The sequence below is a fragment of the Phaseolus vulgaris genome, chromosome 3, assembly GCF_051622355.1.
Source record: "Phaseolus vulgaris cultivar YP4 chromosome 3, ASM5162235v1, whole genome shotgun sequence".
Lineage (NCBI taxonomy): Eukaryota > Viridiplantae > Streptophyta > Magnoliopsida > Fabales > Fabaceae > Phaseolus > Phaseolus vulgaris.
This window is the reverse complement of record NC_143500.1, coordinates 4,773,355-4,845,443: the sequence shown is the minus strand read 5'-3', so window position 1 is coordinate 4,845,443 and position 72,089 is coordinate 4,773,355. Positions and strand designations below refer to the sequence as shown.

At 31.4% G+C, this 72,089-nt stretch overlaps 3 protein-coding genes and 2 long non-coding RNA genes across 6 annotated transcripts; 1 reads left to right on the top strand and 4 right to left on the bottom strand.

Moving 5' to 3' along the window:
• Positions 1-17,731: 17,731 nt before the first annotated feature.
• DOT5 (C2H2-like zinc finger protein) lies at positions 17,732-19,536 on the top strand. Its single transcript, XM_068605678.2, has 2 exons — positions 17,732-18,280; positions 18,963-19,536. The coding sequence occupies exons 1-2, from the start codon at positions 17,858-17,860 to the stop codon at positions 19,464-19,466; spliced, it is 927 nt and encodes a 308-aa protein (XP_068461779.1). The 5' UTR covers positions 17,732-17,857; the 3' UTR covers positions 19,467-19,536.
• Positions 19,537-25,742: 6,206 nt separating this feature from the next.
• Positions 25,743-27,031, bottom strand: LOC150028635 (uncharacterized). Its single transcript, XR_016519385.1, has 3 exons — positions 26,849-27,031; positions 26,623-26,697; positions 25,743-25,800 (listed from the first exon to the last, which is right to left on the bottom strand). It is a non-coding gene; the product is annotated as an uncharacterized LOC150028635 (long non-coding RNA).
• A 4,933-nt stretch (positions 27,032-31,964) lies between these two features.
• LOC150028634 (uncharacterized) lies at positions 31,965-33,289 on the bottom strand. Its single transcript, XR_016519687.1, has 3 exons — positions 33,123-33,289; positions 32,897-32,971; positions 31,965-32,121 (listed from the first exon to the last, which is right to left on the bottom strand). It is a non-coding gene; the product is annotated as an uncharacterized LOC150028634 (long non-coding RNA).
• Positions 33,290-38,319: 5,030 nt separating this feature from the next.
• LOC137806249 (allene oxide cyclase, chloroplastic) lies at positions 38,320-39,796 on the bottom strand. The gene is made up of 2 exons (XM_068606253.1): positions 39,281-39,796; positions 38,320-39,123 (listed from the first exon to the last, which is right to left on the bottom strand). The coding sequence occupies exons 1-2, from the start codon at positions 39,519-39,521 to the stop codon at positions 38,600-38,602; spliced, it is 765 nt and encodes a 254-aa protein (XP_068462354.1). The 5' UTR covers positions 39,522-39,796; the 3' UTR covers positions 38,320-38,599.
• Positions 39,797-43,683: 3,887 nt separating this feature from the next.
• On the bottom strand, positions 43,684-65,066 carry MAP1C (methionine aminopeptidase 1B). Of its 2 annotated transcripts, XR_016519405.1 has the most exons (11): positions 64,836-65,066; positions 64,658-64,739; positions 62,589-62,826; positions 54,851-55,012; positions 54,717-54,758; positions 53,337-53,408; positions 53,054-53,133; positions 50,834-50,967; positions 49,230-49,327; positions 47,282-47,329; positions 43,684-44,082 (listed from the first exon to the last, which is right to left on the bottom strand). XR_016519405.1 is itself a non-coding variant. In XM_068606252.2 (10 exons), the coding sequence occupies exons 1-10, from the start codon at positions 64,969-64,971 to the stop codon at positions 43,937-43,939; spliced, it is 1,104 nt and encodes a 367-aa protein (XP_068462353.1). In that variant the 5' UTR covers positions 64,972-65,066; the 3' UTR covers positions 43,684-43,936. The 2 variants fall into 2 exon arrangements, 1 of the variants encoding a protein (XP_068462353.1); XM_068606252.2 differs by lacking the exon at positions 50,834-50,967.
• Between the last annotated feature and the right edge of the window lie 7,023 nt (positions 65,067-72,089).

Here is a 72,089-nt window from a genome sequence, read left to right as displayed (position 1 = left end):
GTGGGTTAACATATTATAAGTGGTCCGATAACGACCAGATAACGGATGATCTAATAAACCCAACAAACATTCGTTAGGATAAACTCAAAAGTGGCTTTGATATCATATTAAGAAGTTGACTTTAATCTTAACTCAACCCCATAAAACTGATTTGTAAGGTGAATTATATACTATGAAATGTTTTAATGTTATTAGCACAATTTGATTAATGTTATTTTTTTTTTAAATTGAAATCGTGAAACAATGGTAGGTAAGGTTTTAGAAATTATAAAAAAAATATACATTAAAAATATACAAATTAATAATGAAATTGAGAAAATTGAAAAAAATTGTAAGCATAAATTTGACAACGAAATAAAGAAGAAAAGTTAGTAATTGAAATTGCAATTAAGTTATAAACATGAATATTTTTACATTACATGAAGTAATTTATCTATGAGAGGACGTGTCACAAGGTGATATTTTTGTTTGTCTTCTAGGCTTTCGTGGAGGGTGATGACCGGATGGAGGTGGATCATCTTTGTTATCTTTGTCATCTTTGTCATCAGTGTTATCAACTTCATTATCGGGTCCTGGTGAGGGCATTATGGATCGATAATAGTGCACGAATGATGTCAGATTATTGATTTATTTATACAAGACCAAATTTGATATCTAATTCCATTATGTGACGACATAAATAAGAAAGACCAAGTATTTAACGCATCCGTAACAAAATGGAAGAACCAATTCCAAATAAGTCAAAAAAAATGTTAATAAGCAACTATGCATATAGACAAAGTTGATAATAAAAATCACTTCAAATTTTCATTATTAATTTCCTTGTTTTTTCTCAACTATCTATTTATAACTTTATTTTCTTCAATTTGTTACACCAAACAACGAACACAAAATATTAATATATAACTTCATAAAACTAATGACCTAATTTTTATGTTATTCCTAATCATATTTCTTATAATAATTTTTTTTCTTTGAACATATTTTATTATCATTATAATTTTTATAAAATTATATATTGCTTTTCCTTTTTTATTATAATTATAAATATAATAATTTTTACATTTCACAAATAATATTTTTAAAATAAATAATTAATATTAATATATTAATATTTTTTCATATAAAATTGTATATTTTAATTTAACATAAGTAATAAAATAACATATACAAAAGTTGTGTCAAAAGAATACAACTTCTATTCCAAGATCAAAGTCGTGTCATGTATGCACGATTTCATTAAGTCGTGTCATATATGCACAATTTCATTAAAATCATATAGATAAATTTTAAAGAATTCGTTAAATTCTTTTTTTTTTTCGTGCTTAAAAGAAAAAAAAACTTTTAACATACTATATTTCTTCAAATATAAAATTAAAATAAAAACTATTAGTTTAACATTTGTTACTATTCTCCAAATATTATGATATTTTAGTCTAATGAGTATATTTTAAATTCGTAGAGTATTAAAGATCACATCTTACTATTTCTTTACATTCTTTACAATTAAACATTAATAAATATTTATGATGGATTTGTAGAAGATGGTTTTTCTAGTTTAAAATAAAAATAAATAAATAAGTTAGATTCTATACTTGGATTGTGTGGTGGTTTCTCCGATTTTTTTGATATCTAGAATGCTTTGCTTGTTGAGTTCTATGAAGTTATTCATGTCATTGGAGAAGCAAAAAAGATGATTTTTCTAGTTTATGACTTTATTTTGCCTTGTTTTGTGTTGTTTTTACTGTTAAGACTAATGCTCTTTGGATTCTTAGTAATAGGTGGAACAAATGCCTTGATTATTGTGGAAAAAATCAGATTTAAGATTTCTCATATTTTTTGTGAAGGCAATGCTTGTGCTAACAAGCTTGCTAACTTAGGTTTTATTCATAAGAAATAATTTCATTGGTATAATAGACTTTCATCTAGTTTATTTTTGGAATTTTTTATTAATAGGTATAGTATCGTTTTTTCTTAGATTCTATTATGTGGGTTTGGACCTAGTCCCTTCACATTTATTTGTATTTTTTTTTATAATAATATTTTTTCATGTGGTAATAAATGATCGTTGAAATTTAAGGTATTAGTCTAAATCAGAAATCAAATTTCATAAGGATTATTATGTCTAATAAGATAGATTTTTATTAAAATAAATTAAAAATATAAATACATTGAAAATCAATAAAAATCAAAGAACAAATTATTTGTGAACAATTAAAAATATGATTTATGGACAAATATGTTTACAAAGAAAATAAATGATGAGATATTCACAATATAGTTTGAAGTGACACTATGTAATTAGTACGGTTAAAATTACTATTAAACAAAGATATATAAATTTCATTGAAAAATATTATACTATTATTATTTTTATATAATAAATACTATTTAAGTTTTAAAAACATTGCCTCACATCATAATAAAAATAAAAACAAAATAAATGTAAATATAATTTAAGAAAATCACAAATGTCATTGTAATCAAAATATAAGTAACTAGTATAGTTATTATCGGTGATACTCACATTCTATTCATTAAATTAAATAACATACTCACATGCACGCATATATACACACTCATGTATAGATTCATGTGTTGTGTATATGATTTTTGTATGTTTATATTTGATAAAAATTAAATTGTTTATAGGTTGCTAACTAAAATATTTCCTTTTCATATATAATTTTTTATGTTAAAAATTTATTTCAATAACTTATTCTTGTATGGTTTATGTGGTGATCTACACTATGATTATACTATATACACAAATATATATCAGGTACATATACAAAAGCAACCTATATATATTTTACATTTAAAAAAATTATATTTGTATAATTTTGAGCACGTTCAAATTGTATTCTAAAATAGGATTTATAGTAAAGATAATAGTTGTGTGAGAATGTTACCCAAAACAACTAATTAAATTAAAAATAACTTTATTTATATATTTTTTTCATTCACAATTCTTAAATTTAAAATACGCAAAATAATTTAAAATTGTTTTTTAAAAAGTAATAAATAAGGATCTTTAGATGTATATATATTTATTTTAAAAGAAACACAAATGTAGCTCTTTTTTTCCATGGAACATCTATGATATACTATGTATTCTAAATTAAGCACCAATTTCTCACTACAAATATTTTTATATATGTAAATACAAAAAGCCTAATCAATAATTAGTTTTTGTAATTTTGGTAAAATCCAAATCATCTATTAATAAAAGATTAGTTTTGTAATAGCACTTAAAATTAACTCTCATTTTATACAAAAGTAACAAGTAACATAAACAATAAATATTACATGTTAATATAAAACAGTTGTGATTATAAATTTAATGAAAATAATTAATTGATTAAATGAAATGTAAAAGATTTTATATTGAAATTTATTGGCATGTGTGAAATATGTAGAGAATATACTTGGGGAGTTGCAAAGTAGAAGGAGGATTGGGTGAGATATTTGTTGGGTATATGCTCTGTCGTCATAAAGATAAAGTTGGCCTTTGGAGATTCCAATGGCCACATTCATTTCTCCACAACTCAACTACTTCATCTACCATTCTTATCCATTCTTCTCATTCTTTTATTTCATCAATTTCAGAATCTTTCTCCACTTATTGCCACATTTATTATTATAATATTTATTTAGATTTTATTTTAAAAAAATAATTATCAAAATAAAAAAATATTATTACAATTATTCTGTTTTACTCTAAAAAAAATTAATTTTAGATAAAATATAATTAATTACTATATCTATATTAATTATTAATGTTTTAGTTATTAATATTTAAATTTAAAATATTAATAACTAAATTAAGTTAATCTATATATTAATTTAAAAATTATTTTATAAATCTTTTATAAATAATAGAAACCACTTTAAATATTAATATTTTTTTAAATTTATAACTAATTTCTAATTTAGTCAATGACTAATTATTTTTAGTATCTAAATTTTGTTTCTATTTAATTTTTTTATAGCGATTAAAACAATTAAATAAAATTTGTTTAACATTTAATAGTAAAAAACAGTCCTCTACAACTAGTTTTTAAAATAAAATATTTATAGTATAATAAAATAATAATTTATTTATAAGTGTCATTACTGAAAACAATTTCTCCTTGTCAAGATGGTTCTTTATTTTTATAAATGTACTTTTCAATTATAAAATATAATTTATGTAAGCAAAATAAAGGCTAAAGACTAATAATATTTAGTTTGGTTTTTAATTGATTATTTTTGTACTATAAAGAATGCCAACACATTTATGATTGAATTAGATAACTCTTTAACTTTAAGATTAGACCTAATATTAATTAATCATTCTTTTTTATTTTTTTTTTATCAGCAAAGAATAAATAAAATTAAAGGGATATTTCAGGGGTATCCCAACCCATATACAGTACCCAAAAGAAGACTTCTATATCATCCACAAAAGAAGCTCTCCTTTATGGTTGGGGCAGAACAACCTTAAAGAGAGAACACCATACCCAAAAATAAATAACCAACAGGTTACCTCAAAGCAACACTCAACTTAACCTAACTCCCAGGACCGAGGCCACCTACATTCCCCTCGCCACGCGACTTCACACATAAGGAGACCGCCGCTACCTCGACCGGCGATCTTGTTGATCTTTGCATTACTTCGGCGACCACCACCTACAGACATATGGAGAACGCCGCTTCATCGATCGCGATCTTATTGACCTATGGTGAACGCCGCTTCATCAACCGGCGATCATGTTGATCTTTCCATACCTTCGGCGACCACCGACTGCGCACGCGTGGTGATCGCCGCTTCATCGACCGACGATCATGTTGACACTTCGACGACCACCGACGCACGCATGGAGATCGTCGTACCATCGACCGGCGACCTTAACTTTGACTACCACCGACTACTCGCATGGAGATCTTCGTTCCAACGACCGGCGACCTTAACTAAGGCGACCACCGACTATTCGCATGGCGATCGTCGTTTCACGACCGGCGATCATGTTGATCTTGTATACCTTCGACGACCACCGACTACACCCAACGCTGTTCCACCGATCGGTAACCATGTTGACATCACCGCTTCATCGACCGGCGATCATGTTGACCTTGTATACCTTCGATGACCACCGACTACGCCCAACGCTGTTCCACCGATCGGTAACCATGTTGACAACACCGCTTCATCAACCGGCGATCATGTTGACCTTTGCATACCTTCGACGACCATCGGCTATGCACGCTTGGCGATCGTCGTTTCAAAGACCGGCGATTTCCAAAACCTGCGAACAGGGATTCAAGGACAAGAGTTACAGCTTTATACCAAAATACCAGGATTGCTCCATCAAGCCAGTCTAGGCTTAAGCGCCGTTTGCGATCTAGACCTTCCACCACCTAGCAGCAGATCACCTTCCGTCAGATGGGCTCCATCCACACAGTGGACATAGTTGACGTTGCCCAGACATAATTGTGTTATATTGCCGCTATTCAGAACTCCTTCTACTTTGGTCCCACCCCACATCATGAGTCCAAGCTCTTCGTATTGAAATGACTAGTTTTTATTAATATATGTTAGTTATGTTGTATTTTGGTTTGTACAGAATTAAAGATATATCACATACCCTACATCAAACCATTCCCATGTTTCACACAATTAAAATGACTAAGCACATCATATTGTTGCTATAATAACATCTAAAGTTGATTTTATATAGTTATAATAAATCTACAGTTGAGTCTAATAGAATAAAAATGTTCTCCCAATATGATAAATTAATGTTTTGAACTTGTTAAGAAAAATGTCTATATTCAATGTTGAATTGTATCTTAAACAAAAAGAATTTTTAATAATTCGTTGCATGTCATTTATTAATTATATTATATTATTTTTACAATATCAAATATGGTTTGAATTGGTTTCATGATTTTATTCAAATTTATCTTATTTTAAATTTAGTATGTAATAATTTTTTTTCCTTCCATTATCTTTATGTATCTTTATGTTTGGAAAGGAAATAAGTTGTTGAAAACATTATAACATGAACTAAAAAAAAAGTTACAATCCAACCATGTTAGCATCGATCAAATAAAATTAAAAAGGATGTATGAAGGTTGTAAAAGATTTATTTCAAAGGAAAAAGAATAAATATGGGTGATTTAAATAAAATTTGTGAATTAGTTAAAAGGTATTTTCTTGCAAATAAGTTGTTGAATATATTTGTGAGAAAATAGTTTTATTGTTAATTTCTTGTAAAAGACGATACTAATGTGTTAATTTTTTAGGAGATGTCTTTCTTATTGGTATGAAATGTTCTCTTCTTTATCAAGATGCTTTCTCTTGAAACTTTTTTTTTATAATAAATATTTTTTTTTCCTTAGGATGTATTTGTATTTGGTTATACCCAATATACCTATTTAAGAAATTTAACATCTTATGTCTAATAGCACTATCAACAAGTCTATCAATGCTCGACAAAGAGTATGAATATTTTTGGAAACTCTGTATTAGGATATATGTAATCAATGGTTATTCGCCACTTCATTTCCCTTTATAACAAGAGATGACGTTGACTAATAATGTTTTATATGTATGAAACCTGCCTCTAACAGTTTGTCTAACGTCAAGAAAACCTACTCATCCCAACCTTAACCCTCTAACCTTTCTTTTTATCGATCTCATGCATATCAATAGTTCGAGACACCAATCAGAATAAGAGAAACATACTAAGGATACCTTTGAGGTAACCCATGACCAAACTTACAACTGCATATCGTGAAGATCTCAATAGTCTAGCGCCCCTTCTTGAAAACTTCTTGTTTCTTTGTTTTCACAATTCACCTATGAGTGTTATCCACACACAATACCAAATCCGAATGACGTCTTCACTTTCTTCCATCATCTTAAACTGTGAAAAGTGCAGTTTTGGGTCTGATGAACCGTTGAAGTGAGCCATGACTGCAAAGAAAGAAGGCTTAGTTGAAGATTGTGTTTCTTAGAGGATGTTTCTGAAGAACAGGTTGTGAAATCACCTCTTCTCCTTTATAAAGATATCTGCATGCATTTGAAAGAAGTCAATAATGGTATTGATACAAATCAAATATTGTTCTTGCCGAAAACAACATTGAGAAAACTCAGCAATCGTTGGTCTCTAAGACAACCGTGCTTGAAGACATGAAGAGCATATCAAATTTATGGATCGATATGGATTGATCCTGATCACAAAAGGCTTTTAGATTTCCTTAATACTATTGACATGAAGCTTTTTTCGCATAAGGCTATATAATTCCAAATATTTGGTGCTTATGTGATGTTTCTCTTCAACCTTCTATTATTTCCTCCTCCAAACAAATGACTGCATTTTCCATTATTTGTAATCATAACCTTATTTTTTTTACATGCGTTTATGCTGCAACTACTTACATATGAAGCTGTTAAAACTGTGGGATGATCTTAGTGAAATGCAACGTAAAAGCTTTGGTGCTTGGCTTATGCTTGGAGCCCATGAAAAATATGGTGGAAATGCACTCCTCTCCTCATCATGATTAATTTATGTGACTTTTGGAGAGTATTTGTGACACCCACAATTATATTCTCTTATAATTTGTTTTTATTATGTTGGTGTTTTGTTAAGGTGTGATGTTTTTTTTTTTTTAAAAAAAATTCTTATAATTTGGTTTTTAAATTAATTTCTATTATTGTTAAATGGTTTCTAAATTGTTATCTAATTAGCAACCAAGTTTTTTCTACCAAATTTTTAAAAACTAAATATCTGGTAGTTAAAACATTGGTTGCTAAATTAGATACCAATTTAGAAACCATTTAATAATAATAGAAACTAATTTAGAAACCACAAATTCTTTTAATCTTTAAAATAGTCTCTAATTTAGTTACTATAACAACTAATTATTTTTTGTCTCTAAAATTGGTTTCTATTTCATGTTTGTTTTTATTGTAGTGAGAGGTTAATTTCTTGATTACCTGATTATGTTTGTTTGTATTTTAGAGTTTGATGTAATGTTATTCTCTGGCTTGCAAAGGGTGGACCTCTTTGATTGCTTATGAGGATATGAATTTGTGCGTAGTTTTTCTTGGAAGTTTGGGATAAAAGGAAGAGTGATGTCCTATTTTTTTTTTTATGAGTTAGATCATCCACCCTTAAGTGATTCATATTTGTTTATTATTTTTTGTTGATAAAAAAAAATTATGGTTGGATTTTGAGAACGGATAGGCAACAATATATAATGTAATCCATATTCCCACATCAGGATATGTTTACACTTGGACTAGTAGCAGAATGAGTTCCAAAGGATTGACATGAAATGTAATATAAATGGATTGTATGAATATATTTGTTGTATACTTTGATTCACAATAAATCTGATCACTCTTCTTTGCTAGTTTCTCTGCGCTCTTTTTCCATGTAGATGAGATTCTCGTTTAAGTTTCTTTTTGTTTGGAGGAGCACAGTGTCTGTCGTAGAGTTATTGTTGAAGTATGGATGGAAAATGGGTTGCCCCATGTTCATCCTAAAACAGTAGCTGCAAATGGTTAAGGAAGCTTTAAAAATTTGGAACAAAAAGATCTTTAACGTGAGATTCCCAAAGAAGCCAAAGAGCAAGTTCAGCACTTTCAGAACCTCATCGGTTCATCAAATGGTCATATTTCTAGCTTGTTGGAAAAGAATGAATTAGAAGCAAAGGTTGAACTTAGTCATGCACTTGACTTAGAAGAAATATTCTGGAAAGACAAAGCTCGTTTACCGTGGTTTATAAATAGTTCACAGTGCTATGAAATACAAAATAACCATTAAATATAATCTTATGCTTAGAAATGAGAGGATGGCATTATTAGTTCATTATCCAATATGTGGTCACCTATTAATATTATTCTCTTTTATATAGTTCTAATTGTTTTTATATGAGCAGGAAGGGTTCGGTCTTTGCAATGTGTTTGTTGATGAAGATTTCTCTGAAATTAGTTAGTAGCTGATTCGTCCTAGATCTCAAGTTAATTTTTTATATATACTGGTTGAAGATAATAAATACTATTAAATATTTATATTTAATATATTCTTATTCAAAGTTTATAGGAGCATATTATATCATTCGAAAATCATGAAATAAAAATCAATTTGTAGAAACCAAAATAATTAGTTACAATAGTAACTAAATTAGAGATATTTTAAAAATTAAAAAAAAATTGGTTTCTATTATTTTACATTATTGTTAAATATTTTCTTGTAATGTATTAAGGACGATGGCCCATTGTGCTTGCTAACTTCATTTTCAAAATATTAACAAAATATTAGTTAACAGACTAGCTAGTTGCCTCTTGGATTATATCACTCGAATAATTTGATATTAAGAAAGGTAGAAATACAGTAGACATATGCTTAATGAATATCCATAACATTGTCCAAAAGATAGACATAAAAAAAAAGTCTTCAACACACTGAATTGGAAGGTAGACATAAAAAAAAGGCCTTCAACACATTGAATTGGAGTTTCATCTCTTGGATTTGGGAACTTTTGGCTTTAATGAGGTATTTTCCTAATGGATTAAAACCATGGTTGAATATGCCAAATTATCCTTTTATGTCTTACTGGGATAGTTTTGAACGAAAGAATCACTAAAAAAAAATTTGGTATTATATATAACACAAATTCGTATGTACGATATAATTACATACGAATTACATAGGATAAAAATCCGTATGTAAAATTGGCGTAGATAATTATTACATATGGATTTTTTTTATATAATGCACGGGATTTTTTTTAATTTTTATCTTTTTTTATTATTTCTGATTATTATTTATAATTATTATTTATGTCTATTTTTATTATTATTAATATTAGAAATATAACAGTCTCTTAAGTGACTAAAGAAGCTTTAACCACTGTACTAGACAAGTATTTTTTGTCATATTATGATTTTTATTATACTTATTATTATTAATATTAATATTATTAATATCATTTATATTATTAATATTATTAATGTCATTTGTATTATTAATATTATTAAATATTGTAAATATTATTAAATATTATTATTAATATTAATATTATCATTAATATTAATATTGTTATTATTAATATTAATATCAATATTATCATTATTATCAATATTATTATTATTGCAATCATTAAAAATATTATGTATGTAATACTTTATATACGGATACAATCATTATTCTCGTTTGATGACACTAAAATTATATAATAATTAAATTCGTATGTAATGACTTTTGACTTACATACGAAAAAATACGTATGTAATGACTTTTGACTTACATACGAAAAAATACGTATGTAACGTCTGTTTATATACTGAATTAAATTCGTATGTAATCATTTTTGGCTTACATACGGATTTTTCCGTATGTAATCACTTTTACTCTTACATACGAACAATGTATGTAAATACTTTTGTTCTTACATACGAAAAAATCTGTATGTAGTGTCTATTTACATACAAAATTAAATTCGTATGTAAATATCCGTATGTAATGATTGATTTATGTATCTTGGGAATTTCCTCATATATTGGAAATCAAAGAAACAATATCAAAGAGTTCTTGTGAAGCTGAATACACAAGGCAATGATCATTGTTACATGTGAAATTCAATGGTTAATTTATCTTCTTCAAGATTTCAAAGTTCATTTTCAATATTCATCTCTTTTATATTGTGACAATACTCGACAAGATACATTGCATCAAATCTAGTGTTTCATGAGCGTGCGAAACACATAGAAATAGATTGTTACATGTTAGAAAAAAATTGAAGAAGGATCTCATTCATTTGCTTTCCATTTTCACATAGAGCAACAAAGTGACATTTATACCAAAGTCTTAAGTCCTCAATCTTTTAAGAGTATTTTTAAAGGGGGAGTTTTGGATTTTTCTGAGATATTTTCTGTGGCTCAATTGAATGTTTGGTCTTGGTTCACTTCTAAATTTTTCTCTGCTTGTTTTTTCTTTTTCAGATTGTTGTCTTCTTTGGTCTGTCTTTATTCGCTGTAGATTGGTGACAAAGTTTGTTTTTGACAGGATTAGTACTTTGAGTAGTTGTTTGGAAGGTGTTGTGTTGTTAGGTTGTCTGTGTTTCTTTGTATATGGGTTGAATCACCCCTGAAGTGGTTTATATGTATAATATCAATTTTGTTTTTTCTAATTCTTAATTGTTTCTATCTGTACAGGTGTCTAACCTTTATTTTGTCTTTTCTAATTTTAGCTTTTATTTTACATTCTCTATTCTGACCCTCTACTTTGATTTCAATAGAAAAACAGAAGAAATATCTCTTCTCATATTCTTTGTCTTTTTTTTTCTTTCTCTTTTGTTCCTCTCTATTCTTTATTTTTATAATAGAACACATGTTTACTTTGAGATGGTTAGAAAAAAATATTTTGAGGTTTGGACAATTACTACATATACATTTTGGTAATCTTTAATACTTGTATAGAGTCAACATGTTTGGGTTTTTGAAATTGTATCTATGAAACAATTAGTATGTTTGTAGTAGTGAGATACTCAAAGGATATAGGATATTTTCATTTTTTTTATTTACTTCAGTGTGCAATCTTGTACACAGATACTCGGATAATAGTGTAAAAGGGTAAATATCCTATTTTAGTTTATTTATATTTTGTTGTTAATAAAAAAACATATAATATCTACTATAGATTACATCCTAAAAAGAATTCACCACATTTTTTCTCTCAGCTAATTCACTCCACAAAAATCTAGAGAAAACCAATCAGCAACTAAATTGGAGTCAAAGATGTAATCTACGAACCAGTTAGAAAGTTGTGTGAGTGTGAGAGAACTAAGAGCATTGAATAAGGTAGCTGCAATGGGATAACATAACCTGTGAAATGAGGCAGTGACGTATCAATGATGGGGCGGCTATGAAAGTCTCAGATGCCACTGTTGGCTTTGTCCGAGTTTCCTTTCTCGTACAAGAACAACAAATTGGAAAACTTATTTTTCTCTTTCCTTCATTCAAAGTCCTTCTTATACCAATTTCACAAACCCTTCTCAACATGCATGACCTACAGTTCTTCTCTGTACTTCTTTGGCCCATCTCATTCAATCAATGTCATAGAATCCAAAGCTTTATCACTTCTCTCTCTTCCTTTTCATCAACCCTCTTTCAAATTCTGGACTAGTTTAAGACTTTGCCTTTACACTACCCAAGCCATTGAGCCCATATGGGTCTTCAGTGGGGTTCATCTCATCTCAATAACTTACCTTAAACAAATGTTGCTTTTCTTCACAACCTAATATGCACCAAAAAGCAAAATTTGCCCTTATCCAAGTTTGGACCCTTTTGGTCACGTGGGGTTTGAAGAGAAATGTCATCTTTTTTATTTGGTGACAACAACATGCATGCATGTGTGTTGCACTTTCTTTCTTCTTTTCACAAAGGTGTGTCCTAATAATTCCTAAACCCTAATTCCGTATGAACATATAAAGAAATTAGGTTAATCTGAAATGACATGAGTGTTTTGACAGTGTTGATTTTGATTCCAGAGGATGTTCCTCTTTCAACTGTTGAGTTGACGGTTTGATGTTGTCTGGGAAAACGTTATTTCCTCTGCTGGTTATGTAAGGACAAGCTCATTAAGGCCAGTTATGCTGTCACTGTGTTTAGCATGGTTCAGACCCTCTGTAATAATGTCCTCCATGTGAATGCAGGACACTTTTGTTTGGGACTTGAGTCATAAATAAGGTAGGTATAAATCTTTCTGCTTAACTATGTCCAAAGAAATTAATCAATAACACACTTTGATATACTTTTTATTAAAATTTACCTAGAATTCATCATAGATTATTAGTTTAACATGTTATTTAAGCTAAACTAAATTCAACAGGATCGACCTAGAGGTCAAAGTTTTGAATAATTTGTATTGTTTGTTGAAAAATCTTATTATTTTCATTGAGTAAAAAGAAAAACTACAGTAAGATTATTTATTCAGGAATGTTATTTAAAAAGAATGTTGTGTTATAAACTGTGTATAACTTATTCTTACTATAAAACAATTTCTTGTATTAACTATAATCACAACTATATTGGATATATATAGAAAATAATATATTTTTACATTAATAGAAAGTATGCCTAATTCATTCTTATAATATAGGATTTCCATTACATATATAGAAAAACACATTAAAATTGTACATTTTGGAGTGTTTCCATATTGGAAAAAAAAACCATAAACTTACCAATGTTCTCTTGGTTTAGTTCCTAAATTCTTGAGTGAGGACTGTTAGTTCTGTCAAACTATAAAATTAAATAATTTTTCTGTCATTAAGCAGGTTTTGATTCTTATATAGTTATTATGAAATAAATTTGGTCTAATTTAATTTTATAAAAAAGAATAATTGAAATTAGTTCAAATGGAAGAAAAAAATCTGTTGATAAATGAATTTCAATTTGTTGAATAGTACTTATCAAATATTGTTTTAAAATCTGATTAGATTTTGTCGTCTAAATAATGGTTTGCACTACAATGAAATGTCTTCCTGGATGTGAAATTTTCAACAGTGGTCTAAATAATAGTTTTCATTCATTTATATATAACATCTGACTGAAAGATTATATTTTGAAGGTTGTTATAATAAGAAGGAGGTGAAAGTGGGTTATCTAAAGCAGAAAAGAGAAATGGAAGAGGGTGAAGAATGGATTGTGAATAGTTTGGCAAGGTCAACTAGGCCATTTAATTTGATGGTGATTTAGTTTGACTGAAATGGTGTTTGCAATGGACATTAAACAAGTGAGAACAGTGGTGAGTGGAAAATTCAGAGTAACATCAAATCAGATTGAAGCAAAAAGGGAAAGGAATCAGTGATGGGTGATGAGTCCAAGAATGAGGGCTATTAATTCATTCCAGTGTGTTGGATAGTTATGTGTTTGGTAAATATCATGCTATATGTAGTTTCTTCTTCTTATTAAACAACCAGAAAGTGTAGAAGAGTGGAAACTGAATATGAGGCATAGATAAAAATAGGGTAGAGCCCTAGAAGAAGGTAGGCATAATGAAGGTAGCTTAGATGAAGTACTGAAAGTGGAAGTTGTACCTGACCTTTTACTAGCCCTTTTGGTGGACTCTGTGAATGAAAGAAAGCTTAGAGAAAGATGCTTGCTGATGGGATGGGTGTGACAGTCAATCAAAGGTTTTATTTATGTTTTGGGCTATGTCCAATCAAAACATGGCCCACACCAACCATTTCCTTCGGCCCATTAATGTTGTCCCCTTCATATTTTCTTCTTTCTTTTTTGGTTATGGTGAAAAGTTTCAAACTGTTCACGTAGCGTGCTTGCATTAATGGATGGAGTAGGCAAGACAAAGAATCATCCCATATTTCTCTGACTTTTTCTCCAACATTGAGAATTTCTCCATTTCTATCCCGTGATGGTACTTATGCAAAAGATTCTCAGTGCTGCCAAAACATTACAATAACTAATATCCAAACTAGGGTTACCCTTTTTTTTTTTACTATGTGGGCGTGCCAACACGTGAACTATTCACATTCTTACCAGATCACAGAAGAAAAAAACCCCCTTTTCTTTACTTTAACTTTATGTCAAATTATATCTATATGTCAGTCTTGTCTAACAATTTTGCCCTAATCTTATTCTCTTCAAATTATTCCATTTCACCATAACTTAACACATCTTCCTTTTCTTTTTCTTTTTAACTACATGGAGTAACTAAATTTCACTCTCTTTATATACATACATATAGATTTTGTTTGTTTGCCCTATAAGTTTAGTTTTTTTTTTTATCAAACATTAAGATGATGAACTAACATTTGTAGATACTAATATTTGTGATCCTAACATGAAATTTTATTAAGAAATAACTGTTTTTAAGGTTATACAACAATATTATTTGGAAAGAAAAGCTCAGACAAAAGAAATTGTTACACCAAAATATTTCATTTCATGATTAATATTATTTGGATTTTATGGCCTTAAATTTTCATTTTCCACATTACATGAATGGTGATATTTGACACAACTCAAAATTTTATACCTATCATTATAATAAAATATTGTCATAATGGTTAATTTATCTTTAAATTTATTAACTTAAAATTGAAAGTTATTTAAAATATATTAAAATTTGTTTATAACAACCAAATTACTAACAATAAAAAAAAGTCTCCTATTGTTATTTATGATTTCACTTTTAACTATAAAGCCTTCGAGAAGTTATATATATATATATATATATATATATATATATATATATATATATATATATGGTTTGATCAATACCTACAGATTGTCACATCCATAATGGCTTAGATTCTTCTAATGATTTTATATGTTGATTTTTGCATGTGTTTGAGGAAATGGTTGAGTATTGATGGCATGTTTGGTAAGGACAAAATTTTTTTTTAAAAAAAAGTGAAAATAAGTAGGTTAACAAAGAAGAAAATGAAAAGTAGGAAAGTATTTGATTTAAAAGAAAAGAGAGAATTTATTATCTTGTAAATGATAGCAGTAAATAGAATCTGAAGCATGATTTATTATGTTGTTAGGGTAAAGGAGATTAAAAGCTTTGACTAGGTCAAATCCTTGGTATTGGTTGATGAGACTCACTATATTTGTCTCTTCCTATGTATTTATGCATATCTGATCACAGTTTTCAATTCTGTTTCTCAGAAAACCCCGTTTCACATGGAGAGTGAAAAAAAGACATTATTAAAATAGATGTTTCCCTAGAGACAGAAAGGTGTTGGTTTACATGGTAATTACACAGTGCAACTATCACTTCCGTTGCATTAGCATCACTATCAGCATCAACATCAACATCAGGGTCACTCTCACTATCCTTTCTGGTAATAACAAAGTGGGGGAGAGAGAGACACATACACACGCCTCCACCTTCTACAGTTCTCCATGTCTACTCCCTGTGTTCTTCTTATACCCTCTCACTTTTCATTTTGTGATTTTTCTCAGTCTCTCTGAAACGGAAAGGGACTGTGCCATCGCCCACTCACTCTCACCTTTTGAGAGAGAGTAAATGTGGGCACAACAACACTCACAGAACCATACATCAACATTATTAATATATATTAATATAAGGCCCCAGCAATTATTGAACACAGCCTTTCGTTTCCTGCAAACTCTAGGGCTACAACAAAGGACTCCATTTTAGAGTGCACGATATCACAAATAGAAAAGAAAATGATCAAAATAAGAGAGAAGAGAATTTAAAGTACCAGTGAAAACTCAGAGAAAAAAACTCAGTATGGGTTTTTTTTTTTTCTTTTCTATGTGGCTTGAAATAGACAAATGGTACTATAATACTTTTTTAATGCATGTAGATTGAAATTTGTTGAAAATTATATAAATATTTTGTGGGGCTTTTTTGCTTTGTTTTGTTATTATTTAACGAGTTTAATTCTACAGTTATTTTAAAGTTTTCAATGACTTTAATCAGTAACATTTGCAGAACATGATTCAATGGATGTCTTAAAGAAAAAAAAATGTTGAAATTGTTGGGGTGTGTAGAAGGAAGAAAAATGAAGATAAAGAGAAGGAAAAAAAAAGTAAAGGAAGTGAGAAAAACTAAGAATATATATAGCAAATTATGGGATATAAAATGAAAGAAATATAAGAAGAAATAGAGTGGAAATAAAAATGAAAGAAAAGTTGGATATATGATATTAATAATTAGTAAGACACTATAAATAAAAATCAACTCATTTTGTTGAAACAAAAGAACTGTTAAAACTGATATAAATTACTTTTATAGAATTTAATGAAATGTTCCAATGCCCCCAAAACTTATTAATGTGTTTTGACTATGAACTTAACGTGTTTGGTATTTTTTTTTTTCATTTGAAGTTCTTTGATATTGATAATAATGTTTAAGAAAATAGAAGAAACTAACATACCCTTTTGGTTAAAAAGAAGCAGAAGGTAAAAAAAAAAAGAGAGTAATGAGAAGATTTTAGAGAGTCCTGCATAAGCTTTTGAGAATAAAAATGTAGATGATAGCATGAAACACTAATATATATGAGACAGAGAGAGAGAAATGAAGAGGTTATGGCAGTGCTGCTACTATAGTGTCGTATATTGGTGCGATGTTCTATGCATTGCATCCTCCTTTGCCTCATTGCTACTCTCACACTTTCCTCCTTTGCCGGTGCTGTGTCTCCTCTATTCCCAAACACGCCAAAATGCATCATATCACCATTTTTCCACGTACTCATGCCACTCCAACATTTCTTTCTCTCTCTCTCTTCTATCACAATGCTTATCTATTTTTAATTACTTTTTCTCTTCTTCATATAACTTCATGTTTTTAATAACTAATTAAGTTATCAGTGTCAAATTTTTTTTATTTGTTTATAGTACACAGAGCAGAAATCTTACTAGAAGGTTCAAAACCAGCTGGTTGGGACCAACTAATTGTTAGTGTTGATGTTGATTTTAGATGTGTACATTGCAATGTTTTAGGAAAAAGTATGTGATGCTTATTTTAATTACAGTGTTAAAGCTTTTAAGGATGTCTGTGATTGCTGCATGACCACGTTTATCTGCAGCTTTTCACATGAACACAATATAAAACTTGGTATATTATAAGGTGTTTTGTTGATTAGAATAACTGTTTTTCCATGTTGAAAATGCAAGAAGCCAAAGTTAACATCCACAAGATTTGTTTATTTATTGCCTCTCTCGTCCCCACTTACACTCTCACACAACACAACACACTCTCCCTCTCCCTCACTACTCTACTCTCTGCTACCTAACTACCACCTTCTCTCACCATATCATAGAATAACATTAAAACACCCCCATCAACCATATCTCACAGATCAAACCATGCAAACTCACCCTTTCTCCTACATACCCTCCTGTCATGGTAGCAGTGCCTTCTTGGAACCTCATCATCATCAGGAGGCTGTGGATGAAGCCTCCATCTCCCTCTCTCTTGGCCCTCCTGGCCAACAACACCACCCCAAAGGCACTTCCTCCTCCTCCTCCTCCTCCACTCTGCACCATTATCGGCATAACCCTACCTCTGATGATCAGAGAGGTGTAACTGTGGCTCTTCACATTGGCCTTCCCAATCCCACCACTTCACCAAACAGTCCCACCCCCATTAGCAAGCCTGATCTTCATCTGACCTCCACTCCCATTCAGGGCCAGTACTGGATCCCTTCTCCGGCTCAAATCCTCATTGGACCCACCCAGTTCTCCTGCACTGTCTGCAACAAAATGTTCAACCGTTTCAACAACATGCAGGTGATTATTCAACTACATCTTTTTCTTTTATCAGCAAAAATAAATAAAATAGAGGTATTTCAACCCTTAAGTAATCTCAACTCAAACTTTTTATAACCCAACCAGATAGGAATCCAACAGATATTATAACACATCAGCTAAAAAACAGTCCAGAATGTGTAGCAATCAACTCCATCATAATCTCATGATCAATTTTAAAGCCTAGGTGAAAAGGATTTGAAAGAAAGAACGTAAGAAAAACACCACTTTTTTTTATTTATTGAAGAATTAGATACACAGTAAACAAGTAACCATTACACTCTCTAGTTAATGTTTGAATTTGACTCCATTAATGATCCTTCTTTAAATGCTTCTGCTTTTTCTTTCTTTCAAAATAAATTTACACATCTCTTTAGTTATTGCAATTTAATTAACCCTTTCACACCCCATTAGAATGTGGAACATTCATTATCAAATATCTATGGTTTTTATCTTCTTATCTCTCCTATCTTTCCACCTCAATCCACCCCATTTTTGGGGTACCTTTGTCAGCCCTCTTACCAAAATACATAACAAAAAAAATGTTGTGAGCAGAAATGTATTTTCATTGTTTTTATAATTTATTATTTTTCTTTCATGAACTGATGGTGCATTAATTAACAATATGCAATACAAATTTCCCTTATGCATTGTATCAAAGTAGATGCACATGTGGGGACACGGTTCACAATATAGGAAAGGACCTGAATCACTGAGAGGAGCAAAACCAGCTTCTTCAATGCTGAGGCTTCCCTGCTATTGTTGTGCTGAGGGTTGCAAAAACAACATAGACCATCCAAGGTCTAGGCCACTGAAGGATTTCAGAACCCTTCAGACTCACTACAAGAGGAAGCATGGAGCAAAGCCTTTTGGGTGCAGAAAGTGTGGCAAGCCTTTTGCTGTGAGAGGGGATTGGAGGACACACGAGAAAAACTGTGGGAAGCTTTGGTTCTGCATCTGTGGCTCTGATTTCAAGCACAAGAGGTCCCTCAAAGACCATGTTCGTGCCTTTGGTGATGGCCACGCTCCACACACTGTGGAGAGTTGTGATCAGATTGGGGAGGATGACTTGTTTGGTGATGAAGATGAAGAGGAACTAGATGTAGAAGATGATGATGATGATGATGAAGGTTATAACAGTAATCAAGTGGTTTTTTCTTTTAATTAATAATTCCATAATATTATGAAGTGTAGAATGGATTCTCTGATATGGATTGAAATTGCCTCTTCTCATTTTCTGTCTACTTTGTCACTCTGATCAAGTTTTAATTACTGATTTACTTCTTATAAGTATAATAAACAGTGTTCTAGTTATGCATTTCAAAATATTTCTCTTAAATGTGTATATAAATAATTTTTAATATAGAAAAATTGAAGTGAGACAAGTCATTTGGTGGTTATTTACTTTGGTAGATTTTCGTTGTAACTAAGATTTGGGTGAATGAATTAGACACTGAACCTTTGTCTGTTGTCTCTGAGAGAGAGAAGGATGCGAGAAGATGAAGACAAACAGTGAAATGAAAGCTAAGGTTCTTGCGTTTAATGGCAGAAGTGACAGTCTTATCTAATTAAAGGACGTTTTCTTTTTCATGCTACTTTTTCCTGTGATAATGAGAGAGAGAGAGTCACGAAGAGGTAGTCAAGAGTATTCAGTGACTGACTGCAGATGATAGACAGACATGCAGACAGGGACAGTCACAGATTCTACTGTTCAACACTTTTGCATTTGCATAGCCATAGATATAGAAAGAAAAGAGAAAAGAAGAGGGAAACACATACAGTGGAAAAGATAAACTCACATTATGGATTTGTTCTTAGTGTAATTAAATCTTTGTTAAAGAACATAGTTGGTAGTTTTTAATGATGTTTTCATCTATAACAGGTTTGATTCCAAAAGTGTCTTGAAGGAACTTGTGTTCAATTCAACTTAGCCACTGTCATATACAGTAAAGTTTGTTTTAGCAATCAAAGAAAAGTTTGAAAGTACTGAAGTGAAGAAATATTTTCTGCTATGAAATGTTTGTATGATTATGAAAATATATTTTGTTTCAAATAGAAAAGTGGTAAGAAAGAGTATCAAGTTGGTTTTATTTTTGTTTGAGGGGTCAGTGATACTTACTGAGCATGGACTAGCACTGCACTGGTAACACACCTTTGATGGATTGATACTGCTGTCAGTGTGTGTGGGTAAGGATAGATGGAGCACTGCTATGTGTTGCTGTTTTTGGGGTTTCACCCAAAGGGCTGCCTTTTGCCTTTTCAGACCACCTACAAACAGATACTACAAAACATTTTCAGCACTTTTGTTCTTGTTATTACCCTCCCCACTTTTTTTAACCCTCCCCCACTTCCAGGCAAATTAATTAATCATTATTTGTGTGAGGAAGTTTGTACAATCTTCACCTTAATTCATTCTGTATAAGGTTACTTTGAACATGTGTTAATAAAATCTGTTTACATGCATATGTTGTAGTAAGTTTTGACTCAAGAAAAAGATTACTTGGCTGTTATATATGTTGTTAGTGTTAGAGATTATAATTGTGCAAGAATGTGAATTATTCATCATCATGGTATAATAGTAATCAGCAGAAGCAATCATTCATGAAATAATAATGCATGTGCATGGTGAATTCTGATCTTGTTCATTGCTCGAGGCTTTATCTTTGATGCTTGTACTTATATATGTATCTTTTTCCTCCTTCTTTCTTCTTTTGTAGCATGAAAAGTAGATTGAGAGCAGAAGAAAATGGAAAGATTGAAAAACAAAAAGAGAATAAATTAATACTGTGCATGCATGCTTAGATCTTCTCTTTGCTTTTTCTTTTTAGTTTAGCTCACGGATCCAAGTAACCTGATTCATTAATTAATGTTTGTCTGGTTATTGGGGAAAAACAATTTCTCAAAAGCATTTCAAACAACAGAAGCAGCACGAGAGATGATAGAGAAGTAGCATTAGAGACATGAGTTTCAGATCCGAGGCAAAAGATTCAATTCAGACTAACAACTACTTTAACGTTTAAATTGTCCAGTTCCCTGTTAAGTAGGCAATTTTACTGTTATGCTATTTATTTACTTCTTATTTTACACATTAACTGAACACCAGACATCCTCGGTATGCTAAATAACATGTTTTTTTTATTGTTGATTACTCGGAAGAGTGTTGAAAAATGTTCACATTCTTTTCTTTTACCAAGAAGAATTTCTTTTAATTGGAGTATATATATTACTTACTAGTTCTTTTGAAAATAACTTATTTAAATAAATTGTTTTTTTAATTCATTTTTTTTATATACCACTAATAATAATATTTTATTCACATATTTAAAAGATTTGGAGATATAATATATTATTATAATGAATAATTAAACTTTTCAACCACATTAGTCTAATCAGTTGAAAGTATACTTATATATCTCTATAAACTGATTACTGTAGGACCCAAAATCAAAATCAAAATCAAAATGTCTTCATGCTTTTATTTTTCTTTTAATCCATGAAATTATATATATATATATATATATATATATATATATATATATATATAAACAAAACTCTTGTACAGATTTGTACCATAAATAATTAATAATCAATTGATATATTTTTATTATAATAATACACTCATATTCTCACATACATTTTATAAACAGATTATACCATTCTTGTTTGTTGTTTAAATTTGAACAATCACATTCCCATATTTTTTAATTTTTAAAATTTATTTCTCTTATTATGTTTATGAATATAAAACATAAATTCTAATATTCAATTATGTAAAATTATATTGACATTATGCTTGACAAATTTTAAATAAATATTATATACTATATTGATTAAGAAAATAACAAATCATTTCTAACTATATCATTTTTGTATTCATTTATTTAATGTAACTTCTTAAAATCAATGATTGAATTAAAAGAAATCAATGTTTATAAAATATTAATAAATAGACTAGAAAAAAGTCTTTCACATATAACATGAATATCTATTCTAGACCTTATTCAATTGGAGCTTCTTACATTAGGTTTTTTTTTTCTCTCATTTCAATTCGTACACATAACATAGGTTTTGGCTGATAAAAAAACATAGGATTTTAAATCTTCCATCTAAAATTATAAAATAATAACTATATTTAGAGACAAAATAATTAATCACTATATTGACTGACTAAACTAGATACTAATTTAGAGAGACTAAAAACTTATTGATACACTACAAAAAAATCATCAAATAGAAACCAATTTTTAGAAACTAAAATAATTAGTTACAATAGTAACTAAATTAGAAACCATTTTAGAAACTAAAACAAAAATTGGTTTCTAAATTAGTTTCTATTATTTTCTATTATTGTTAAATAGTTTCTAAATTGGTATCTAATTAACAACCAATGTTTTATCTACCAATTATTTAGTTTATAAATTTAGTCTCTAAAACCTTGGTTACTAATTAGAGACCAATTTAAAAACTATTTAACAATAATAGAAAATAATAAAAACTAATTTAGAAACCAATTTTTGTTTTAGTTTCCAAAATGATATCTAATTTAGTTACTATTGCAACTAATTATTTTGGTCTCTAAAAATTGGTTTCTATTTCATCATTTTCTTGTAGTGATATCTAAAGTAATTTATATTATTAATAAAATATTATAAAATAGTTTCTCAATCGATATCTAAATTATCTACCAAAGTTTTAACTACTAATATTTTAAATTCTAAATTAGTCTCTATAAGACTAATATAGACTACCTTAGAACATAAGTAGTCAGTACCTAAAATCTTGGTAGCTAAAAGTTAAAGTTAGATATCAATTTAGAAACTACTTTAGATACCAATAACTTTTTTTAGTTTATAAAATAATCTCTAATTTAGTTAATATAATGATTAATTGTCACTACAAGAAAATCATCAAATAGATATCAATTTTTAGAGACCAAAATAATTAGTTGCAATAATAACTAAATTAGAAACCATTTTAGAAACTAAAAAAAAAATATTTCTAAATTAGTTTCTATTATTGTTAAATAGTTTATAAATTGGTATCTAATTAACTACCAAAATTTTAACTACCAATTATTTAGATTCTAAATTTGGTAGCAAAAACTTTGGTTACTAATTAGATATCAATTTAGAAACCATTTAACAATAATAAAAACTAATTTAGAAACCAAAAATTTATATAGTCCCTAAAATGGTCTCTAATTCAGTCAGTATAACAACTAATTATTTGTTGTTTCTAAAATTGGTTTCTATTTCATCATGTGTATTTTGATATAAAAATTAGTTTCATAGTGTGTGAACTAACTCATCTGAAATAGATTATCGCTCACACGGATATTTTTATGAATGTTAAAAGGTTAACTGTATTAGTCTAATTAAAAGAGTGTTATACTTTATATATAATCTCATTTCTCATTATAATTTAAGAAATGATTATATTTTCAAAGTGTGGAGTAAAGGAAACATCTTAGTCTTAGTTATGAGAAAAAAAAAGTAGTTAAAGATAAACATAACTCTTAACTATGCATAAGTAGTATCAATAATCTAAGTCTACAAGTCAAAAAGATTAATAAAGTAATTTTTGAGGGAAACTAAAGATTTTAATGCAATAAGATAAAATTTAACAGTGGATTAAAGGTGTTTATAGTGTGTTTGGTACAAGTTAGTTAGAGGGAAAAAAGAGAGAATAACTCGCTAGTGCAAAAAAAGTGTAAAAAATGTTTTTTTACTCAAATATTTTCATGAAAAATAGTAAATTAGTGTGCATAATTTACTCTTTTTAAGTTATTACATAAAGTATGGTTAACAACATTATCAATTATTTGATATATAATTCTTTTTCTAAAATATGCTTTTGTACTATTATACAGGATTTGTACTAAAATGAGAGGTCGCCTTCAGTCCTTCTTTTCATTATATTGTAAAAATAAATATTGTACTTTCCCTACTCTTTATATTAAAAAATATTAATAATAAAAAATGTTACTATTGATGGATATATTAAAAAAAAATATTTCTTTTCAATTTTAAACTCAAGCTCAAAAGTATATTTTTACTCCATTCTAAAAGTACTTTTTATCATCCATCTATTTTTCTTTTCCCCTTTATGTTATTCTTTTTTAGCACACTGATTGCTTGAATTTTATTAATTTGTATTTTTTTTTATCACCAAGTTATTTATTAATGTGTCATGATAAGACAGATTATTAAGTGGTATATAATAATATGAGAATGAAGTTTTTATTGTATATAATAATTATTATTCTTGTGTAGCAGAAGCAATGGATGTTGATGAACATGATCTTCTAGGATTAACCTTCCTACAGAAAAAATAATATTTTATATTTTGGATATACTTGAATCTTTCTTATGTGTAATGTTAAGAGCTAGAAGGTGGTAATGTTAATATGATTTATATATTAAGATTATTTTATTTTAATCATAATAGATAATATTGAATTTTGATAATTTAATTATGTTATTATAAAAAAATACAATATCACCTACAGTCAAATTTGTTAAAGGTAAAAAAAAATCGACAATTGTATTTTTTTCAGAAAAATGATAGTTAAGAATTCATTCATAAGATGTAGATAAATTTACCAAAAAAATTATTGGTAAGTCCTAGTAATATTTTATTATTTATTTATTAAATTATTATTATTATTATTATTAACATTTGACTGGAACAGAGATTCAAATACAAGTTTTATTAATAGATATATAACTCATAACCACTACATAAAAAAATTTGATCATCTTTTGATTTTATTCTTCTTTTTATAATATTATTATTAATATTATTATTATCATTATTAATAATATTATTAGTAATAGTAGTATTAGTAATAGTAATATTAATAATAATATTAAAAATATTGACAATCATTAATAAAAATATTTGTAGTACTAATATTAATAATAATAATGTTATCTATCAAATTATTTAATTAATATTTTATAATAATTATTATTATTATATCAAATTATTAAAATAATATTTTCATTTTCATATATACTAAATATAAAATAAAATTATTTTTATTATTATTATTATCATAAATGACTAATATTAATATTAATATTATTAATATTATTATTATCATTATTATTTTTATTACATCAAATTATTAAATTAATATTTTCATTTTATTATATATCTATATAAAATAAATTATTAGTGTTATTATTAGAAAAAAATTATTATTAAAATTAAAAAAATTAATATGATTATTATTATTATCAGATTTTTTTTTATTATTATTAGTTTTAGTTTTATATTATTATTCTTATTATCAATATTTTACTATTTGAATTTGTAACACCCCATAATTTACATATAACTATTACAATAAAAGTTTTACCAGTTTCTATACAAACTTGAAGTTTTTCAAAACATTCCTAATACATGATTAGGATTTATAGAAATACAGATATTTACATATCCACAGCTCAAAATAAAACTCTGTAACCTCTAAGGCTCTCCTGCACCTGTATGGTCATCTGCTCGTGTACATAGTACAGTCATCGCAGTTCAAACACAACAAGAAAAGCAAGGGTAAGCTACTGAAAATAGAATTTTATAATATACACACTTAAATCCAAAGAGAAAACCAAGTTACATGATCAATTTCTCAAATTACACAATCTTCTTCAAATCCCAACATTAAAACAATCACATAGATCTCACATGGATCTACACATCCAGAATATTCAACAAACAACGTCTTCCGGAAGACCCGTATTAAGTAAGTCCTACCAGAGACTAACACCTGATCCAAAGATTACCAGCGAATCCAACAGAAAGGATCAGGGTAAGTTCAATACAACCCAAGCCGTGCATCTCATATGTCACAGTGTGCATGAACTCCCCCATCAGCTTCTCACCACCTGATATCTTAGTCTATGTGACTTAGATCATCAGTGAAGCTCGGAGATCTCTGTTACCACATAGGCATCAATACTTAATACACAACAAACATTAGTCCATACATTATCCCGACATCAATACTTAATACACAACAAACATCAGTCCATACATTATCCCAAATGTATGAATTTAATTTCATACCATTTCGTCATACAATATTATTTCAAAAGTTATCCACAATATTCAAAAGTTTATTTGACATAAAAAAAATACACTTTAATACTAAATCATCAAAACCCAATATTTCCACAAATTTAAATAATATATAAACAAACACACAATATATAAACAAATAACACCTTTGTAAGAGAAATTCAATATTGGGACCACGTCCCTTCCGCATTCAGATCTTCTATCCTAGGGTGCTATTAAAAATTAAATTTAGCTTCCCTTACCTCAATTGCTTGCTTTCCAAGCAACTTTTAGAATTTTATTCCCCACCATTTGGATAAGCTTCAAGATTTACGGGCCTAATGCAAATTATCCAAACAGAACAAAATTTCAGTATATAATAGAATAAGTTGAGAGGATTAAACTTCTCAACTGACCCCACAAAAATTGATGACTAAATCCTAAGGAAAAACAGAGAACACAGGATATTTAGAGTAAAAATGAACTTACTCTGTTTGAAAATCTGATCGGGTAGAAATGTTCCTTAACTCCTCTGCTACAGCGTGGTATGATCAGATTCTAAAATAGATGAAGATTGGGAGAGAAATTAAGAGAGAGGGAGAGAAGAGAATTGGAGAGAGAGAGAAAGTGGTTTGGAAGAATGAAGAAGAAAGTGATAGTGGGCACACTGTTTCTGCTTTTTATAAAAAAAGTGTCGTTACATTATCTCCAACTACAAAAATTTTCGTCCTCGAAAATAAACTTACCAAGAAAGAGATTAGGGTATGATGCTCGTATCACCTCTTCAATTTCCCAAGTGGAATCTCCAGAGGTGAGGTCCCACAATACTTTCACCATGGGAATACTTCTTCCACGAAGTTGTTTCACTTGTGAATCTAAAATTTTGATTGGCTTCACTTCAAATGACAAATTTTCTTTGACCTGAATGGAATCAGACTCTAGAATGTGGCTAGGATCAGGTACATACTTTCGTAGCTGGGATACATGAAAAATATTGTGAATGTTAGCTAAAGGAGGAGGCAAAGCAATTTCATAAGCCACAGGGCCTATTCTCCTGAGAATTTGATAAGGTCCTATGAACTTAGGAGTCAATTTCTTGGATTTGAGTGCTCTTCCTACACCAGTGAACGGTGTAACTCTAAAAAAGACATGCTCACCCGCAGAGAATTCTAAAGGTCTTCTTCTTTGATCTGCATAAGATTTTTGCCTGCTAAGAGATGTTTTCAATCTTTCCTGAATCATTTTGACTTTCTCATTGGTTTGTTGTATTAATTCTGGTCCAATTAACACACTTTCACCATCCTGAAACCAACACAAAGGTGTCCTGCACTTTCTTCCATACAATGCCTCGAAAGGAGCCATTCCTATGCTAGCTTGGTAACTGTTATTGTAAGTGAACTCTACCAATGGTAGAATTTCATCCCAACTGCCCAAATGATCTAACACACAAGTCCTAAGCAAATCCTCTAAGGACTGGATAGTTCTCTCTGATTGTCCATCAGTCTGAGGATGATATGCTGAACTAAGTCTGAGTTTAGTCCCCAAAGCTTCTTGAAGTGTTTGCCAGAATCTGGAGGTGAATCTGGGATCTCTATCTGAAACTATGCTAGAAGGTACACCATGCAATCTGACTATTTCATCTATGTAAATCTGGGCCAACTTCCGCATAGAGATTCTCAGGTCTATAGGTAGGAAGTGTGTCGTCTTTGTCAACCTGTCCACTATGACCCAAACAGAGTCATGCTTCCTCAAAGTACGTGGTAAGTGGGTAACAAAATCCATTGAGATACTATCCCACTTCCACACTGGAATGTCTAACTGAGTTAACATGCCTCCAGGTCGTTGATGTTCAATCTTTGATTTTTGACAAGTCAAGCAAGCAGTTACAAACTTGGCCACATCATTCTTCATGCCATGCCACCAATAAGACTTCTTGAGATCTTGATACATCTTGGTCATCCCTGGGTGTAAACTGAGTTTGCTTTTATGACCTTCAGATAACACTGTTTGCTTTAGTTCATTATCCTCTGGTATGCATATTCTATTTCTGAACCTCAAAATACCATCCACTCCTAAAGAGAAGTATTTAGCTTTGTCAGTATTTAATAAGCCCATGAAATTCTTCAATTTTGAATCTTCCAACTGCTTCTCTTTCACCTTCTCCAGAAATTCATTAGTCATGACAAGTGTATTACAACTAATGCAATTTGAAGACATGGAAACCTCCAAATTCATACTCCTGAAATCTTCAATCAATGCTAGCTCTCTAATCATAAGTGACGACATTTGTATCTTTTTACGACTCAACGCATCTGCAACAACATTTGCCTTCCCAGGATGATATATTAGCTGGAAATCATAGTCTTTTAAAAATTCAATCCATCTCCTTTGCCTCATATTTAACTCCTTTTGATCAAACAAATACTTCAAACTTTTATGATAACTGAACACATTAAAACTAACTCCGTAAAGAAAATGTCTCCATATTTTTAAAGCAAAGACAACTGCTGCCAATTCTAGATCATGAGTTGGATAATTTCTTTCATGCACCTTTAACTGACGAGAAGCATAGGCAACAACTTTCTTATTCTGCATCAGAACACAACCCAATCCCTGATAGGAAGCATCACAGAAAACTTCAAAAGACTGATTGGTATCAGGGATTGTCAATACAGGAGCATTAGTCAACCTTTTTTTCAACTCTTCAAAGCTTTTCTCACATTGTTCAGTCCATGCAAAAGGATAATCCTTTCTAGGCAATTGGGTCAAAGGAGCCACTATTTTAGAAAAGCCTTCTATAAATCTCCTGTAATATCCTGCTAACCCGACAAAACTTCTAATTTCTGTAACTGTTTTAGGACGTTCCCACTGAAGTACAACCTCCACTTTAGAAGGATCTACTGATATTCCCTGTGCAGAGATGATATGTCCTAAAAATTGTATTTCTGACATCCAGAAGTCACATTTTGAAAGTTTAGCATATAACTGTTTTTCTCTCAAAATGTTCAGGACGGTTCTAAGATGTTCTGCATGTTCTTCCCTTGTACGAGAATAGATCAAGATGTCATCGATGAACACTACCACAAACTTATCAAGAAAAGGTCTGAATATCCGATTCATATAATCCATGAAAATAGCTGGAGCATTAGTCACCCCAAATGGCATAACCAGAAATTCATAGTGACCATACCTTGATCTAAAAGCAGTCTTCTGAACATCTTCTGCTTTCACTGGAATTTGGTGATAACCTGAGCGCAGATCTATCTTAGAAAAGACAACTGCCCCATGCAACTGATCCATCAAGTCATCAATTCTAGGAAGAGGATATTTATTCTTTATTGTTAACTTGTTTAATTGTCTGTAATTTATGCATAGACGTGACGAACCATCTTTCTTCTTCACTAATAGCACTGGAGCTCCCCATGGAGAAACACTAGGTCGAATGAATTGCTTCTCCAATAAGTCTTCTAGTTGTTTCTTCAATTCACCTAACTCCGCTGGTGCCATCCGATATGGAGAAATTGACACGGGGCCTGCTCCGGGAATCAAGTCTATTGCAAACTCTATCTCTCTTTTACGTGGAAGTCCAGGAATCTCATCAGGAAATACATCCATAAACTCCTGAACTACAAACATATCTTTTTGTACTTTATCAGTAACTATAGAACAAGCCAAGAGCATAAAACATTCTGCACCTTCTTGTATCTCTCTCTCAAACTGATGAGCTGAGATAACCTGCTTAGGGAAAATTAACTTCTTCCGACCACAATCTATAAGGATATGATTAGCAGACAACCAATCCATTCCCAAGATAACCTCCAAATCTTTTAGAGGTATACAAATCATGTTGATCTTGTATCTCTGCCCATTTATAATTACTAGAAACTCAACACACATGGAAGAAGTTACTATAATACCTTCTGTTGGTGTAGATACCACCAACTCAAATTCTAATTCTCGGACTGGCAACTTAAGTTTCTTAGCACAATCAAAAGATATAAAAGAATGGGTTGCCCCAGAGTCAAACAATACAGATAATTGTGTTCCAAGGATAGAACAAATACCTCTAACAAGGCTATCAGACTGTGAAGCTTCAACTCCACTAATAGCAAAAACTCTGCCAGCAGCTTTGGGTTTTTTATTACTATTTTGTTGTACTTGCTGCACTCCGCCAGAATTTGGAGCTCCCAATTGGACACGACAGTCTTTTGTTGCATGACCATACCTGTGACATCTATCACATGTCACATTTGACACTGGATGAGGGCAAAATCTAACAACATGTGGCCCATCGCATCGAAAACATATGAAACTAGGTGGTGATTGAGAACTGAGTCTTCCACTGCTATAAGATTGAGGTCTGAAATAAGGTTTCTTTCTATCTTCATATTTAGGTAAGCTTTTAGAAGGTCCTCCCACTTGAGGCTTAACAAGTCTGCTACTATTCTTCAAACTCTCCACTAGTTTTGCTTTCTCCACTAGAGCAGGAAAATCTCTAATGGACATAGGAATCACCACTTCTTTAAGCTCTTGCTTCAACCCAAACTCAAATTTTCTACATCTCCAAGCCTCAGTCATGGTCTGGGTGTAGAATCTAGCTAGGTGTTTGAACCTAGTAGCATATTCAGTGACTGAAAGATTTCCTTGTTCCAGCTGCATGAATTCAATTTCTTTTGCATACCTGACACTATCAGGAAAATACTCCTCCAGGAATCTTACTTTGAAGTTCTCCCAAGTGGCATCTTCTCCTTTGTCTTCCATCATTTGCTTCATGCCTATCCACCAGAATTCAGCTTCTTCAGTTAGTACATAAATGGCATAGGATAACTTTCTCTCTTCCGGGCATTGAGTAGCTTCAAAGATTCTTTCTATGTCTCTCACCCACTGGTCTGCTCCATCTGGATTTACCTTGCCATTAAATTTGGGTGGATTGTGTCTCAGAAAATCCTCCAGACTAAAGGTATGGGGTTGTTGATGAAGCTGAGATGCTTCTGCTGCTAATCTAGTTGTTTCTAATTGATGAAGGGCGACCTGATGCTGTTGTGCCATAGTAGCACTCTGTTGTTGCAAGGCTGTTGCCATCATCTCTATTGCCCGAGCTAAGTTGGGCATATCTACTGGTGGAGGAGGAGTAGGTGGTCTACGTGCCATCTACTAAGCACATAAAGAATTGGATTAGAAATTACTAAAAATTTTCAACTACATCTTTAAGACAAATTAACTTCAAAGAAATAATCATACGAAACAAGTAAAAAACCAATCAAAACTTATCCCTAAAATGTACTCTAGCTACTTAGAATTAAGATAGAAAATAATCTTGATCTAGTCATGAGTGTGCACCCTCACCACTCTATCAAGATTCTTTTCATTCTTAATACTTTCATCTTTATTCATAACAATTAACTTGACTCGAACACAACAAGATTTCAAGAAAAACAACTTTGTCAAACATCTTATTAGAAACTTTTAACTAAGTCTTGAGGCTAGACGTAACCAAAAATCTACACGCAGAAGAAACAAAATAAACCCACTACCCTCAGGTTATCCTAAGGATGAACCGCTCTGATACCATTAAATGTAACACCCCATAATTTACATATAACTATTACAATAAAAGTTCTACCAGTTTCTATACAAACTTGGAGTTTTTCAAAACATTCCTAATACATGATTAGGATTTATAGAAATACAAATATTTACATATCCACAGCTCAAAATAAAACTCTGTAACCTCTAAGGCTCTCCTGCACCTGTATGGTCATCTGCTCGTGTACATAGTACAGTCATCGCAGTTCAAACACAACAAGAAAAGCAAGGGTAAGCTACTGAAAATAGAATTTTATAATATACACACTTAAATCCAAAGAGAAAACCAAGTTACATGATCAATTTCTCAAATTACACAATCTTCTTCAAATCCCAACATTAAAACAATCACATAGATCTCACATGGATCTACACATCCAGAATATTCAACAAACAACGTCTTCCGGAAGACCCGTATTAAGTAAGTCCTACCAGAGACTAACACCTGATCCAAAGATTACCAGCGAATCCAACAGAAAGGATCAGGGTAAGTTCAATACAACCCAAGTCGTGCATCTCATATGTCACGGTGTGCATGAACTCCCCCATCAACTTCTCACCACCTGATATCTTAGTCTATGTGACTTAGATCATCAGTGAAGCTCAGAGATCTCTGTTACCACATAGGCATCAATACTTAATACACAACAAACATCAGTCCATACATTATCCCAAATGTATGAATTCAATTTCATACCATTTCATCATACAATATGATTTCAAAATTTATCCACAATATTCAAAAGTTTATTTGACATAAAAAAAATACACTTTAATACTAAATCATCAAAACCCAATATTTCCACAAATTTAAATAATATATAAACAAACACACAATATATAAACAAATAACACCCTTGTAAGAGAAATTCAATATTGGGACCACGTCCCTTCCGCATTCAGATCTTCTATCCTAGGGTGCTATTAAAAATTAAATTTAGCTTCCCTTACCTCAATTGCTTGCTTTCCAAGCAACTTTTAGAATTTTATTCCCCACCGTTTGGATAAGCTTCAAGATTTACGGGCCTAATGCAAATTATCCAAACAGAACAAAATTTCAGTATATAATAGAATAAGTTGAGAGGATTAAACTTCTCAACTGACCCCACCAAAATTGATGACTAAATCCTAAGGAAAAACAGAGAACACAAGATATTTAGAGTAAAAATGAACTTACTCTGTTTGAAAATCTGATCGGGTAGAAATGTTCCTTAACTCCTCTGCTACAGCGTGGTATGATCAGATTCTAAAATAGATGAAGATTGGGAGAGAAATTAAGAGAGAGGGAGAGAAGAGAATTGGAGAGAGAGAGAGAAAGTGGTTTGGAAGAATGAAGAAGAAAGTGATAGTGGGCACACTGTTTCTGCTTTTTATAAAAAAAGTGCCGTTACATAATTGATATTATTATTGTTGGCAATTATCAACAAATATTATTATACTATTGAAAAATATTAATTGGCGTAAGAGTACTAGCTAATATGTCTGATGGATTTTGTACAAACGGATATTGATTAATGCTTAATTATGGACGGAATTTTTGTTGTACATATCTATTGATAAAATATGTCGATAAAATGAAATTACCGATAGATACCTATCCGTTAGTAATTTTCTATCAGTAAATTCAAAATTTCTTGTAGTGTTTTTTTTTTCATATTATTAGAAAAAATAATTTTTATGCTTGAAGAAAATAAGATGAGTCTACACAAAGATCATCATACTTTTTAAAATAAGAACATCTAGATCACATGCAAATACTACAGACAACCATAATAAGATGCTAGTACAAAGAAGTAGATATTAAAACATGTACATAAAAGAAGACATAAATATAACAAACTATATACTCTTCACTAAACTTGACTCATGGATTTTCATAATGATTTTGACACAGTATGTTATCTCATCTTGATATTGTATGTTCAATTTGGTGATGTCACTACTACTATGAAGCTTAAAGAAAAAGTTGTCCTTTGCATGACAAGTAATGTAAGATAAAATGCTACTAACCTCTAATAAAGCATTAACAGAATTTATTAACACAAGGACAAAAGATTTGCATGAAAGCTACAATAATCTTATTCAAGACATCTATATATAAAAGCTCTTTGTATGAAATATTTTTATAAAACTTCATATAGTGCAAAATCCTTAAAGAATTTAATAAGATGATAAAGATAATATTTTTTATTTATAAAACCTTCACTTTATGAATTTATCTTTCTCTATAACAAGGAAAGATAATAATTTATATCCTAGCTATTGAGAAGGTTTTCTCATAATAACACAAACAACATAGTGTTGTAGCTAGAAGTAATAATTAATGAATATACTTGAGAAATACAAAAGTGAATTTGTAAAATAGAATACTAGTTCCTTGTCTCAAAGGGCGATAAATGAGATAGTCATGAGTAACCTTTAAAGGTACATATGCATGTTCTAGAATGAAGTTTAATAGAGCATACATATCTTTTGAAGGCACATGCGAGCAACTTATAAATATCTTGTCTTAATCTTATTCCAAGACTAAGAACTTCAAGTATTCCTAACTACCACTATTATCTTAAATTAAAAATAAATAAGGTAAACCTAAGAAAAATCTCTCATAAAGAGGATATACAATGAAGACTTGCTTACAAGGGTGTAGCTTCATAGAGTGAAAAATATTACAAGATTTCTCTTTCTAGCTTACAAAGATTAAAGACAAAGAATATAAGTTTGTTGTCTTTTTATAAGTACGTAGGATTGTAGTTGTGTTAGGATGTGTATTCGTATTTATGAGCCTTTACTTTAAAATCGTATTTTTCTTCACGTTTTTCTATCCCTTGCTTTATGCTATGTAACAACAAAACAAAGTGATTTTCTATAAAAATTTGAGAAAAAAGTTAGAATAATGAATTAAATGAGAACAAGAGTACAAAGTATTACAATTCCTTTTTAGGGATTCTTCTTCAACATTGTTTGTATAGTGTGTTATGAGAGACTCTTCTTCCTTTTTGGATTTCTTTAACTTCTCTTCTTCTCTCTCTTTTCTTCCTCCACTTTTTTAATCATGTCTTGCTCTTCTTCTTTTTCTAATAAGAGCTTTCACTTTTTTTTGAACTCTTTTTCTCTTCTTATATACTTTTTTTCTCCTACTATAAATTTTATTCCTTTTATTACAAGCTCTTTCATTTATTTAACTTTATCCTTTTCATGTAAGGGAGAAAGACCTACTTTAGGGTCCTTAGGAAGAGTTTGGGTTATGGTGCCCATGATTTCTTGGGGGAGGTTGATAATGGTGGTGACTACTAAACACCCCTTATCTTTGGGAGTGAGGGTCATGGTAATGTCTTCTCGTATTGGACCCTTCACTATGTTTGTTGTTGCCTTTTCTTGATTTTTATTAGTTGAGCAAACATCCCTTTAATGCCATTAATATTTTTTCCTCTTTTTAATGCATTTTCATTTAGTCTCTTCACCTCATTTCTCAAATTTATATCTTCTTGTGGGTCCTGAACACTACTATGGACATTGGATGGATGGGAATGATCACTCATTTTCTATCAAAGAAATATATTTTCACTTCCCACAAAAAAATTGAGTGTATAAGGTTTTCACAAAACGTTTTAAGAGAAAAAAATTTCTACAAGGACTAAGTGTTAAAAGTTTTCCAAATTCACTCACAGAAAATAAAGGTGGATCACATGTGGATACTATACTAAATGTCAAGTTTTTCCTAGCCAGAGATTCCATAGATTGCTTTTACAAATACTTCCTATAAATAAAACATCAAAAAGAATTTTTCCTAGTTTGTGTGCAAAGAGTCCTAAAGAGCAAAGAAAAGGTCAACTATTCAATTAAGTTAGAGAGATTTAACACCTAATTGTCACGGAGACCTAAAAATTCAAAAGAAACAAAATAAATTTTGCAAGTTTTTTTATATCTTAAATAAAAAAATACAAATAAACAAAATCTTAAATAAAAATGAAATCACAAGTGATACTTGGATTCCTTTAACACACTTTCACAAATATAAAAATGCTTAACTATTACAAATTGGACTATAGAGATGTAATTGCACCAAAGATATTTTTCAAAGACAACACAGCAATAAAAAAATATACAAATTAACAAAAAAAATAAAATCAAAACATAAAATTCCGTGACAAGTAAAATAACAACAACAAATGGTTAAATCTAGTGAAGAAAATTGACTACGGAATTTAGATTTTGTGACGGAATTTTCCGTTGCTAACTCGCTTTTGTGTTTACCTTTTTTCATGTTTCAATTGACAATGTTTCCGTCCAAATGTCAATTTCAATTTGTATACATGTTTTCAATCTTCAAAATTCCATTCTCCTTCTCTAAAGTCTCTTGAAATAGTAATCTCCAAAGATTCTTCCAAGAATGTTACTTTTTAGAAAGTTATCTTTAGAAAAGGTAAGATTCTTTTAAGATATAAGAGAAGAGTTCAAATATTTTTCAAGTCAAAGAGTTAGAAGAAAAATAAAGAAAAACACTATTAGAAGTGAAAAAAACATCACTTGAAATATTATAGGACAAAATTCAAAGAGATTCAAATAAATACAAGCAAATAAATTAAAGCAAAATTCAAAGGAAAACACTCAAATTGAACCTAAGGAATATGTCTAGATTTAGACATATCTATTCCAACCCGATGGTCCGTTTAGATCCATCCCGCATAATCCATATCTGGTGCGGGTCAACTGCGAGGTGGGGTGGGTTAACTCGCATAACTCGAATAACTTAAAAATTTAGAAATTTCTTTCTGCATCCTCATATTTTCTTCATGTAGATTCATTCTAAAAAATTCTAAAATTATCCATTCCAAATTCTACAATCTGGAATACAAATTTGTATTATGGATTGTGTAATCTGAAACACAAATTTTAATTTCCAAATTCTATAACCTCGAAAGTTTTTGAATTCCACATTGCAGAGTTTTACTCATATCTTATTAAGCATGTGTCGTGAGAGTAATTCTAGGAAAACAATTACCTAATTCATTTAAATAAAAAAAGAATTAAATTTATTCAAAATTTATATTTAAATTTTTTTCTATTACTTTTTAAAAAAAGTATTTCTTACGCGAGACTCGCAAGTCCGCAGATCAACCCTCATGCAGAGCAGGCCAGTACAATCAGTATGCAGGCCAACTCAACTCACATTTTGCAGCTCAAATGCGGGACATACTTATGTAGGACGAACCAGTCCGGATTGTCATCCCTAATTTCTGTATAAACGTTTATTAATTTAGTTCTGGGTGTTGAAAAATAATATAAGTGAATGAATGTAGAGGTTAAGGGTTTTTTTAAATTTTCTTCCTAAAATCAAGAATGCTATTGGGTTAGTTGTTTATTTTATACCTACCTATGAGGATACATATATTTCCATTTACATGTTTGCCCAATGGTAAGTGAGGAGTTTTGTGGTGTTAGAGAAAAGTGAAAATAACTTTTTTTCTTTTCTTTAAAAAAGAAAAAAGAAACATTAATGAAGTATTGAATAATACCAACGAAAAAATAGTAGAAAAGAAATAGTAAAAATGGATGAAAATAGAATAAATAAATACCAATAAGATTTACTCACTCTCTTTCTTATCTCTTACAAAATAAACATATTTATTTGTAGAAAAAAAGTTTTGTTAACACTCTTCCAAAAAAATAACATTCACTTAACAATCCATTATAATAATATAATAATATATATTAGAATTTTAAATTAAAAACAAAACAAATATTATTAAAATATTATTATTTAGGAATGTCAAAAGAGTGTTTTTTATTTGATGGGTCCCTTTGTTACAAAATAAAACTATTTATTTGTATCATTTCTATTCTTGCACTCACTGTTCTACCAAACACACCACAAAGGATAAAGGAGATTCCAATTAATATAGATGATGATATCAACCATTTGTCTAGTCTTATATATTAAATAAAATTTATGATTTGTAGACCACCTACATTGGATCCTATTTAAATGAATTTTATAGCATGATTGAATTGTCCACATAAAATGGTCAACTATAAACTATGTTTAAATCTTCAATGTCATTTTTCTTTCTCTTTTCATAGAAGTTGTTTTTCACAGCCACAACCCACATGTCACTCCACATTTAAAAGTGTGACCTACCACGTTTCTTCACTTGACTATGATTTTTCTAGCATTTGCAGTTACTATCAATCAAAGGGTGCAGTGACAATTTCATCCCATAAGGCTCACAGAAGATAGATGAAACCTTTGATTAATTTAATGGCAAACAGGGTTGAAATACCAATCAATGTTCTGTTCAAATAGTGATTCCTTAGTCTTAACAACTTCAGGCAAAGAAAACTAAAAGTAATAGATGTCAGAAGATTCCTCAGCATTTGAAAGTATATAGAAGGATCATTGTATGTAGTATCTTTACATGTAGAAAGAGATTTTGTTTTCAAATTTGAACTCATGATCAAACTGTTGTTTCAAGACTAGCCTCCCCAATTATGAGCACAAATGAAACTCCAATTATGTTTCACCTAATACATCTGCAACCTCTAGTCCAACATAGAAGATTCAATGATATAGAAAATATGCAACACCAAGACTTTATTCTGGGACCAAATGCAAAATTAAAGTTTTAAGGAAAAGGAAAGGGCTGAGTTGGATCATCAATTGGTGAAGTTTGGTATGCAGGCTTGAGGCTCAGCAGCCTTAGCAGCTGGAGATGGCTCAACTTTTGGTGAAGGTTCAACAGGCTTCCCAAGTAGATCAGCAGGCAAATCAGGAATACCATTCAAGTAGAAGGTGTAGAACAACTTGAATGGGAACACAAGTTGATGGAGTTTCACTTGTCCAGACACACCTTCAAAGATTCCAGAGCCTCCTGTAACAGCCAGATATGTGTCTTGGTATGTGAGATAAGCTCCTTGCACAGATATATGGCCATAGTCTCCAAAGTAGAAGCTGTAAATGGCCTCATATCTGTCACCTTTTTTCTCAGGAACATGCTGAATGAGCACACATAAGCCTGCAGTTATCCCTAATCTCTTTTCCAAGTTTCCAGAGTATATCTTGTTGCTGAAAGGCACTAAATCTCCTAGAGAGTTCACAGGCTTCTGGCTTAGCCTCAGGAATGCTGGACTGCCTCTGTCCCTTTCATTGATCTCATAGACAAACAGTTCTTGAACTTTGGCTACATAAATGAACAAAATCGTTTGTGAGGAATGCTAGCTCTCTACAAATTATGGTTACAAAATGCTACTCAAAGAGGTTACTAAGAGGGAAACTTGTGATTTTTTACCTATGTCATTGAAATTTGTTTATACATAAGGGATCAGAAAAGCACTTACCTGGTTTTTTAGAATCTTGATGCTGCTTTTGGTTGTTGAAGAAGAATGCAGTGATTGTGGTGTTGTTAGTACTTCTTCTTGATGTAGCAGCAACAAGAGCAGCAGGGAAATTCAAAGTTTTGGTTGGGAGGGATTGAAAGAGACTAGAACCTACTTTCTTTTGGGTTTGAAGGGTAGTGCTAGAACTTGAATGGGAGAGTTTGAGGGAAGAAATCATTTTCAGAGAGCTCATGGAAGCCATTGATGGTGATGAATGCCTCGTCAAAGGAGCTTTATAAATGGAAAATTCTATAGAATAATATTGTTTTAACTTTTACAGGGTTGGTGTATTTTGGGAGGTGTGAAACGAAAGTGGAGGGTAAGGTTAAAAAATGAGGCCCACGGTGCTTTCTTTTCCCTAATTAGGAGTTTTTCCTTTTACCATCTACATCAATTTTCTTTCCCTCATCCTTTTCCTCAAATATAAAATAAAAAAAACTTAGGCATTTGCTGCGATCTTTCTTCCTAAACTAATCTGCTAAAAAATATTTACTAGTAGATATAAAATAAAATTTAAACCATTTCACACGTTTGGCTGCTATTCTATATTTTAATATATATAAAATTCCTTACGTAAAACATCACACGACACATCACCTGGCTTTGTCTTTTAGTTAAAAATATAACAAAATGTAAAGAATTTTGGTTTCATGCGAAGCTGGTCGTCATTAGTTGTTGTTAAACAATATACGGAATTTATAGTAAAGCTCGTATTAACATATTCCAACCCAATTCCCATTCGATACGTGGCAGTTTCTTCCTGCACCCCTACATTTTTTTTCCTGCACCCCCACAATGTAATGCAAAGACGAAATTGTCCCAATTATTTTTTAAAAATCCTAAAATGCACCTGTATTTATTTTTTTGCATTATGGATTATGGAATCTAGAAAAATTTTGAATTAGCCCTTTCTGGTAAAATTTCGAATCTACCAATCCGTAATTTAAAATATGCATTTCACCTTCAAAAATCCACCATTCAAAAAAAGCATTCTGGATCCACCAATCCATAACAGAAATATCTATTATGGATTCAGAAATCCATAATTCAAAAAAAAAGCATTCCGGATCCACAAATCTGTAACAGAATCAGACTTCTGGATTCAACATTCTGGAAATCAATAATTTATGCAAAAATTGCTTCCGAAACACCTCATTTGGAAAAAAAATATTGAGTTCCAGATTGATGAATCTGTAGCACACTCCCAGATCCCTATTTCCGGTGACCATGGTGTCCTTTTTCAAATAAAAGATTAAGGCCAGTTTCGAGATTTAGAAAATTGTGGGGGTGCAGGAAGAAGAAGCCTCCATACGTTTAAAAGGTACCATAATTGACTATTTCTTCCTGCACCTTCGTATCTTCTTCTGCCACCTCCATACACAACATAAAATACACTTTTATCCTTCTCGTGTCACCCCCATAGAGTAATTTTCAGATTATATAATCCAGAAACTCATTTGAAAAAAGACTTCCAGATTACATAATCCAAAAACTAAATAAAACTTCCAGATTATGTAATCCAGAAAGTAATCATGCATCTGGAAAAAAAGTTTTTGGATTATATAATCCGAAAGCTAATTACTAATTTGAAAAATGACTTCCGGATTACATAATCCAGAATATTATAGAGAAACATTTTTAGAAATTCAAAAATTTATGGAGGTGCAGGAAGAAACAGTCACCATAATTTATGCAAGCCTGTACATTTCTTAGGATTGAGCCTCGAGATTATTACTGAATGGCAAAACGAACATAGTTTTTTATTAATTTTGTTGGAGATCCCACATCGACTAGAGATTAGAGCCTTTCATAGTATATAAGTGGGTGCAAACCTCATCTCATTGAGCCGGTTTTATGGGGTTGAGTTAGGCTTAAAGTCCACTTTGTAACATGGTATCTAGAGCATAAGGTTAGAGTTTAAGGTTTAGGGTTCAATTTTTATTGGTGAATCCACTATTCACTGGAATTTTCCAGCCACCCCCCCACTGTCTCGCCGGACCTTCGCCGGACCTTCACCGGAACTTCGCCGGAGACACCGCCGGAATCTCGCCGGAATCGCTGTCGGAGCCTTCATCTTTGTTGCTCCCGCCAATTAACCGGTGACTGGATTTGTCCTTATCTTTTATGGCTTCTTCCGCTTCCGCTGCCACTATGGCTTCTTCTTCCGTCATTATGCTGGATTCATCTATTTATACTAATTACGTCAATGTTCATCTTTCCATTGACAAATTGGATGGAACCAATTATGACACTTGGGCATCAGATATTAAATTATGGCTTAAGAGTCAAGGTTATGTTGATCATCTTACTCATCCTACTCTTGCTGAAAATGAGGTTGTTCGTTGGTCGAAAATTGATGCTCAATTATGCATTGTTATCAAATCGACCATTCACTCATCTTTAAAACAAATTTTTCGTACCTATGAAACATGTTCAGAAGTTTGGGAACAAGCAAAATTATTATACACCAATGATACTCACCGTCTTTAAACCGTTATTTTATTTCAGCAGATGTCACCTTCAGTGAATCTTCCCTTTACTTTAAGTCTTGTCCTTCTCCTTCAATTTCTTCATCTAATCAAGTTAATATTCCTCTTGTTGTGCCTAGTGCACCTAACAATTCACCACCGCCGCCAACTCTTCAGGTGTATAGTCGTCGTCAACCGTCTCATTGTCCATCAGCAGACTCTATTCTGGTGCCAACACCTCATCCCCCTCCGGCTCCTATAGTTGAACCTCCGACTGTTGAACCTGATCTTCCTATTGCTATCCGTAAAGGTATACGTTCTACTCGTAATCCCTCTCCACATTATACTGCTTTGAGTTACCATAGACTATCTCAACCCTTTTATACCTGCCTTTCGTCTATTTCTTCTGTATCCATTCCAAAATCTGTAGGTGATGCCTTAGCCCATCCTGGTTGGCGTCAGGCCATGCTTGATGAAATGAATGCGCTTCAGAATAATGGAACTTGGGAACTTGTTCCTTTACCATCTAGGAAATCTGTTGTTGGTTGCAGGTGGATTTTTGCTATCAAAGTTGGTCCTGATGGTACTATTGATCGTCTCAAAGCTCGTCTTGTGGCTAAGGGTTATACCCAAATTTTTGGTTTAGACTATGGTGATACTTTTTCTCTAGTAGCAAAGATGGCCTCTGTTCGCTTATTCATAGCTATGGCTGCTCTTCAACAATGGCCTCTTTATCAACTGGATGTTAAAAATGCTTTTCTTAATGGGGATTTACAGGAAGAAATTTATATGGAGCAACCTCCCGATTTTGTTGCTCAGGGGGAGTCTTCTGGATTGGTATCAGAGCCATTTCGAGCCTATCCTAGCGAGTGTTTGTGTTGGGCCTATCGTGCCACCCGCTATCGGGCCGCTATTGGACCACCCAAAATATATAATCCCACGCACGAGTTGGCAGTCTCGGCGTGACGGGGGTGTGTTGGAGATCCCACATCGACTAGAGATTAGAGCCTTTCATAGTATATAAGTGGGTGCAAACCTCATCTCATTGAACCGATTTTATGGGGTTGAGTTAGGCTTAAAGTCCATTTTGTAACAAATTTGATTGAGCTTTTGCTAAATCTAAGTTTCTCCATATATGAATCTGAAATTTAACTCGTGATTCCACATCTAGAATACAACAGATGACTGTTTCTTTCTGCACTAACATGTCATCTTCTCTCACCTTCATAAATTTGTGTATTCCAAAAAGACCTTTTTTTTGTAATATTCTGAATTACGTAATCCATAAGTCTTTTTTTCAGATTCGTAATTAGTTTTTCGATTATGTAATCATGAAGCCTTTGTTCAGATGCATGATTAGTTTCTACATTGTATAATCGGAAAATATTTTCTAAATTTAAGAGTAGTTTCCAAATTATGTAATTTGGATTATATAGTCCGGAAACTACTCTCAAATCCAGAAAAGACTTTCAGATTATATAATCCAAAATATCATTTTTTTAAAATATATTACAGATTACATAATTTGGAAGCTATTTCCAGAGTATGTAATCCAGAATACCATTTTTTAAAAATATATTCTGGATTACATAATCCATAAGCTATTCCCAAATCTGATATTAGCTTCTAGATTATGTAATCCAGAATATATATAATTTTTTAAATTACTTCTAGATTTCATAAATCTATGAGGATGACACAAGAAGGATAAAAAGATATTTTCAGGTTTTGTTTGTGAGTGGCAAAAGAACATATGGAGATGTAGGAAGAAGCAATCACAACAGATTTATCAAGTAGTCCCATGGATAATGTCCACCACTTCATATGAAAACTCAGCTAAACTCTTTCCGATAACTTCCAAACATAAAATTAAACAGTTGGTAGCGAACAGTTATCTGAGAAAGAGAGAACTCTGAATGCATCGTGTCACAACTTCGTACTTAATGTGTGTCTCTAAACTGGTGCCATCATAGAAGAAAACTTATGCACTAGAGAATTTGATATTGCAGCTTTGCAAGGCAATTTTTAGTTGCCTGAGCATAATCTTCCAGAAGTAAATTGATTTCAAGGCACATATTTACAATCTAGACACAAACTCTACTCACATTACATAACATGGTGAATGCAAATCAAAAGCACAATTACCGTATCAACATGTAGTCAAAATTTCGGCTCCAGTCTTAGTTATCAAAATCGTATGCTCGAACTGTGCAGCTGGACTGCCATCAGCTGTTAACGTTGTCCAGTTGTCTGGCCATGTAATAGAATCAATGCTTCCCATAGAAAGAATCGGCTCTGAAATTTAAGTAGAGTTCATAAGGGATCAAAAACTTTCAAGACTAAACTAAACACCCAGCTTGATCAATACAGAGAAAACCGAAGATATAAGGTTGGTTTAATGGTAAAAGTGAATGGAGGAAGGGACAGGTTCTAGGTTTGAATTCCCCAACTAACAAATACTAACGTATTAACAATTGGAAAAAAAAAGAAAGAATGCAAAGCAAACCACAGAAATCCAGAATCAGCATGAAAATAAAATAAATGACAAATGATTTTATTTTCATTTGAACACAAGATGTACAGATGAGAAGGTCACATATAATAATAAGGAAGCTTAGCGCAAACACAATTGTCATCGCATCTGCATTGGCTTAGTTTTCATAATGGAATTTCAAGATCTGTGATACATTCTGGAACGGAAGGTGGCGGATATGAACTATAAAGGCATCACAACCTTATACAAGGACAATTTTAATTCTAAATTATGATGTAGCATTTTTTATTACCATGAATCTCAACAAAATGCTATAGCACCCACAGGTAGACAGAAAAAGGAATGACTGAGTGGAAACTTTTCACGTTTTTATTCCTAGTGAAAATAGAAAAAGGAAACAAAAGCATTTCTTAAAACCAAACACGTTCCTACTACTTCTTTCTATCAAGGGAAATTTCCCTCATATGTCTTATTCCAAAACAATGACTCAATTGAAATTATTACATAGATTATGACAGGATGACCACCTACCGTACCAATTACTCCTAATATTCCAGACATGCCACAAAATAATATGTGATGTAATCTATGAAGCTGGATACTTCAAAATGACTAATATAACGGTGTAGTACCCAGGTTCGACACCGATACACCCAGATACATATCTTAGAAAGTATCCAATTTTTTGGACCTCAAAATTAATACAGGATACGGACTTGATTATTATAAGGGAGCAGACTCCAATAAAGCTTAAGTCATTTTCTATTCTTTTAAATAAAAAATTTAATATTTTAAATTAAAAATGTTAAATTCATGAAACAAATAGCAAACATGCCATATCCTCTCTGGTTGAGTTATGTACTCCTTCCAAAACAAAAATACAGGACCTCTTCACTTTATTCTTCCTCTCCCTACCCATTTATTTAGCCTTTAAACTTTGTTCATGGGTAAAATCTGCATATTTTATATTCATATATAATCTTTTATTAATGTATCATGGATGTATCATATTAAAATAAAGAAAAAGAAAAAATAGGATAAATTCCCTTGTGTATATTGGAGATATAGGGTTATGTTTATATAGAGAAAAACATACAAAAAAAATATGGGTTAAACCCATTACATAAGTAAAAAAATCTAATAATATCTCATAATATCTAACACCTACTAATAGAAAATGGACTTTAAACTTAACTCAACTCTACTAAACTAGCTTAGTTTATAAAGTGAGGTCTGTAGTGACGGTAGTCAGTGTGGGATCTCCAATACCTATGATTCCAGTGAGTGCAGTAACGGAGGTGTGGTTCTCCAAAGTCACAATGTTTCTCTTACAAGTCTCTCTGGTTGTAATGTCTCTTCATCCTACTAATCATCTTCCACTTCCACCATGTGAAACTCAATTTTCTTGTGAATTAAGCTATGCTCATGTGTGAAGGGTTAATCACAAACACAGCATAGGCCCTTAACCTTTCTTTCATTCATATAAGCAGGTATTAAATTTCTGCTCACCTTCCCCCTTTTGGGAATCCACCTGTGATTCCATAGTATAAACAGGTTTGTTGGATAGTAAGGGTTTAGAATTACCCTTTAGAGGATTAGGCTTAGCTATACCACCACTTTGATTTGCTGATTCATAAAGTTTGCCATGTGAAAATACCATCATTATAGCAGTAGGAACGTTCTCACTAACATTTGGATATCATTCTTTAATTGCCTAATGTTACGAAGTGGACTTTAAACCTAACTCAACCCCATAAAACCGGCTCATAGGATTGAGGTTTGCACCCACTTATATACAATGAAAGGCTCTAATCTCTAGTCGATGTGGGATCTCCAACACACCCCCCTCACGCCGAGACTACCAACTCGTGCGTGGACTTTAAGCCTAACTCAACCCCATAAAACCGGCTCATAGGGTTGAGGTTTGCACCCACTTATATACAATGAAAGGCTCTAATCTCTAGTCGATGTGGGATCTCCAACACCTAAAAAAATAGCTAAGAACATAATCTGTTAGTAGATCCATATTGATAGATTATGGCATCAAGTTCTTCATGATATATGGTAAGAATAGAATATTGCCTCAAATTCATCAATTCAACCATGGGATCTTCACAAACCTTCCCAAATCCGTCTTTTACAATTTAGCATATGCAGTCCAAGTCGGCCAATTATCGTTTTTTATAGATTTTGCAAATGCATGATGTCATTGCATTGCATTGCCTTCAAAATGCACCACTGCTAACCGCACTTTGAATTCCTCAAGAGTTAGGTCAATTGTGAAATACATTTTGCACTAATGAATCCACTTATTTACATTTTCACCATTAAATCTAGGGAAATCGGTTCTAGCCAACCTGGTACCACAAGCATAAGGAGCACGGGATTGATAACGATGCACACTAGAACCAAAATCTTGATGAGATGATCCTGATCATCCTCCAAATTGTGATGCCTTTCTCGATCGTCATGATTTTGCTACACCAATTAAGTTAATGCCTCATTCAGTGAATCATGCAATGTCTTTTACATCATACCTGCGAGTTCCACCATCTTTGTTTTGATTTTCTCATAAAGGCAACTTTCCAATCTTTCTTCTACCTCACATAAAGCTGCTTGAGATCAGGTAAATTCTACCATGGCTGAAAGAAGCGTGCCAAAGGAACAAGACTACTAATACCAGTTGAAACGGCAGCTAATAGAACACAGGATACTAGGTACTAATGAGATCTAAGAATCTCAAATTGCACAAAGATCTAAAATAGAAAGAACCTTGAGACTTTCATGATATTGAAGAAATACAAAGAAGGAGAATCACAATTGTCTATCAAAAGTGAGAAGTGCCTTACATCATACCCATGCTAACTATTTAGAGTTAGTTAAATAGTAGTGAGTAGATGTCAGCTAACTAATTTGGTTATAATTACTTGACAAACTACTAAAATTGCTACTCTAACTGTTATCACCTCAGATTCTTGGCACAATTAAGAATTCACTTACCAATTGTAAAGGTTTCACCTTCAACCATGCGACCTCGCTTTTCATTTCCTGTAAAGAAATGGCATAAAATTAAAAATCTGTTAGGACAAATAGTATCAAGGAAAACAAGAGGGAACAGTGAAGGGCAGGTCTATGTTGTGTGAAGTTGCATAAATGGTTTTTATGACACCCGTATTCACTTTGTAAGCTTGAAATGTGGACAATTCTCTGGCCAACACTTTTAAAATTAAATGTCTTCTGAGGGTAGCATTGTAGCAAGGACCAAAGGCACATGGAAGGTTTTAATATGTAACATATTGTACGAACAATTCCTCACATAATTCTTAGTAAGGATGACAGGTAAGTTAGCCCCATCCAATAGGTGAATTTGATTGCCTATACCAAGTATTTTAAATCACAACCTACTTCCACTGTAATCAATCATAAACAGGTAAAAAATGAAGTTAATATTAAACACAACCAATCACTGATTAATCAACATTTCAGCTCTTTCAAAGAACATAAAAGTTAATTAGTTTTGGATGAATGCTCAGCTATTGTGCAGAGTTAAAATGAAAGACATTTCAAATTTTAACATTATTATTTTGGACAAGAAAGCAACTGAGTTACAATGAAAAACAAGGGTCACACAAAAAATCTAATTAAAGTATCAAAACCAAATCATATTTTAAAAATCCAAATAATGTAACGTGGTTTTTAAACCTAAGACATTTTCTTCAACCAGATTTAAATTTGGATTCACAAGAAAGAAAAAGGTTCAAAATGCAGGTTTAGAAATAAATTTAAAACTGGTTTTGAACCAAAAACAGTCTAAAACCAGTTCAAAACTGGTTCAAACTGATTTGGGTTTTAAACTGATGATGAACAAATTTGCCAAAAATATCAATTTGATTTGGAGGGAAAAACAGATTTGGTTTTCCAAAATAAACCATACTTCCTAGTTTGGTTCGATTTTTCATAACATTTAAATACAGTTTTTAATTTTTTTTACTACTTTTAAAAGTAAGTTTTTTAGTCCTCCATATTAAAAATATTTTTGTAGTTCCCCAGTTTAAAAGTGGGTTTTTAAGTCTTCCATGTTTGAACTAATTCATTTTCATTTTCAAGGTTAACATTAATGAAATTTGTTGTCGTTACAAACATGTGTTTAATTTGAGAAAACAACTTTAACAATATTAGAAATATTCTTCTCTTTCTCATGAATAGAGTTTTGACTTATGTTTTTATTTTGAGATTAAGGTATACTGGTCATAACTAGAACGTATGAATACAATGTTTCCTTTTGCTTCGTTAGATTTAAGGGTTTAAAACCATGATCAAATTTATCATATTATTTGTAAATACTTCAACTATGTAAGGAAATAAAGAATTATTTTATTGATAACAATCATACCAATTACATTCCCATAGTCTCTATTTGTAATAATCAAATCCTTTAAAATAAGGAAATAAAAATATGCTAAGATTAATATGAAGATTCTGAAGATATTTTTTCCTAACTACCATGGAGATATTGAGAATATTTTTATCCTAATATTATGCTATTTACAACAACAATTTATCTAAAGAACTGTTAGAAAACATATTGTTAGTCACTCAAACATATTTATACAATATAAAAAGTTTGACATAGATGTTATGGATCAATTTCTTTTTTAATTTTCTATCCTAATGAAACAAAAGTGTCACATTCAATATAGAACTAGAAATGTTAATTCACTTTTTTTTTAATTTGAGACTTAAAAAAATACTTTTAAATTGGTGAACTAAAATAAAACTTGACCTATTAAAAGCATTTTAAAAAAAATTAGGGAATATAAAAAGAATTTTTACATATTTTAGCCAACCAAGAAATAAATATGTAGTTTAATGCAGAGTTATTTTAGCCAGTCATTCTTATTGGAAATCAAGACTATGAAGAAATTATGCAAGTTAATTGGTCACTTACGATTGTGTATGATAATTGGTTCTGAATGGAACACTCTTCCAACACCATGTCCAACAAAACGCTCCACTACACCGAAGCCATATTTTTCAGCATGCTCACTGAGAAATGTTTCAAAAGAAAAGAAAATGCTTAAAAAAATATATATTGAAGATTGAATCATCAATTAATACACAATAATTGTATTCAGAAACTACAAATAAGAAAATGCGTAATTAACAACTTTAACTCAAATGAAAGTAGAAAACTCAAAAGGGTGTGTGCACGTATGTGTGAAAATTGGTGATACTTCAATTCACTCCCCGTCTTTAATACTAAGGGAAATTGTTTTTGTACATGTCCCAGACCATATGCTTAAATGTCAAAGTTTTGTAGGAGACTCAACATTCTCGATAAGTTTGAGCAAGTTTGCTCGAGCTTACTCAAAAATGAGTTTGCAAATGAGTTAAGCCATTTCAATGGTGTAGGAATATAAACCCTTATGAGTTTGCGAGTTGACTCATGATTTTGATTATCATATATATGGGTGTAAATATTGCACATTTATTGTACATTAAATATGGATTGATTGGATAGTAAATATAGATTTGTTTGTAAAAAATCCCTAAAATTAAAGGATTGGGATTAGGAGTTTAATTGGTATATTTAATTTAGAGTCTTTATATATCCTGAGATTTACTTCCTTCATTTCAGAAGATTTATTTCCTTTAATTATGATTTCGTTTTTCCATTAAATACCAATGTATTGTTTCTTTTTTACATAAAGAAAAGTAATTCCATGACTACTGCTTACAGCCTACACATTTATCCACACGGTATCAAAGCTCTAGGTTTTTCCAGGAGCCCTAGTATCTGTTTTTATCACTTGCAGCCTTCATTGCCATTTTGTCTTCAATAGGGTGCAACCTTAATTACTGCAATTTCATTGTAACAGCCTTTATTGTTGTTTTCTCTTCTTTGGAAAATCACCCATTAGACAGCCAGTTGTTGTTTTGCATCTCCGTGATGTCTGATCCAAAATCAACAAAGGGAGGATTCAATATTGAGGAGATAAAAAGACTAAAAGACCTACTGGGAACAATTGAGAAACCCTTTGAATGTACTACTTTCTCAGATAATGTTTCTTGTATGAGTGTCTCATATAGTGCTAACTCTTGGATTGTGGATTCAAGAGCTATGGATCATATGACATACTTACCTCAACTCTTTCATTCTTATAGCCCATCTCCAAGCACTAGAAAAATTATTGTTGCCCATGGCTCTTTAGTAAAAGTTGCAGGATATGGTGGTATCTAATTTATCTTCCAAACTTATTCTTAAAAATGTTCTACATGTCCCAAAACTTAATCTCCATCAAAAAACTACGTATGACCTCAATTGCTTTGCAATGTTTTCCCCATCTTTGTGTGTTTTACAGGAGGAGCAGTTCTCAGGGAGGAGGATTGGACATGCTAAGGAAAGAAATGAACTTTACTCCCTAGAACCGTGTCAACAATCAAAAGCTGACCAACCCATGTCTCTACTCGGTGTATCAAATAAAGACACCCTTTGCTTATACCACTATCGCTTAGGACATCCATCACTTTTTGTTTTAAAAATCTAGATACCTCAAAAGTGCATTGTGAGGCTTGTATATCTCCATTGATGTCACCTTCAATTGAAACAAAAGATTGTGATGACCACCTTGAACCCTTTGTTTTGTCATATGCTCCAACTGAAGCCTCCAAAAGTGAACCTACAACTGAGCAAATTAATTTTGGGGCAGAATTAGAAACTAAAATTGATACCATCAATGATGCTACTAAACTGCAACCAGAAAATACTGGAACAGTTAGAGATTCAACCCCAAGAGTACCTATAATTTTTCCAAGATTCAGCGATGTATAAACAAGTAAAGAGCATTCCAAATATGTTGCAAGTCCATGAATGCAATCCAAGTTTTGAACCTAAAACTAAAGACAGTTGAACCACTCTCAGCTCTCCAAATGACCCTGATCTGTCAATAGCCATTAGAAGAGGTACTAGAAGCTGTACAAAACAATCTCTCTATCCTTTATCAAATTATGTTTCTCGGAATAGATTATCGACTATGGTTCATTGTTATTTTGAATTTTGTTGTTCTCTCTAACATTGTTACTAAAGCTTTGACAAAGAAAGAATGGACAGATGCCATGAAAGCGGAGATGGATTCATGGGAAAAGAACAGTACTCGGGAAATTGTTGACAAACACAAAGAGAAGAATATTGTTCATTGCAAAAGAATATTGACAGTAAAATATAAGGCTGATGGGTCCATTGAAAGGTACAAAGTGAGGTTGGTCACTGAGGGATATTGTAAGGATTCTTTTGTCCTTATCTGCCCACTTTGATTGGAAACTTTAACAATATGATATGATGTTAAAACTGCTTTTGCTCCATGCAGATCTATAAGAAGAAATCTACATGAATATTCCACCTGGGTTTGAGAGAGACAGAACAAATAAAGTGTGCACACTACGAAAGGCTCTTTCAGGACTGGAACAGTCCCCTAGAGCTTGGTTTGGAAGATTCACAAAATTTATGAAGGGATTTGACTACAAACAAAGTCAACGAAAAGAGGGGGTAACAGTACTTCTAGTTTATGTTGATAAACTATAGTGATTGGAAATGATGAAAAAAATGGGTGATTTGCTAGTAGAAACTGGGAAAATAGGATGCAGACCAATGTCAACTCTAATCGATTGTAATCACAAGTTATGTAAGGCTGAGGAGGAACTAGCAGTAGACAAAAATATGTATCAGATATTGGGTTGACAATTAATCTATTTGTCTCACACATGGCTAGACATTGCTCATTCAGTGAGTGTCAAGTTAGATTATGCATGAAATGAACCAAAGGAACCTCATCTTCAAGCTACTTATAGAATTCTACATTACTTTTGAAGGGCAGCCCTCGAAAGAGAATACTATTTAAAAGAAATGGGAGACTATCTCTTGAAGCCTACACTAACGCAGATTATGCAGGTATAGGTTTTCTTGTTGATAGAAGATCAATAAATGGATACTGTACTTTCCTAGGTGGGAACCTAATGACATGGAGAAGCAAAAAACAGAATTTGGTGGCAAGATCATCCACTAAATCAGAATTCAGGTCCATGGCACAAGGGCTATGTGAGTTATTATGGCTAAAAATTATCTTAGATGACTTGAAGATTTATTTGGAGGAACCCATGAAACTCTACTGTGATAATAAGTCAGCAATAGACATTGCGCATCATCCCATTCAGCATGATAAAACAAAACATATACAAATAGATAGACACTTCGTTAAGGAAAAAATAGAAGTTTTAGTATGCATGTCATACATTCCGTCCAAGCAACAGGTGGTTGATATGCTGACAAAAGTGACTGAATACCTCATACTTCCATAATCTTATAACCAAGCTCGGAATGAAGAACATTTGTTCCCCATCCTGAGAAGGGGAGGGGGTGTTTAAATATGGGTGTAAACATCGCACACTTACTCTACAATAAATACAGATTGATTGGATAATAAATATAGATTTGTTTGTAAGAAATCCCTAAAACTAAGGGATTGGGATTGGGATTAGGAGTTTTTTTGGTAGATTTGCTCCAAATTCAGAGTCTTTATGTCTGGAGATTTATTTCCTTTATTCCAGGAGATTTATTTCCTTTTATTAGGATTTCATTTTTCCATTAAATATCAATGTATTGTTTCCTTTTTCTATTAAGAAAAGTAATTCCATAATTATTGCTTACTACCTTCAAATTTTTTCACCTCATGCCTGTAGGTGCTTTTTTCCAGTATGATGCAATAAATAATTTACCTGATTTTCTTTCCAATTCTCCTAAAAAGAGCGCCATCCTTGCATGCAGCTATTCCTTTCTCCAAACACTCTTCAGTTACCTTCCAACAGATAAAGGATCTACTCAACGAAAAATCTAAATAAATTAACTGAAATTGCTTAATGAGTAAAATTCTGTTGATGAAAATATCAAACAGATTAAGAAAGTGATATTTGGTCAACAGAGTGTTGCCTATACTATCACAATCAAATCAATCATACAGCGAAGTTTATTTTCTCCCTTAATCAACTGATAATTATTTACCTTGACAAGATTTTTCAGTTCATCACTGACTTCCCCACAAAAAAATGTCTTTGATGTGTCTCCATGATATCCCTATAGCATATAGAAGGGTATTAATTTCATTTAATCATATAAGGGCATTAATTACATTAATCATTAACACTAAAAGCAGTAAACATCATAGAAACAATATAGGTAACCCACATCCAAAATCCAATAAAATAGACCACAGCTAATCTGTTTGACATAAAAACGGAAACAACTGTACTGAACATTATAAAATAATTTCACAAAATAAAATTTAATGACAGCCTAAAATATCATGAGAAATTACAATCACGAATGACATGCACATAATCTTTTAAAGAAACATGGTAAGAAATTCCTACTCCCTCAGTTTCTACTTGGCTTTTTAACCACATTATAAACAAAGGTGTAAATTAAACTAACAATGATACATGCGTATTAGGGGTACCTGCAATCAAAAAATGAAAATAACAGAATTGAGAGAAAGAAAGCCAAGTTTCCAGAGAGCAGAGCTCTCTCTGGCAAGAGAGGAATCTGTATGCTCCAAATATCCACACTTGAAAAGGGTGCTATGAGAGGAAAAAGATCTTTATTGAACTGATTCAACGTAAATCAATACAAGAGGACATATATATAGAGAACTCTACCCCCAAGAGTAATGATTACAATGATTTCTAGTATCTTAGAGTAAAACACTATATAACCACAATATCTCGTGGCAACTCAACAAAATATTTTCTCCTCACTCAACATCCACTAATGGATCCCCCAGGATGATCTCAACATTTTCCCAAAGGGAAAAGACCAACCCCACTCCCCTCTAATAGAATCAACCATTCTCCAAATACTCCTTCTCTACTGAAACAGAAATACACCTAAACAGAGCCACTAAACAATCAATCCTACTTTTTATTCTTAGGTTTACAACTATGGACCTGAGTGGGATATCAATTCCCTGCCCAACAGAATTAGCCTTGTCCTCAAGGCTGAAACCTGGAAACTTGGGGCAAATGGTTGCTGCAGAACGCCAAATGGCTATCTCAACAAATCAGATTCAACAATGTCAAGACGATGCAGTGTCATTCTTGTACTCATACGTTAATGGGCAAGCTTCTCTCAGGAAAAGCACTAATGATACAACGTGTATCAGAGGCACTTGCAATCAGATAGTGAAAATTAAAAAATTGAGAGAAAGGAAAGCAAGTTTCCAGAGAGCAGAGCTCTCCCAAGCAAGAGAGGAATCTCTTTGCTCCAAATATCCACTATGGGAGGATGAAGCTGTAATTTGTAATACAGCTCCAAATAATTGTATCAATAACAGACATAACTCCTATACTTACACCTAAATAAAATTTTAGAAAGAGAGAAACATACATCCAGGTAGACTGTCACATCAATGTTAATAATATCACCATTCTGCAAAAAAGAGACCATTGTCATTAGTTATGAGAAGAATGAATGCAAAAGGTAAAGTTAGAAATAATAATAATAATATAGGCTTGCAAAACCTGTAACTGCCGAGAGTCAGGTATTCCATGGCACATGCACTCATTAACAGATGTACACACACTTTTCGGAAATCCACCATAGCCAAGGGGTGAGGGATAAGCACCAGCATCAATTATCATCTGGTGTACTTCTTTATCAATCTCATTAGTTGTTATGGAAGGCTGACAATTTAAACCAACATTAAGTTAGATAGCTGTTCAAAATAGATGATCGTACCAATTACCAAACCCAAAATGTAAAATGTTGGACTATAAATAAAATTTCAAGAATGTTGTGGACATAAAGGTCCAACTATTATAGTTTTAAATAAGCTATAAACATTCACCATCAAAAATTGTTCTTTAATTGACCAAACTTCTCACATTGTTTCTGGTGCATATAAGGTAATGGTGCATCTTAGTGATAAAAGGAGTCCAAAGTCTTCTTACTTCCCTCAACAAACGAAGTAAATGTACTGTCAATTTCCCAAGTTTGTAGCATGTAAGGTCATTGCTACTTCACCTTGGTTGTCACATATAAGATGCATTTAGGAATTATCTTCAAATTTAAGCTCTTTAAGGAGTTGGTTTTAACCATATGAGCTCACAAGTGACAAATGTCATGGCCCTGTATTCGGCTCTTGCACTTAATCTAGCCACAATATTTTGTTTCTTGTTCTTCCACAATATTAAATTACCTCCAACAAGATCATCGTATCTTGAAGTGGAGCATCTATTGCTTGGTGACTCTACCTAGTCAACATCAAAATACTCAATAGTTTGAGTATTTCCCTTATCTTCATAAATGACGCCTTTTCCAAGAGCATTCTTAATACACTTCAAGATTCATACGACCGCATCCTAGTGGTCTTGACCAAGAGAGCATAAAAATTAACTTACTATATTCACTGCAAAGGCGATGTCAGGTCGAGCTCCAATGAGATAATTTAATACCAACTAAACCTTCAGTATCTCAGGATCAAAATATAGTTCTCTTTGGTCAAGTAAGGGTTTAACACTCGAATCCATTGGTGTGTTCACGGACATAGAATTTAACATCCATGTTTCTTCTAAAGTTTCCAAAGCCTATTTTCGTTGAAATATGATCAAATTACCCTTGGACTGGGCCTTTTCTATATCAAGGAAAATACCTAAGTGTCCAAGATCATTGGTCTGGAACTTTTGAGCAAGATATAGTTTTAGTTCGACAATACTCTCCTTATTATTGTCGAAGATAATAGTGTCATTGACATATACAATGAGATTGATACATCCTTCGAAAGAACCACAATAAAACAAAGAATGATCAACATCAATTTTTATCATTCCAAATTGTTGGATGACAATCCAAAAATGCCCAAACCATGCATAGGGTGATTACTTGAGGCCATGTAGGAACCTACATAAACGACATACCAGATCATACAACTCCCCCCTAAGCAAAAAATCAAGGAGATTGCTCCATGTATACTTCCTCATCAAGATCATCATGTAGAAATGTATTCTTGATGTCAAGATGAAACAAAGTTGAGTGGTGAATAGCTACAATGCAAAAGAGAAATCAAATAGATGTAGTTTTTGGAATAAGAGAAAAAGGGTCAATACAATTTGTACAACCACTAACACCAATTAATTTGTGGCTGGAAAAGGAAATAGCTCCCAAGTACCACTACTTTGAAGGGCACACTCCCATAATTTATCGTTTTCCATCACTCTGGATGAGATAAAGCTTCATTTAGAGAATTAGACAGGAATAGAAGATAACGAGGACAAACAAATATAGTGTATGGTAGAAAGTCGATGATAATTGAGGTTAGTATAGTGGAAAGAAAGGTTACAATAGAAATCAACCTTTTGGAATCAATAGGCCAATCATTTGTAGAGAAGACTAGATTCAATACAGGAGATAGTGTCGGGGAAGGATTAGGCATGGCCTCCACTATATCATTATTTGTTGAAGATAGGTCCCATGGAATTTCAATAGGTCGTGAACGATGTTGATATGAAGGGATGTTAAAGAAGCATCCCAAGTTACGGTAGAGTCATATGGTTGTGACGAAGGAAGACTGATAGTGATAGAAAAGTGACTACATATGTCGTCATTATAAGGAATAGGTGTATAATATAGAATAGAATCAAAGCAATAGACATTAATAGACACAATACTGATTAAGATCTAGAGAGAAACATCAATACCCACTTTTAGAATAACTATATCCCACAAAGACACGTTTTATAGACCCAAGAGGAAGTTTATCTTGACCATGCAGGATGTAATGTACAAAACATGTGGTACCAAAAATACATGGAGAAAGACTATATAAATGGGAATGTTGAAAAAGAACAAAGTGGAATCATTAAGGGCATCCGATTAATGAAATAATATGTTGTTAGGACAACCTCCCCCAAAAAATGGTGAGGAAGATAACTACAAAATGTGCCCAAATAGTTCCAATAAGATGTCTTTGCATTCAACTACTCCATTTTGTTAAGGGGTATGAGTACACAAAATTTGAAGAAGAATACCATTGAATGCCATTAACGGTTGGAATTGGTGAGACAAATATTTATGGGCATTGTCATGACAAAAAGCATGTATGGATATACCAAATTGGGTTTTGATTTCATTTTAAAAAGTTTGAAATATAGAAAACAATTATGGTCGATTCTACATCAACCAAATCCAAGTACATTTAGAATAATTATCAATAAAGTTAAGAAAAATTAAAAAACCAAAAAGTGTAATAGTATAAGAAGGACCCCAAAAATCAAAAAGAACTAAAGAAAAAGGAGCACTCATTAAGACTACCAAGAAAGATTGACACCATCCTTTTGTCAACCCGAGATGTCCTATTGCACATGAATCATCAAAGAGGAGATCATTGATGCACATACTGATGGTGATGGAGAGAGATAGTAAAGGTCACGTGACGCACATGCGACAACAATCGTCCTGCTTAATATCTAATCTTATAAGTTAACATTATATGTGGTGAAAGTGAAAATAATAACATGGGATTGGGTCATTTAGGTGACAAACAATATATTAAAAGGGCAGTTAGTGACATAAAGAACAAAATCAACAATAAGTATGAAAGGGTTAGGTAGTATCAATGCCAAAGCTTGTGCTTGTGAACCATTGGCAGTAGTTATAAATGACAAAATGGTAGTAGTAAAGGAAGGGAAAAGTGAATGATACAAATATATGATCGGTTGCACTAGAGTTAATGACCTAAGGACCAAAAGGAGATTGAGAGTGACAAGAAGGCAAATTACTAGTGTGTGCCACCAAAACAGCATTACTATTAGATTGGCGTGCCTCACATAATTTCATAAAGTCTTCATATGTAGTTGAAGTCATACAAGGTAGATCAACTGGTAGTGCAGGACCAACAGGTGACTCAATAGTAAATGTTTGGGGCTATATTGGATGAGAGAGAGGGTTTCCCATGTAGGTTCCAACACCTATCAATGGAATGTCCAATGTAGTAGCAATGTTCTCATTTCGGATGGTTTTTAGAATTACCAGAGTAAAGGTGTCCAAAGTTATTACTTTGTGATGCAAAGGCAATATGTTCCCCTATACACAAAGTATGTGTCTTTGTGCTTATTTTTTGAGGAATACGAAGGAACACAAGTGATGTGAAAAGACATTTTTTTCTTGAAATCTGGAAAAAAAAGTAATAAAATAATAAAGGAAAAATAGATCGAAACACCAAACAAACTCTGACAAAGCCACCACGATAGGTTTAGGGGTGCACAGGGGAGGAGGCAAGGGTGCAAGTTAGTTTGTCGTTAGTTGTGGCTTGAATGAGAGAGCAAATGAGCATGAATGGATGGTTCACATTGGCATTTAGATGATTCGGATGGTTCACAATGCAACATGATCCCAACTATGTGTTCATTGGAGAAAATATTGGTCCCTGAAAGTGGCACTAAAACAATCCACTTCAACAAGGCCAACACGGTTTTGAAAAAGGTTCTAGATACCACGTTAAACTATAGGAAAGAGAGACACTAAGCTCAAACTATGGATGCTTTATGTCTATTGAGAAAACGAAACCAACACAAATTAATAAAAGGTATTTGATATCTTCTAATAATATGATACAGGGATAAAAATGTTCCAAATGATAAATATTCTTGACTATAGAGGATTTACTCCATATTCCTATAACTATAACAGTATTTATTAGATCCGTACAAAGAAAACAAATTATTTGAAATAAGAAACTCTAAATGATATTTTGATTATGTCATGGTTAATGTGAAAAACAAGGAAATCCCAAGAAGGGATGGTTGAATTGTGATTTAATTAATTTTGAAAACTTTTCACAAATATCGTCTAACTGACAATATTCAAACGATGATTTAGTTCGTGAAGCAATCAAACTATAACTCTTTCATTTGATGTATCTTATCAAATGTAACTTGCTAACTTCTCTAAATCATTTGTCATAAATTCTTATTGACTCTAACTATTGATCAAACTTGTTATTATTTTGTCTAATAGACATACCTAATACAAGTTTGACCTAAGATGATTTGTTGAAAAATATTGATTTAAAAAGACATTTTCATAAACATTGTTCAACATGTTCCATCTAATAAAACATAAACGAGTTTCCTCATATCTTAAAACAAATGTTATCAGACGAACATATTTAAAAACTTATTTCATTTTAAGCCCTTTCAATCCAAATGGTCACATCATAGACTTCGTAACTCAACTGAATCAATTGACCAATATGTTTTCATGTTTACTTTAACAAAGTGATTAGATCATAGTTTTTGCGTCTAACCATGTTCCTGTGTGCAGATTTTAAAATAACATAAGAAAAAAACCTTTGACAAATATATGTTTTGAAAGTACTCTCGCAATAACTATCCTTCTTGGGTTAGTGCGATGATAATAACATGTAGTGTAAGGAAATAAGGAGGAAAGACATGTAAACAATAATTTATATTGATTTGTATGTCGCACAGACTACATCCAATTCTTGACCCACTAATCAAGTTCAACTAGGCAGACTAATGCTGCAAAAGTACACTAGAGTATTCTTTGGGCTCGTAGCCACTCCTAGCTAATCCCATAAGTATTCTTGACACAAGTCACTCCTACCACAATTGAGTATTCTTTGAGCTCGTAGACACTTTTGGCTAACCCGTTGAGTATTCTTTCCTCGAGCCACTCTTTAGCTAACACTGAGTATTCTTAACTCCAACCACTCCTGACTTAATGAGTATTCTTTCGGATCGCAATCACTCTTGGTTGACCTCGTTAAGAAGTATTCTTTCCCAGGCTACTCTTGGCTTAATGAGTATTCTATGTTCTTTAGCCACTCCTGGCTAACATATAAGGATTGAATGCTTGGATGATCACTTGATCATATTGTCTGACTATTGGAGAGTTATAGCGTCTCTCAAACAAATACACAATTCAAACTTTCTCTCCTAGTACAGATCATCTTGCTCTCTAGAAGTGTAGCGTCCTTCGACGTATACAATGGACAAGCTCTCTCTCCTAGGTAGTTGGAAACACACTCTCAGTGTTTTCCATGACGTTCTTTTGGATCCTAGTACTTTAAAAGTGTTTCTATTTTGAGTTTGAGAATCCTTCTACGAAGCAGTGAGGTGTGCTCTATCATCTAATCACCATTTTGGTATGGTTCAACCTCTTCTCTTTTAACTTAGAGGAGTGCTCTTAATTTGAGCAACGATTTGGCATAGTATCTCCCTAACTCTTACTTTTCTTCTGGATGGAAAGATTTAAATAGACTTTCGAAGAAGGTAGCCTTAAGAGGTCGTTTATAGTCATTGAACAACTTTAGCTTCTATACATGTTCGCTTTGCATCTGACAAGCTTTAATGTGATTGTTGTGTTTAATGCAGCTTTGATTTGTGCTCCTTTTTCTTTGCATCATCTTTGATAACTAACAATGCTTATCACCCTGGATAGCAAAGCCTTTTGCACCAAATCATGGTTAAGTGCATACATACAGGGCAAATAGCTGAGTCAAAGTTGAAAGGCTCTTTGTGTTAGGAGGTTGATGAAGAAAACAGCTTTAGCTCGTGTCGCAAGTGATCTTCAATATTTGTTTTATAATTAATCTTGAACAAATCTCTTTGACATACGGACATTCTCTGCAAACATATAATAAGCATATGGATATTTATTGAACTACGAGGTTAGCTTAGTCTATGCGGATTGTCTGATGTTTAGTACGTGTTTCATTTGTTCTTATGTGTGCTTTATCAAACTTAAGAATAGACTGCACAATGTTATATTGTCTGTCAGACAAAACACTTACGTCTTACATAATTTGTTGTTTTTATAAAACTATCGTCTAACAAACAAAGTACGTCATGTTTTATACTTGGTAGGTTGTTTTTAAACACAAATTAAAATCTTGGGATGTTGGACTTTTGCATTATCAGTTAATTAAAAATTAGTTGAGAAGAATGTAGAGGAAGATCACTTGAGTAACTTGATGATATTCCATCCGATGATTAGGGGATTATGAAAAATGTTGAAGGAGACAATTAAAATGTAGGCTTAAATAATTCTCCAAATTCAAAATGGAGATGATGAACACTTGGTTGAAGGTCAAACCCAAAGTGGAGAGCAAGATGATGATCTTTTTGCAATCCCACCTCTAGAGGAGGAGGATGTTCTTATTGATGTGCTTCGTGAAGGAGATGGAGCTAATGAAGATCCCTTGAGTTTTGGTTTGAATTTGAAAGATTTATATCATATGTTTAAGTTTAGGCTTAGCCATCTAGGTGTTCTTTGTCTTGGACTAGGTAGTTGGTATTTGATAATTTTGTATTTTGTTTAGGCTACTTAGACATAAGTAATTGGGTATTTAAATTTTGTTTGTCACTCATGAGTTATGACTTGGTTAACATGCTTTTTTTCCTATGGTTTATGATGAACATAAGTTTGATTAAGTATTTTCAAGTGTGACCGTGTCCTTTAATCTGTTTAATTATTTATATTATTTGTATAAGTACATATCTCATATTTATGTAGGAGTAGGATCTGTGATTTGTATTACAATCCCAAGATTTGCGATGTTGTGAGCCCTCAAAATCCCAACTATAATCTCAATTTTGACTTAACCAGAATCCCAAGCTCCAAAACTTCTTCATTCTACTATAAATAGAAAAATGAAACAAAATGTGGATCTCTGAAATACTTATCAGTTTACAAGAATTAATTGGTTTACAAAATAACCCTTGAAGAGATCTCTGAAAACTCATTTTCATGATGAATGATTCACTTGCCTAAAGCAGGTTAAATTTGTAGTAATAGTAGTCATTCTACACTGACCACCATTCAAACTTCCATCATCTTTAAACTGCTAGTCACCATTTTCCACCCATGACCTACCACCAAGTTAACCAAAACATATGCCACCAAATTCACCCATTCCTCTTTCACACTAACTAGCCAACTATCCCTATTAACCAAAAGCTATGATTAATTGGATATCAATTGCAACACAAGGAGAAAAAAGTACTTATGATGATCAGCACTAGTGTCTATGTGTAAGAAGAAAAACCACAGCCAATGACCCTCATCAAATCTAATAAAGTGAATGCTAACACATGGTAAAGGTACCATACAAAGAAATTTGTCTAAAAAAGCTCAAATATAAGAGAATAATTAATTAACAATGACCACTATCTTGCAAGAGAAAGCAAACACAAGATAAATAAATGACATCGGAAGTATGCTTGAAGAAGGAAACTTTACCCTAACCAAAGTTCCTGCATGGTTTAAGACACGTGCTGCAAGCTCACATGCAGCCCTCATTTTAGCTATACCTTCAGAATCATGAATTTGATGCTCACTTGCAATTTCTGGAAGTATATTTGAACCAACATAAGGAGGCCTTAGTATATGATCAGGGACAGGGAGACCTGGAGATACTCGCCCCCGCCTTAATGGAGGCCTTTTCTTGAACTTTGTCACAACTCGAAGTTCACGCTCTCTTCATATGACCAAACAATGAGTAAGAATCTAGAGTAAAGTTGTATCAACTTTTTTTCTACTTCTAAATAGAAATAAACCCTTTTACTGTAATCAGAGAGCACAGGCAAGAGTAAAGAAGTTCAAAAACTTAGGTTCATAACAAAAACACTTTTATAATGCTTAGCAAAGAAGAAAGGGAGGAAAGGATAAATAGATCATTTGATATCTATCCCTTATATTCTAAGACCTAAATGATAGAACACTTAATAGACATGAAGTAGAAAATGATAAAAAAAACAAGGGAAAAAATGTATATCTCTCAAATTTTTTTAAAAAAGATATCTAAACAATTTTATTTCTCATGTACAGCATACCACGTAATTACAATTCAACATACGATACATAAAATACAAATTCTGATTATCAAATACCTCTATACAGGAGAAGTTCTATTTCAAGAATTTAACTACCCAAATATACACCATGGAATAACTCAACATCCAGTACATACACAACAGATAATGGAAGTTCATTAGCTTGGGCTAAACAGCAAAACCCATAGGTTTAAACTCAACCCAACCAACAGAAGGTGGGTTGATTCTATTCATCGGTAGGATAAAAAAGTTATCCGGCAGAGAATGATATAGAATTGGAACTTCCACAACCAACATTATTTTGTTATTTTTGTAACCATGTGTTTCTCCCAAGTTTTGTGTCCAGACAATTAAAAGTGTAGCTATTTTGGTTGTGTTGAGAAAGCGACAATAGACAGAAATGAGAAATTACAGAAGCATCATTTAGCCACCATGATGCTAAGAATCAGACAGAATGCTTAAAGAATGAGAAGATTGTTTAAAATTAAACAAAGAATTCAATGAATATCTATGATGACACTGAGTTCAGCTGGGTTGTGTTACCTATTGCTTATGGCTTTTGGTACGCATAATTTCACCTTTAGTTCCTTGGAAACTTAGACTTTATTTAACACATTATGTTAGTGTTGGGGAAAAATCTCCCCTTCACACATAATGAGGATCAAAGGTACGAGACACAAAAACCACACAAAAAAATGTAGCGAAAGATATGAATTTACACAGCTCGGCATCTAATGCCTATGTCCATGGAACTGTCTCAAATAAATTTCATTATACTTCAACACATTACAAGTTTTCTAGACAACCATGAGAAACCCCATTACTAGACCACCAATCTCTCTCACGTAAGGTGGTAACCCCCTCTCTCTCAATTCGCTGTATCTTCTCTTTTCATATGATCCCTTTATATATAGTGAAGGTTCAACACTTCCTTCACATATAAGACTTAGTGGACTTTAATTATCCTACCTCTTCATTTACATCTTATTGTGATAGTGGATTCACCAAGAATCTAGAAACATACATCTTGGCTTTCCACTTTTTAATTTCATTAATGCTTGCAAATTTGGATTGATTTTTCCAATAAATTTTTATGTCTATTTTAGTTGTCCAGCTTTCAAAAGGATTTTCAATTTCATTTATAATAAATAGAATATAATTAAACTGTTATAGAGACTCACGTTGCTGACCCCTATTAAGCCGACACTCAAACATGCACATAATCAATCAAATTTTAAATAACATTTTGGAATTTTCAGTCACCACGTCAGGATGCGACTGTAGACTCAATCCGTCACACACTACCGCAACAACAATGTAAACTTAGAACACCAAACAAGAATTAAAAACTTTGCACCCTCTCATGCTCTAATCCAGATCATTACCTTACATATTGAACTGATACTTTCAAATTCAATCCGCTAAAATACTACAAAAACAATAACATAACTCCACCTCGGTGTGGAATAATGTTACCTTTTGATATTCATTGCCTCCTCCAGCCCCGAAACCTTCTTCGCAAAAACCACGCACTGCTTTCTCGAGAGTGATTGGTTCCCTGCAACACACCGCAAAAGCATTCGAATAAGCTAGTTTTCGGTTAATAGTTCATTTATCTATGGCTCTGAAGAAATAAGGATGAATATTGACGAACCACGAAGGGAAGAAGCGGGCGAGAGAGTAAGCGGAGAGCCAATAAAAGATGACGAAGACGGCAAGGTTTCGCCATGAAAGGGTATTATTGGGAATTTTGGAAATGCGTTGCGAGCTAGAGGAGCAGTGAGCGCCATATTCGAAGCAGAGGACTGTGTGTGAGGTTTGGTTAGAGGATAACGAAATTCAAATCTTCAGGAGTTTTTTAGGTTTTAGAATGTTTTTGTTCCCCGTAAATTATTTTTATTTTTGTAAATTTTATATATCTTAATTTTGTTCTTTTTAGTTTTTTTCTACGTATTAAATAATAAAATATTCCTTAACGTGTCACAAAGTTTATTCAAGAGAGGGTTCCATCTTTCTTATAAGATTAACTTCTTTTCTAGTTTGTTAAAGATTGAAAACAAACTTATGGAGCAAAGAAAATTTAGTATACTTTTAGCACTTGCAATGGTTTATTTTTAAAAATTTAGGTTTGAAGAATATAGTGGTTGTATTCTTTTTTTCTGGTCATCAAGTAGCTTTGAACTTAATTGAATGTTTTATTCTTCTTCTAATATCATCTCTCGAGCAAGAAGTTGAGAAACATTAAATGTGTTTCATGTAACCTTAATTGATCCTCTCTTTTTCACATAGCATCCTTAATAGTTGTAGTACTTATCTTTCTTGGTAACAAAAACTTTGCTCCAAACTATGATAAGAGTACATATTGTATTGGACAAATGGTTGGGTCAGGGTTGAAATGCATTTGTGTCAAGATAGTTTGTAAGCAGTGTAACTTTAGCTCAAATTTCAAAAGATTTTGATGTTGACTTGTCTTAAGCGTGGATTATCTTGGTAACGAGTAGTGAAGACATTCTCTACAATACATACTAAGCTACGAGAATATTCTTTATCTTTAAGTTAGCTTTAAGATTTGTTTGCACTTATTGTGTAATGTTCATCAACACCTTTAAGAGGAAGTGGAAAATTTGTAGAGTGTTCAAGTTTGTCAGACGAAGCACTTGCACTTGCATGATAAGCTTTTTTCCTTCAATGTCGGTCAAATGCAACTATATCATGGTTAATGGTTTGTTGGTTTAAGCACTTAATCAAAATCATTAAGGTTGTTGCAATTTGCTATAACACATCTAGTATTAGTCTTAGTCTTCTAATGGTTCTTTGCAAGACATGTATTACATTTGTTTTAGACTTGAAGTAACTTAGTTTATTCACGCTTAACAATCTCGTTAGATATACCAAAAGTTTGTATTATTTTTTATTATTAAAATCTTGAGTGACTTGTTGGTAAATATGTAGACTTGCATCTAGTCATATATGCCTTAACAGTCTCCTTATGTTTTATTGTCAAAAAAATATCAATTTTGTAAAGATGAAACTTTGGTTGCCCTTATCAAAATCTACTTATTTGTATTGCTTAGCTTTTGCCAAAAGGACATCAAAGTTGATTATTTCAGATGAATTTGTGAGTTTAGTGATAGATGTATGTTCATTATATTAGAGTTTAGAAAAAAAAATTGGATTAGATAAACATTTATTCTAGTCACCTAATTATATACATCTTAACAATAATAGATGAAAGCACATTATATATGTAAGTTCAGAACAAGAACATCATATGACAAAGCAATATGGCATTAAAGAATATATATATAAAAAAGAAGTTAATATATATATACCATAAAATAGAGTAATTTTAGAATAAAGCAAAGAATGAAAACATTTTCTACTTATATGTATCAAACAATAAACTCCATGTGAATCTTATGGAAAAAATTATGTAATTATAATATATGTGAGTCATGATTTATACTTAACTAGTTCATAGGCCTAGGATGGAATATGTAGGAATTTTGCCCCTCTCTAAATTCCCCCGACTATTTAAAGTGACTTTTGCTTGCTAAATCATTTTGTAACATGTACTATATCACTTAGTTAAAATGACATAAATATTCTTATAAGTTTTTTAAAAACTCTTAGAGTTTTGATTATTTTCTTCTGCAAGTTGAACAACATTGTTCGATAGTTGTGGGTGTAAATTTTGGACGTTTTGAGTGCTTTATGCGAGTTCTAAGTATTATGGATCATTCATCGATGTATTTGTGGTTGTTTTATGATGGTTCTCTGATATTTTCTCAAAATGCACAAATAACCCTCTTCTGGAACAAAGTTTCCAAAATGATTATTTCTCTAGTATGGACTTAAAAATAATGAACCAACAACATGATACCCACAAAATCCTTTTGAATTGCTTATTCCAAAATGTTTTTCTAGAACCCGATTTCCAAAAACAAAACTCATATTCAATCATCCATTCTTACCTCACATAATCCAAGCTTCCAATTACAACCATGACCTCCAATACACCTTGTAGGAACTCAGTTTTGCCTCCACCTCCATGAAATCTACCAACACCAAAAATCAACATTTACACTCATTCGTTTCAAATCAAAATTTGAAGGTAGTTTGACATTTAAAAAATTTATATATTGCAGATTCCAAATAATCTAGTGCAGGAAGCAAAAGTCATCTAAATTACTAGAAATACAAAAATAATTATATACCCTTGTGGTTCAAAAGAAAAGAAGTAAATGATAGATAAAAACTACCATGTTAGTTGATGCTTAAAAAAAAGAGGAAATAGAGATAAGTTTATCTATAATAGGTAATATGAAGTGGTAAAACAAGAGATAAACAAAAAATTATAAAGTATTTGTGATAATATAGTATTCACATATTCTCCAAAATTATTTTATGCATCTAGTTTATTTATTTTCCCACGTGCATCTCTAAATACATATAAAAGGAATAAATAAATAATTCATTGAAATCAATAAAAGTAATTAGTTAGTTAATTTTAATCAATAATAGATTTAAATTTTACTTTAAGTATTTAACATTTCTTAATAATATTTTACATCTATGAGATTCACTCATCACCAATGCAATTGTTTATAGAGGTTGTTTAAAGTTATGTAAATATTTGATTGACCAAATTTATTATATATCAGTTTAGGGTTTCAGTAAATGCAGTAATCAGAGTTTTGATCAGATCTCTGATACCATATTATAAAATAGAACATAGATGAACAAAAGATAAAAAGAAAAACAAATTATATGAGAAGAAATATCTCTTTTACTTTTCTATTAAAATAAAATAAAAATGATTTAAATATATACAAACAATACACTCATTATAGGTCTAGTTAAAAAAAGAGAATGAAAAACAAAGAGTCAATCAATAAAAACTAGAATTGGATAAAATCAAATTAAGGTTATACATCTTTATAAAGAGAAATAACTAAGAATTAGAAAAGATTGATATTTTTTTTTTTTAGAAATCTTATATCCATATCTTTTAATATAATTGCTTGACCAAATTTACTATATATGGAAGCAAATGACTTTGACATTATAAGTTATATAGTATTGTTTTGTTTATATAAGCAACATTGCTTTGAATGAGAGAAATCAAGGAGAAAATGTTTAGCATTAATATGAAGAAAATTGTAAGATTTACAAAATTAAATTATGCATTCACCTTAGCAACCATCAATGATGGAGTGAATTGTTGGGTATAGTGTTTATATCTATATATGAGTCATTATATAAGACCCACAAAATTAACATAATCATTTCATTTGGATACTTTTAATAGACCAGTAAATACATTCACGTATACATTAAATACTAATACTGATTAAGTGTCTCATTAATAAAATTCATAATAAGTTAAGGAATAAAAAGAAATATGTAATTAAATATATTTGAAAATGAGTCTATATTTTTTATAATTAAGAGGGAAAACACATCGTTTACCTTTTTTTTCTTATAAAAATTATAAAATTAGGTAATGTTATTTTCTTACTCAGTAATTATATATTTTATTTATAATAAATATTTAAAAAATTAAGCATATTAATTTTTTTTCTTGGCCCTTTGAGTCGAATTCCTGGCTCATACTTGTGTTAATTTATTGTCAATACAATATAATATTAAAAATTAAATTAATATAATTTATAAAATAATTATTACAAGGTTAATAAAATTACAATACATAATAATTTATAATTAGATGAGTGATTGTTTGCATAATTTATTTTCTCAATTGGATATACTGCCATATTTAACTTGGCCAATAATTTCTGACTTTTAAGGAAACAATGAAATGAACATTTTCTAAATTCAAAATTTTCACCAAATTTTCCTCACAGTCTCATAAAGTTTTTGTGCAAAATTTTGGTTTACTTTGATTAGGAACATGATCCAAAATATATTAACCACCATAAAAAAAACTATGAACATTTTTAAAAGAGGAAAATATGAAGTAAACAAATTATGAGATAAATTTATTTATAGATGAACTAATAGAAACATTTATATGAAAAACTCATTTATTTTTTTATTTTATAAAAAAATTATCAAGATTATGTACCAAGCACGTGTGAGATTTTCTATCTTTTTTCCTTGCATCTGCACACTAAAGTTATAACAAATGAGTTATTCTAACTTTCATTCTTGCATTCGGTTTTTTTAAAAATTTCAGAAAACATAAGCACTAGTTATAATTATTAGAAAATTAATACTTTTTATAATATATATTAAGTATGATATTTTATTGTTACAAGAGTTATAATATAAGATCTTAACATAATTTTCATAATTTTACTATTTTTGTTGCAACTTTGTTCTAATTAATAGTTAAAAAAACATTTTAATTAAAAGATTTTAAGAAGTTTTTGAAAAATTAATTATTTTCAAAATAAAAAATATTTTCTTTATTCTTATAAGTTATTTTGAATCTTATTATGCTATATCACAAAATAATTAATTAAATAGAGACCAATTTTATAGATAAAAAATAATTAGTCACTATATTAACTAAATTATATATTATTTTAAAAAGCTAAAAAATTATTAGTATATAAAATAATTTTTATTATTAATAAATAGTTTTTAAATTGAAATTTAATTAGCTATCAAAATTTTAACTACCAGCCCTATAATTTTCAAAATCTAATTAGTTGGTATCTAAAACTTTGTAACTAATTATATATCAATCTAAAAACTACTTATTAATAATAAATTATTTTAGATACCAATAATTTTGTTAATATCTGAAATAATATCTAATTTAATAAATATATTAACTAATTAAAAGTTAGTTTCTAATTAATGATTGTGTTTGTGTTGTAGTAGTGTGAATTATCACGTTTTAATAGAAAGATGTTAAAAAAATCCGATTTTAAATTTATATTTATACATATACAACTCTGAGATGGAACTATTTTTCTATTTAGATTTCTTTATTAATATATGTGGTGTTATTGAAGGTAGTTGATAATTGTATAATTAATTAATCATGTGTTGTGCTACCCAATTCAAAGAATCTATTTAAAATGAACAATTTTCATAGGATGATGTTATGCAACATGTGGCAGGACAAGAACTACAGAATTAGGTTATTAAAAACCCTAATAAAACACAACATGACATTTGTTAAGGCTCCCGTGAACTGCTTGCGTGGAAACTGTAAGGAAGGTGCTGGCAAATTAATTCTATAATTGGAAACAATTTAAAATAAATTTCAGCATACAACAATTTGTTTATTATAATAATATATCTACTAATAGTGAGAAAATTTCCATTTTAAGCAATAAAATATAAATGTTGGAACATTGTCAACTATAAAAAATGACGTAGGTGCTTATTCATAATCTAGGGTTTGACAAAAAGCCTTGTCAACGGAAATTTTAGGCAAAAAAAAAACATTGTCAACTTTGCTAACTAGCAACTTGGGTCCTCATTCATCATATATAATGTCAACTGCAATAATAACATGTTATTGTAGTATGAGATAATAGAATAATGCTTATAAACTAATCAACATATGTTAGTAAATTTTTATTGCAGGAATATTTTATAGAATATAAATTGATACAAATATCACCTTATGAATCGATTTTGTTGTAAGTTTGAGTTAGAGTTAAAGTTTACTTTCTAATTCTTAATAACTATGTTGAAGTTTGGTTGTAGATGGTACAAGTTGATTCTACTAACAATGATAAAAAAATAGCTTAGTCGATGAAACCTCACGTTCAAACTTATATTTCATTATTGTTTGTTTTTTTTTTTATCGACAACGAATATATATATTGCGGCATTTAAGAGATGTCTGAATCATTATACAAAAAGAATTAACTACTAATTATAACATCTGACCTAACATAGTATATCAACTAAAAAACAAACAGTGACATTTCATTTTGCATAAAACTTGTTACTCATAACATAAACAAGTTTTTCCGAGAAAACACTTTTGTATTGTAGTAGTGATAAACCAAAAAACTAGTGTTTCCAAAAACACTAACTCATTTGTCTTATGACACCATATAACACATCTACAAACTTAAAAATCGTGGTGAAAAAAATTTATGATTTAAGGTTTAAGGTTCTATATACTATCCCCAACTCTTACCTTTATTGTAGTGCCACTTTAAAACACTAACTATTGATTTGTGTGAGGATAATTCTAAAAGAAACAATGAACTGAAAAGGTAACTAGAATGCTAAGAAACCTATATTTGTATAACCATGAGCATGTGATGAATCCATATATGTATATAGTAGTTTACGAAAAGAATAATATCGAAAATTAATTTGGTCCCATTCGATTCGATATGTCAAGTTGTAGATAGTGATTTGACCCTTGAGATGCTTTGAATTTTTTTTAAGAGAAGCAAAGCCACAATGAACTATTATTAACATATATATAATCTCTAGAACGGCACCATTATGCATATTTAGACTAGTGTTGAGTTTAGTTCTTTTGTGTTCTCTAATCTGAAGTAAAGTTGTGAGTTGAAAAGCTATTTAAATTTAGAAAAGGAGGGAAAGGTTTTAAAAAAAATGAATAAAAATATATTCTATTATATTTTCGTAATGAACTAAGTTTAGACCCTTGACAAGTTTAGAAAAGTGCACAGTAACATTTACTCCTTATCTTGTAAGCTATATGGCAACAGCAAAAGAGAAAAAAGCTGTACTAAAAGTTCATTGATTCCAAAAGCACGTTGTCTGAACTGGTGTTGAGAATATAATGAAGAACAAAAACAGAAGAATATGTGTGTATTAAAGGAATAAGGATAAGTTATCTGATACCTGTCAACATTATTCTTTCCGAAATTTGACGAGGGGATAAGAACATAAAAGGGTTTAACAGTGAGAAAAAGGTAATTTGAATGAGATCTAAAAA

Coding starts and splice junctions, on each gene's coding strand:
- DOT5 (XM_068605678.2), top strand. CDS start 17,858: ATGCAAACTCACCCTTTCTCCTACATACCCTCCTGTCATGGTAGCAGT. Junction 18,281..18,962: donor ACCGTTTCAACAACATGCAG/GTGATTATTCAA, acceptor GTATCAAAGTAG/ATGCACATGTGGGGACACGG.
- LOC137806249 (XM_068606253.1), bottom strand. CDS start 39,521: ATGGCTTCCATGAGCTCTCTGAAAATGATTTCTTCCCTCAAACTCTCC. Junction 39,124..39,280: donor TCAAGATTCTAAAAAACCAG/GTAAGTGCTTTT, acceptor TCATTTATGTAG/CCAAAGTTCAAGAACTGTTT.
- MAP1C (XM_068606252.2), bottom strand. CDS start 64,971: ATGGCGCTCACTGCTCCTCTAGCTCGCAACGCATTTCCAAAATTCCCA. Junction 53,409..54,716: donor ATGTGACAGTCTACCTGGAT/GTATGTTTCTCT, acceptor TATATGCTATAG/GGATATCATGGAGACACATC. Junction 49,328..53,053: donor AGAATTGGAAAGAAAATCAG/GTAAATTATTTA, acceptor AACATTTCTCAG/TGAGCATGCTGAAAAATATG.